The sequence below is a fragment of a genome, unplaced genomic scaffold (assembly GCF_019419815.1).
Source record: "Pyrus x bretschneideri cultivar Hongxiangsu unplaced genomic scaffold, Pyrus_bretschneideri_v1 Contig8, whole genome shotgun sequence".
Classification (NCBI taxonomy): Eukaryota; Viridiplantae; Streptophyta; class Magnoliopsida; order Rosales; family Rosaceae; genus Pyrus; species Pyrus x bretschneideri.
This window is the reverse complement of record NW_025999820.1, coordinates 3,980,866-4,052,369: the sequence shown is the minus strand read 5'-3', so window position 1 is coordinate 4,052,369 and position 71,504 is coordinate 3,980,866. Positions and strand designations below refer to the sequence as shown.

At 39.1% G+C, this 71,504-nt stretch overlaps 6 protein-coding genes across 8 annotated transcripts; 3 read left to right on the top strand and 3 right to left on the bottom strand.

Annotated features, from left to right (window-relative positions):
- The first annotated feature begins 16,884 nt into the window (after positions 1–16,884).
- On the top strand, positions 16,885–20,100 carry LOC103934758 (probable prolyl 4-hydroxylase 9). The gene is made up of 8 exons (XM_009344504.3): positions 16,885–17,393; positions 17,511–17,621; positions 17,774–17,931; positions 18,143–18,245; positions 18,702–18,797; positions 19,199–19,264; positions 19,341–19,460; positions 19,730–20,100. The coding sequence occupies exons 1-8, from the start codon at positions 17,259–17,261 to the stop codon at positions 19,814–19,816; spliced, it is 876 nt and encodes a 291-aa protein (XP_009342779.2). The 5' UTR covers positions 16,885–17,258; the 3' UTR covers positions 19,817–20,100.
- On the bottom strand, positions 20,080–23,982 carry LOC103934760 (molybdate-anion transporter). Of its 3 annotated transcripts, none has more exons than XR_665336.3 (10): positions 23,421–23,982; positions 23,047–23,191; positions 22,767–22,935; positions 22,416–22,674; positions 21,808–21,896; positions 21,383–21,565; positions 21,203–21,288; positions 21,010–21,094; positions 20,535–20,790; positions 20,080–20,424 (listed from the first exon to the last, which is right to left on the bottom strand). XR_665336.3 is itself a non-coding variant. In XM_009344505.3 (9 exons), exons 1-9 carry the CDS (start codon positions 23,644–23,646, stop codon positions 20,656–20,658), a joined length of 1,377 nt encoding a protein of 458 aa, XP_009342780.2. In that variant the 5' UTR covers positions 23,647–23,982; the 3' UTR covers positions 20,080–20,655. The 3 variants fall into 3 exon arrangements, 1 of the variants encoding a protein (XP_009342780.2); XR_665337.3 differs by having other exon boundaries at positions 20,080–20,445; positions 23,421–23,981; XM_009344505.3 differs by having other exon boundaries at positions 20,080–20,790.
- Positions 23,983–24,596: 614 nt separating this feature from the next.
- LOC103934767 (uncharacterized protein At2g23090) lies at positions 24,597–26,301 on the top strand. Its single transcript, XM_009344512.3, has 3 exons — positions 24,597–24,820; positions 25,153–25,193; positions 25,803–26,301. Exons 1-3 carry the CDS (start codon positions 24,745–24,747, stop codon positions 25,920–25,922), a joined length of 237 nt encoding a protein of 78 aa, XP_009342787.2. The 5' UTR covers positions 24,597–24,744; the 3' UTR covers positions 25,923–26,301.
- A 645-nt stretch (positions 26,302–26,946) lies between these two features.
- On the bottom strand, positions 26,947–31,095 carry LOC103934757 (casein kinase II subunit alpha-2). Its single transcript, XM_009344503.3, has 10 exons — positions 30,811–31,095; positions 30,384–30,513; positions 30,028–30,222; positions 28,944–29,101; positions 28,437–28,527; positions 28,248–28,313; positions 27,880–27,962; positions 27,515–27,578; positions 27,351–27,419; positions 26,947–27,169 (listed from the first exon to the last, which is right to left on the bottom strand). Exons 1-10 carry the CDS (start codon positions 30,894–30,896, stop codon positions 27,113–27,115), a joined length of 999 nt encoding a protein of 332 aa, XP_009342778.2. The 5' UTR covers positions 30,897–31,095; the 3' UTR covers positions 26,947–27,112.
- Positions 31,096–41,082: 9,987 nt separating this feature from the next.
- LOC125473149 (ribonuclease III domain-containing protein RNC1, chloroplastic) lies at positions 41,083–41,324 on the bottom strand. Its single transcript, XM_048575559.1, is given in 2 exon segments — positions 41,083–41,149; positions 41,151–41,324. Coding segments are annotated over 2 exon segments (174 nt in total). The 5' UTR covers positions 41,258–41,324.
- Positions 41,325–45,555: 4,231 nt separating this feature from the next.
- Positions 45,556–48,987, top strand: LOC103934756 (BTB/POZ domain-containing protein SR1IP1). The gene is given in 6 exon segments (XM_009344502.3): positions 45,556–46,187; positions 46,425–46,494; positions 46,672–47,070; positions 47,072–47,290; positions 47,369–47,908; positions 48,249–48,987. Coding segments are annotated over 6 exon segments (1,890 nt in total). The 5' UTR covers positions 45,556–46,068; the 3' UTR covers positions 48,792–48,987.
- The last annotated feature ends 22,517 nt before the right edge of the window (positions 48,988–71,504 follow it).

Here is a 71,504-nt window from a genome sequence, read left to right as displayed (position 1 = left end):
CACTCCTCGCCCTCACGTGGCTTTGCCACTGCCAAGTATTGATTGTATCAAAACAAAAGGGGTTGGAAGTTCAACCTAACAAAGGGAATTCTTGGGTGTTATCGGGTACATTTCCCCATTAGTGTCTATGTCATCAAATGACACTTGCCATATGATTTTCTTCTATAATATATGTATAGTTTTAGTGGCATCACCTATTCAATGAAGACTTAGAATCCATCCATCTAATAAAAGAAGGGTTGTCCTCAAAGGTAAAAGAAACAATTACCACAGTAAAAAAGAGCAAAAAGAAGTTCAACGAACTATGAATAGAACAAAGAATTAATGGGATATATATGTGTTGACCATAAAAACTACCAAGCCTACGTGGCGCGCAGGTCGAGTAACTAATAAGCTAACTACGTTATTCGGTTGATGCAGGGTGTGCCAACTCGTAAAGTAAAATTTGTTGATGTTGCGTTGAATACACTACTGACTTCTTGATCTTGCAACTGCGACCGAGGAAGGAACACGTCTCGGCCTTCGGGTTCTCGAGCATGAAGACAAGGTTGTTAGTTCTGCAAAGTTCACGAATCGTCGGCACCGGATTCGGTTACGGTGATTATATTCGTAAGAGTATAAGCACGTCGAATCGGCTCCAAATTATATGGACACAGGTACTCAAAAGAGATGTATGTCTTGATGGTAAATGTGGTTCGGCCGTCAGAATGCCGAACTCTGAAACTCACTTGTGAGTATCCAATCATAAAATCACTCAGCATTCAATGTGCCGAATGTAGTAACTTGTAACACCTTACTTCGCCGAGAAGGCTAATAAGATGACCTTTGCCAATAAGGATTCGGAAACCTTTCTCGACCGAGACTTGGATAGGTAACCAGTTGACCTCAACACAGTGCTGTTTATCCAAACTGAAGGTGCTCATCAGTCGGCTGATTATACGGCAATAGTGCTGTTTATCCAAACTGAAGATGTGTTGGCAGAAAAAGGAAATAAAAAAAATCTTAAGATGTTTGAGAGGTTTGCGCAGGGCAATTTGTGTGTTGAATTGGAGTGTGTTTAAATGACACACCCCCATCCTATTTATAGCAACCAATCTCATCTTGGCCGAATTAGAACTATACTTGGATTAGTATTCTTCATCCTAGTCCAACCAGGGCTCGCCCAATCCTACTCCTATTAGGACTTTGAACTAAACTCTCTATCCGGCCACCTTCACTTCTCAAATCTCAACGTCCTCACTCCATTAACTCCTTATTGTACTAGGACTTTGACCTATCCGTTCTTATCCAAATCACTCTTTCTTGCAATAGGACTCAACCCCCCTAACTGAGCGGCTTACAACCGCTAGACAGCCCATGGTACATTAGGAAAAGTTTTAGGCCGAACATAAACCTACGCTCGGCCCAATAATATTATTTTGGGCCTAAACAATATGATAGTGCCCTTGTGAATGTCACTTGGGCTACCTTTTCTAGTAGAATGTCTTAGGCACTCAATTGGTGCACTTTTCTTACAATTTCCTTCTCTCGTTTTTTTTCTACTTTTCCTTTTCCATGGTTGTTTTTTAGGGGAGAGGATTCTTTTCGAATTCATTTTGTGAGGATCTCTAGTCGTTCATCGTATATCGTCCGGCCAGTTTTCGTCAGATATTATTTATGTTTAATTTTAAATTAAAAAAGTCAAATAATTTCTGACTGCATGATACACGATGAATGACTAAGATGTTAGGATCTCTAGGATCCCCACAAAGTGGATCCAGATGGGATCCAATTCCGTGTTTTAGTATTTGCAATCCAAAAAGGTTGCAACTCATTTATCTGGTTGCTGAAAGTCTTAGAAGATATTTTGAGAAATACTTACTTGTTTGTCCTATTTTATACATTTATGTTTATTTTAGACCATCATATTAAATAAATCAAGAGAATTAATCAACAAAAAGAAATAGAGTATGCAGATTGAAAAAATTAAGAGAATTTATGAACAAAAAGAAATAGAACATGCAAAAGGAAAAAGAGAAATTGTGAAGATCATTTTCTTTCTTTGTTGTCTACCACTCCATCAACCTAATCATGTGATTATAGAGAGAAATTAGCATTCAACATGTATGTGAGTTTCTTTTGTTTACAATGGCATATTTAGTGTCACCGAGGCCATCGGAGATACTACTCGACTTTTATTGAGAACTTACATGAAAATAAGTCTTGATTGGATCTCTAATCACGTCTTTTTATTTTCTCAACATAAAATGCTAAACATGCCACATTTTAATAATAAGTCAATATTTGTATGACTAATTGGAATCAAGAGACTCATTACCTTAAAAAAAAAAAATCAAGAGACTCGAAAAAGGATGACGAAAATTAAGAAAATGTTGCAATCCTATTAGATTAGGAATGTAATTGTGTAAATCTTATCATATTTGAATATCCTTATGGGATTCTACCATTTGTCTTAGACTAGATATTATTACCTTCCCTACTATTATAAATAAAAGCACAATGGGTAAGATAATACACACCTCACAATTACACATCTCTCTATTTCTTTCTGTTGTTGCCGCACCCCCTCTGTCCTTTATATGATTTAGTAAATTAGGCTTACAACACGTTATCAGCACAATTCTGACGTTGCACTAAAGAGAGTTTGTTCTTCAATTAGGGGAGTATTGCGTTTTAATCATTCTTTTTATGACTAATTTATTACTTTATTAAATTGATCTACATGCTATTGATTTAATTTAATTTTTCTTTGTTAAACACGATGCAACGCATTGGAGATGCAATTCCGATATTCTGAGAAGGATCTTCTACAACATCAAAGGCACAATTGTTTTCTGCCAATTAGGTTCTTTTAAAATAAATTAAGATATTTAAAACGACCATGAAGCATGAAAACATTCCCCATGAAGCATAAAACCCAACATTTATATTTTCCTTCCGTTATATATATATTGTATATGTTTATATATTTATCAATATACATACACACACACACACACATACGTTCATGCAATACACAATTATGTTATGTGGAATTTGTGAGTCAACGCATTGAAATAATTTAGAAGCAATTAGAGTTTTCAAACCCTAGATGTCGAAAAAAAAATTTAATTAATTAATTAATTTTTGGGATTTTTGTGGTTGAGTTGTAGCTCCACGTCGCGCCGCTAAGTTGAGTTGGTTGGCCTGCAGCCATGCCACCACCTTGGACGATGTCATGAACAACCTGTAGGCTGGTGGGCTCACTACACTTGCACAGACAACCAGGCCTTCGGCTGGGTTAGGTTCCTACACGGGCCTAAAGCCTAGAGCCGACCAGCAGGCCTGCAACCTTGCTGGGTTTGTGCCCACGCACATTGGCCCAACTAGCAATTGGCTCTGCCTTAGTGCACCTACGTGCCTGTAGCAAAGCCTACTGCAATTTCTAGGCTCGCCCACGTCTTGACCCTTATCTAAAACAGCCTTGCAGAGTGATCATAAAACGCAATTCAATGATTGTCTAGACCTTGGTGAACGCATCAAGCTAGTGCTATGCAATCTTATACGAAGCTATGTTGGTCCACCTTGAAGCCCATGTTATCCATCATATTTCGACGTTACAGTTGATTACTGGGTATGAACCTGGTGTTTCTTACTTATGCAATTGGGTGTGCATTCCATGTGCCAAATTGCATCGCTGCAACATACCAATATGAGTCCTCACATAAGGATGTGAATCTTTGACGGGTCCTCACATAAGGATGTGAATCTTTGTCGATCATGATTATTCTTCAAACTAGCTCTCTTAGAGCTCTTGCAAGCGATCTCTTTACCGTTCATTTGTGAATTGTCACTTAAATAAGGCAGTCTTACAGCCATTAGGGAGAGATAAGAACGTCAACGTTCTTATAGAACGAGGCGAATTTGTGTGGATGTTGCCCACTATGTCTCATCTTGATCCCCGTATCGCACAAGTATGATAAGCAAGTGCGATGTATTCTAGCCTTCAGAATGTTTCTCCAGACACATTCCTCCGATCTAGCTAAAGTGAGGAGATCATATACCAGTTACAAACATGCATACGAGGATAGATGTACTTAACAGACATTGAGTCAACATTCACGAGGGGTGTGTCACCCCTATTAGACGGTGCAGTACATTAGCGGATAGCCAATCAATCTGTCTTCACCTGAAGCATGATAGATCACTCAGTTCATAGGATTCACTTCCCTAGAAGAGAAAGGTCACAACACAAAATGAATCTATACTCGATCGTTGTCTCAAATCATTTCCATCTCATGAGATTAATCCAGATTACTCCCAAGACATGAAGTCTTGGTCTAGTATACTAGTTTGGATGAGATAATGGAACTGGAATGAGATTATCATTGATGATGTTTTCATTTATATGGTAACTACCGACGTTAATGAAAAACAACAATATCAAACTATGTTTCGTTGATTAGTGACAATGTAAAACTGATTGGACAATTGAAATTACAATCTAGGTTCAATTCCTTACCAAAGTGTATTTGGACATATCGTTCCTACACTGCCCAAGGTAACCTTATTGTGTTACAAGTGGGAAATGAAGCGTAACAAGATTAATGAAATAGTGCGATATGATGCACGCTTTTCGGTGCAAGGTTTCTTTCAAACGCCCTGTGATTGATTGAAACGTTACAAAATGTGGTTATTGTTTCCCCATGGGGATATAGATACAGAGATTTACATGTGAGTTCTTGAAGAATTACATGGACTGGTTCAAATAGTTCTAGACCATGGAACACCCTGTCAACTTGTTTGAGGCGTTCACTTGCGGATTGAAATAATCCGGTGGATGTGGTATACCCGTCTAAGTGATTATTTGATCAGTCAGGGATATGAAGTGTTATTCCGAATTGCTAGAATTGCAGTTTATGTCAATGACATATTTCTCACTAAGACTCTGGAAGAGCTTGAGAAAACTGTCTTGCACCTGAAGATGAAATTTGCCTTGTTAGTTATGCTAACATTGGTTACTTATCAAACCTGCACAAGACATATCCCCAAATGGTGATGCCTTTATCCTTAGGGATATCGCAATATCTTAGAGGTCCATGATATGTCCTTAGTTGCAAAATCTTCGACTTGTTCCAAGACTCACTTTACTTCACTAAGCCTCACGTAAGACATGGTTGAGAGCTCTTGTTGAGCACATTTAAAGTACTTGCGATGTTTTCATCTATCGTTGAGTCCTGATGACAATTTATGAAGATTATGCCACATATATCCACCTGACCAAGACTTGATACATCAACGAAGTCAACGCCAAGACATATTGCCTCTATATCACATCAGCAAAGCATCAGGAGATTGAAGTCATGCAACCTGATCCCAGACAACCTTGTGATGCGAGTTTTATACGCGCACAAATTAAACCCTCTTTTTGACAATTGTAGTATAAGTATAAGTAGGGATCGTTCTGGACCGGGGATTAGGAGGGATTGTTAACCACTTGGATTTTGACTCAAAAACGTAAAAACAATATAAAACACTAAACTAAATTGATTTCTAACTAATTTGACAATAAAGTAAAGGGGGGATTGTGTTTGGACGAGATTAAATTAAATGGACAAATTGTAATTAAAGGCAAAACGTAAATATGAATGAGATGAAAATATGGATGATGGAATAGCCAAGGGGTTCATCTCCACACATGTTATACTTGCATACAAAATTGATTCTCAGTTGGTCTTTCGATAAATTATGAAACTCAACACTCCGGATTAATTAGGTCCGCTTAAATTAACCGTCAAGTTTTCTTTAAGTTAATGAATTGGATGGGTTTGCGCAACGCAATTCACAACATTCTCCAAAAGTCCTTTACGTGAACAGCACAATAAAGATACAATCAAAGATCATTAAGCATTATGAAAACTATAAGTGTTGACGAGGCATTCGTTACTATGATGAGCATGAAACTCGTGCCAAGAATTCATTTAACGCGATTGTTTATAAGCAACCTCCACTACTTGTGAATATAAGTTCATAACAATTAGGTGAAATTCACTTATATTCTAGCGTCATATTTATGCATGAAAATTAAGCGCGCATTCTTAATAAACATTCATAAATAAGTTATCAATCAAACGGTTAAACAAATTGAATCCACAACTTATGAAATTCCAACGAAAGTTAATCAATTCATATTGCAAATATAAACATAGTTTCGAATCACCCCCTAGCTAAAGGGGGTTTAGTTCCTCATAACTTTGAAATCAAAGAAACACCTAAACATTCCAACAACTCAAAACTTGAATTGTATGAACGTTTAAGCACTCTTCTCTTCCATTCCTTATACGTACAAAACAAAGAGAATTAAAATGAAACTTTGAAATCAAAGAAACACCTAAACATTCCAACAACTCAAAACTTGAATTGTATGAACGTTTAGGCACTCTTCTCTTCCTCGTTGTTGTAGCACAAGGTTTAAGGATAAGTTGGTTGGGGGGATGGAAGTGTGGAATGGAGTGGAAATGGAGAAGATGGAGAAGGGGAAGTGTTTGTGTATTACAATGGAAAATGAGATGATTTGGTGAATGGAATGAATGGGTATTTATAGGAAGAGAATGGGTGTTAATGGATGTTTGTTTAAGGTATTTGGTGGATGGGAAAAGGTGTGGATGGTGGGAATTATGGTGGATGGATGGTTTAGTGGATGTAATTTAGGGTTTATTTAGGTGAATGTGGATGCATGGTTTAGTGGATGTAAAGGATAATGGGATGGTGTGGAATTAAAAGCTAAAAAAAATGGGATAATGGGCATTTAAGTGTGAATGGAATGGTGGGATGCACTAATGGAAATTATGGAATGGAATGGTGGGATGCACTAATTAGGAGGAAGAATTAGGGTGAAGGGCTTAATGCATGGATTTGGGCCAATTAGGGTGAAGGGCTTAATGCATGGATTTGGGCCTAAAATGCCCCCCCTTGCATGGCAAGGGAAAGGACTTGGGCTAAAGCCCACGGCATTGGTTGGAATTTGGGCTAGGGCATTCGTTTTGTGTCCTAAAGCACCTACAAGGACTTCAAAGTGGCTAGAAAATACGGACGTTTAAGATTTAGGAAAGGTTACCAAAACGGGAAACTTAGGGTTAACTTTCCTAAAATAGGAAACCTTGTTTGAGTAGGATTCCTCGTTTTGGTAAGAATTCATCGTTGGAGTAGGAATTCGTCGTTTCTTCAAGTCTTCAACTCATTCATTCCTCTTTCGCTCCAAAAAGCTCCACTTTGCATCTTCTTGCACACTTTGGCCTTATAATATGAAAATACACAAAAGTGGCCTTAAACACTGAAATAGATAAGTAAACACAACATAAATGCACGAGAACAAGCTATATAAGTCGCATGAATATGCTCCTATCAAATTCCCCCACACTTAACTTTTGCTAGTCCTCGAGCAAAACAAAACAACTACAGTAAACAAAACGCAACAAAACAAACAAAACATAACCTAAACCTTCCAACGTTTGCCTCAGGGATTTCCAATGAAACATGACATGTCTAAGATCATTACACACATAGCTTTTAGTCTTCTTTCCCCTCAAGCACATACTTACTCATAGTCACCATTCACTAGTTCGCATTTAATCAATTAAAACACATTTTGAATGTAGTAACATGCCTTAGAGAATTCCCTCAATTCCTCACTAGTTATGCTCTCTATTTTCACTCAGATTTTCTGACTACACACCCTACACTAGTTATATGTGAGAAGATTGATGTAAACATGAAAGACTAGTACTCACATATGTTATAACCAAGAACGCAATTTCTGTAGTAATTAAACGTGTTTAGATATGATCTCATGAATGGAATGCTACTACTTAGATGCGAGAACCAGTGACACCATATGCTCATACCAAATTCAACCTCCACAATTGAAATGCACAACACTCAAGATAGAAGTCAAGGGTTGTAACGGGGCTTGGGGTATTGGCTAACAAGGAAAGGTAAGGATAAACAAAAGTTCTTTAAGCAATAGTAAGTAAAGTAATGAAATTAAGACCTAGAATTCCCTTAGAATGCAGAAATCAACTTTTTAAACAAATAGGGGAGATTCTAACAACTCTTAGGGCCTAATTCATTGTTTTGGGCCCTTACTTCAACAACGAATACTTTTCAATTTTTTCTTTCATTTTTTTTTATTTTTTTTATTTTTTATTTTAACCGTGCCTATGGCACATAAACTCACATCAATAATCTTTCCCCCACACTTATTTCCTGCAACACATTAATCAAAAGGAATTCCTTGCTTACTATGCTTCAAGAACAAGGGTAAGGATGGTCCTAATCTAGGCTAGGTGAGGATAATGCGGGTTAACAAAGAATATGGGCTAACACGGCTCGATGGGGTTAAACTTAAACACAAAATGAGTGAAGGGCACATGGCTGTTTGGCTTTGATGGTGGTCACTACACAACTTCATCTTGAATATGTGGTATGCAAATCAATGACATGCTTTGAATGAAATGGGCATGAGTTCTAGCATTTGGAACTAAGTGATAAAACGCCTTCTAAGTAGTAACCAAGCAAAGAATAATGAGATCATGCAACGACTTAGAAAACATTAATGCACAGATTTTAACTCTCCAAATAACGTTTAGGCTCAAGTCTCACAGGGATGTAACGTTTGTTTAAGTTCCTTCCTTCAAGCATGTTACAAAAACTAATTTTTATTATTTGTGATTACATGTGAATTCGTAAACTATAACGACAACCAAGCATAAACCAAAGAGTATATCAAACGTCCATCCATGTTTGTAACTTTCTTTAACCATCATGCAATTAAAAACCAAATCCTCATCATTGCGTTGGAAGGTACCCTACGACATAAACACACAAAAACAACTTTAAAACAACTCTTTTTGGGTTTTTCAAAACAATTTTTCAAATTTTTATGGGATTTTCGAATTTTTAAGTCAAAACACACTAAAACAGTTTACAAACATTTTAAAACAGCAAGGAACAACACTTGAAGTTATGGGTGATAAAATCCAACAAATTTGCATCAACATACTTAGTTACCCCCCCCCCCCCCCCCACACTTAAATCAAACATTGTCCTCAATGTTTTAAGCTTAAAACACACCAAACAAAAGAAAACATATAAAACAACAACTAAACATACTAAACATGGCAGAATGTATCTATCAAAGAGAAGAGTTTTAGAGATGCAAATCTGGTTGGGGAGTGTACATTCCATCTTCTCCTTGGTGATTGCAGTGAGGCTTCATCTAGTGATTCCACAGGCTTACTCTTGTTCCTATCGTTGATTTTCCTTTGTGCTACTCTTGAACTGGGTAGCAGGCTTCCTTTGGTCTCCCCCGAAGGTCTGAGCTTCCTCCTTTTATCTGTTTCTTTGTTCAATCTCTCCAATTCGTATTGAAGAGGGTTAGAGGATAGCTCAGCAAAGCTAGGTAAGCAACCAGGGAATAGAGTCCAGATAGACTCCAAGTGCCGGCTGATTGCTTCTTTCACTTTGCCATGCAAGTAATATCAAGGACAAAGGAAAAGACAGGGAAAGAGCATGATATGAGATACCTTTGCTTTTGCCCTTGATGATATGAGATACCTTTGCTTTTGAAGAAGCGGTGAATGAATCAGCACATGTATTTGTGGTGCTGTTTCCTCCTGGGTCATCTGTACTCCAGGCATCTGGTATCATCTTTGGGGAAGAAGAAAGAATGGAGTATTTCGAAAGGCTTTGCTGGGAGTGCGCCCTCAGAGGTGAAAAAGAGTTGGGCATTTTCTTCAGTTCTGCTTTGCCAAAAAATGAAGGTCGACATATATAGGGAATTCAATAACAAGTGGTGGTACTGTTCTTTTACCGTTGTCGACAAACGTTTTGATCCCGCAAATCCGGCTTTTTGAAATAGTGACGACTCTTCGATCTTTGAATTTGCCTCTTCGATTTCTGAGCAGTCGCCCCTTCGATTTCTGAACGATGCCCTTCGCTTTCTGAACGACACGTAGCAGCGCGGATGCGGCTCTGTCTGAGATCTTTTGACAAGTGGCACGCGTTTTCTGCAAAGCCGGGAGTTTTCGACAAATATGCACACGCTTTCTGGAAAGCCGGGAGCTTTCGGCTTTGTCTCCCACATTTGTCAGCTAAAGTGTGCAGCTGATTTCTCGCCTTCCACGCGTCTTCTGAAAAGCTGGGATTGCGTCTGACGAGAAGAGTGGTGTCTCTTCATTCTGAATTGGTGAACGCCTCTCCTTTAATAGAGGTGATTGATCACCTTCTAGCATGCACACTTGAAAATTGCCCAGAAATCGTCTCCGGCCCGTTTGAAAATCTACTCCGTCCACCCCTTCTCTTTTAACTTTGTGAACAATGGCTAGCTCATCCAACCCATCGAACCTTTGCTTAGATTTGAGTCTAAGCAGTGATCCGGTCGCGTCTCGTCAGGGTAAGGTATGGTGCCCGTCTTTCTTATCTTCCCATGGCCCTCTTACAGATGAGGACTCTGTGATGACGAATCCCACAACGGCTACGATAGTGGCTCGGAACCTCCTCACTCCCAAAGACAGTCAGCTGCTTTCAGGACGGTCCGATGAGTTGGCCGTTCAAGAATCCTTGGCTCTTAGCGTTCAGTGCGCTGGCTCTGTGTCCAACATGGGCCAACGCCTTCTTGCTCGCTCCCGTCAGGTTGAATCCTTGATGGCGGAGGTGGAGAGTCTTAAGCAGGAGATCAAACAGCTTAAGTACGAGAACCGAAGTTTGCACGTGCTTGCCAACAATTATTCGTCAGGCATGAAGAGGAAGCTTGACGAGCTTGATGACCGTCAAAAGCTTGCAGCTTTCTTCCAGAGGCACCTCTTTCCTGGGTCATCCAGCGTTCCACCAAGGTTTGGGGCCTTGAATGATCTATCTTCGGTGCCTCCTGCTCCGATGCCTTCCGCTCCGATTCCTCTTGCTCCGATACCTCATGTTCCGATGCCTTCCGCTCCGATGCCTCTTGCTCCGAGAGTGTTGCCACGTAGTGGGGCCTCAAGTACACAACCTTTGTGAAGACTCCATCTTTCTGCCATGTTTTTTTTTTTTTTTTTTTTTCATCACTCGGAAATCAATAAACAAGCTTTATTCACTGTATTGGGTTGCCTCCCAAGTAGCGCTTGCTTTAACGTCGTACAGCCGGACGATGAACCTAATCACTCCAGGATATGTTCACGAATCGGATGAGAACTCCGAGTCATGAACTAGTACCTAAAACAAGAAACAAAACAAATTTAAGAATCTGGAAAAATAAAAAAAACAAACGAAAATAAAACAATCCAAGGGATTAGCAAAGTTGCTAATCCCCGGCAACGGCGCCAAAATTTGATGCGAGTTTTATACGCGCACAAATTAAACCCTCTTTTTGACAATTGTAGTATAAGTATAAGTAGGGATCGTTCTGGACCGGGGATTAGGAGGGATTGTTAACCACTTGGATTTTGACTCAAAAACGTAAAAACAATATAAAACACTAAACTAAATTGATTTCTAACTAATTTGACAATAAAGTAAAGGGGGGATTGTGTTTGGACGAGATTAAATTAAATGGACAAATTGTAATTAAAGGCAAAACGTAAATATGAATGAGATGAAAATATGGATGATGGAATAGCCAAGGGGTTCATCTCCACACATGTTATACTTGCATACAAAATTGATTCTCAGTTGGTCTTTCGATAAATTATGAAACTCAACACTCCGGATTAATTAGGTCCGCTTAAATTAACCGTCAAGTTTTCTTTAAGTTAATGAATTGGATGGGTTTGCGCAACGCAATTCACAACATTCTCCAAAAGTCCTTTACGTGAACAGCACAATAAAGATACAATCAAAGATCATTAAGCATTATGAAAACTATAAGTGTTGACGAGGCATTCGTTACTATGATGAGCATGAAACTCGTGCCAAGAATTCATTTAACGCGATTGTTTATAAGCAACCTCCACTACTTGTGAATATAAGTTCATAACAATTAGGTGAAATTCACTTATATTCTAGCGTCATATTTATGCATGAAAATTAAGCGCGCATTCTTAATAAACATTCATAAATAAGTTATCAATCAAACGGTTAAACAAATTGAATCCACAACTTATGAAATTCCAACGAAAGTTAATCAATTCATATTGCAAATATAAACATAGTTTCGAATCACCCCCTAGCTAAAGGGGGTTTAGTTCCTCATAACTTTGAAATCAAAGAAACACCTAAACATTCCAACAACTCAAAACTTGAATTGTATGAACGTTTAAGCACTCTTCTCTTCCATTCCTTATACGTACAAAACAAAGAGAATTAAAATGAAACTTTGAAATCAAAGAAACACCTAAACATTCCAACAACTCAAAACTTGAATTGTATGAACGTTTAGGCACTCTTCTCTTCCTCGTTGTTGTAGCACAAGGTTTAAGGATAAGTTGGTTGGGGGGATGGAAGTGTGGAATGGAGTGGAAATGGAGAAGATGGAGAAGGGGAAGTGTTTGTGTATTACAATGGAAAATGAGATGATTTGGTGAATGGAATGAATGGGTATTTATAGGAAGAGAATGGGTGTTAATGGATGTTTGTTTAAGGTATTTGGTGGATGGGAAAAGGTGTGGATGGTGGGAATTATGGTGGATGGATGGTTTAGTGGATGTAATTTAGGGTTTATTTAGGTGAATGTGGATGCATGGTTTAGTGGATGTAAAGGATAATGGGATGGTGTGGAATTAAAAGCTAAAAAAAATGGGATAATGGGCATTTAAGTGTGAATGGAATGGTGGGATGCACTAATGGAAATTATGGAATGGAATGGTGGGATGCACTAATTAGGAGGAAGAATTAGGGTGAAGGGCTTAATGCATGGATTTGGGCCAATTAGGGTGAAGGGCTTAATGCATGGATTTGGGCCTAAAATGCCCCCCCTTGCATGGCAAGGGAAAGGACTTGGGCTAAAGCCCACGGCATTGGTTGGAATTTGGGCTAGGGCATTCGTTTTGTGTCCTAAAGCACCTACAAGGACTTCAAAGTGGCTAGAAAATACGGACGTTTAAGATTTAGGAAAGGTTACCAAAACGGGAAACTTAGGGTTAACTTTCCTAAAATAGGAAACCTTGTTTGAGTAGGATTCCTCGTTTTGGTAAGAATTCATCGTTGGAGTAGGAATTCGTCGTTTCTTCAAGTCTTCAACTCATTCATTCCTCTTTCGCTCCAAAAAGCTCCACTTTGCATCTTCTTGCACACTTTGGCCTTATAATATGAAAATACACAAAAGTGGCCTTAAACACTGAAATAGATAAGTAAACACAACATAAATGCACGAGAACAAGCTATATAAGTCGCATGAATATGCTCCTATCACCTTGCCGACCTCTACACGACGTCACTACCGAAGTCAACCTTTTAGGAGCTTGTCCGAGGAATTGGTATGCCTAACTATTCATATGCAATGCTTATAGTTCTCATTTGGAAGTTTTGTCAAACTTAGGGGGAGTATCTAGAAGTATACTCACTTAGTCGTAATGTACTCTTTTTCTCTACGATTAGAAGCATTTTTCTCACTGGTTTTTTGTTACCTAATTAGGTTTTGAGGAGGCACCCATGGTGAGCTGGTCATACCTTTGTGAGCTATTCTACTTGCATCCAGAAGATGTTTAGTTTTGACTTAATACAAGTTCTTACCTTTTGCCTTAGTCTATAGGTTTTTATCCCACCTTGGGTTTTACCATAACAAGGTTTTGTGAGTTTTACCTTTTATGCATTATTCCGTTGATTTGAGACTCACATTCGCTCATTGTATTGACAACTTCATCAATTGAGCTTACTTCATCGCTGAAGACCTGATGCACTATTTGTTTGAGTATTTAACACTCAAGGGGGAGTGTTGCAGTCCTATTAGATTAGGAATGTGATTGTGTAAATCCTATCATATTTTGGATATCCTTATGGGATTCTATCATATCTCTCTTAGACTAAATATTATCCTAGTAGAGTTGTAATCCTATTGGGGTAAAAAATTTACCTTCCTTACTACTATAAATAAAGACACAATAGGGTGAGATAATACACACCTCACAATTATACATCTCTCTCTTTCTCTTTACGGTTGCCGCACCCCTTCTCTCTGTCTTTTTTATGATTTAGTAAATTAGACCTACAACAGAAATGATAGTTTGCCAACATTTTTTAAATGTTATTGATGCAACCCTCCTAGATTAGAAGGAAATTTCTATTTCATCATGAATAATGTTAGGGAAAATGATAAACACATACTATTTTTTTCTCTTACTTGCTCTTATGAAATTATGTGTGTTGTTTTTATTTGATTTATTCAATTTATGGTCAAAAACAAAGATGATGTGTGTGAGAAGTTAAAAAGAGTGCGAAAATCGGCTCCCTGCCTAAATTGCTTATAATTGCCACATTAGTTTGTGATTTTATCTCAGTTGATTTTATTTCATTGAAAATTGAGTTATTTTATTGAATGATAATTCATCACATCACATATCACATCAAGTAGCATGGAAAAAAAAATGATAAATATAGCAATTAGAGGAGCAGATGAAATAAATAAGGATTTTTATTCAATATTTTTTTAATTGACACAAAACTATGTCGTTTTGTTCCATTTCCTTTAAAAAAATTGAGCATGCTAACTTCTCAAATACGCACAAGGTCTTCCAGTTCTTCACGCCAGACTCTGCGACTCCTCCACCTGCATGACAAACTTCATATCGTCGAGTCAAATTCCAAGTATCTTCGTTGTTCAAGTTTAATCAGGCACTCCAACCGCTTTTTTTTTTTTTTTTTTTGACAGGAAACGATAGTGTATTTCATTAATCAACACGAACCATTACAAGGGTGTCATTGGGTATATAACTTTAGTAACCAATAAATTGATGAATTACACAAATAAACAAATAAGAGGAAACCACTAAACGATAACCACAAAAGCTAACACACAACTGTCAAGTATATAAGAGCTACCAGTACAAATCTATTACAATAAACGATAGCAGCAATAGAGAAATACAACTACACTTGGTTGTACTATATGAGAATCCCTAATTTCCAATCATCGGTATTTCTTTCATCTTAAATCTATTGGGATTTTTAGGTTTTCATTCATTTCCAATTTTGAACAGGTGGAAAGAAGGGATCAGACGAGGAAACAAAACTTACAAGGTTTGAGAGTGCAATCATCTCCATTTATAATATTGGGCATGAAAAAAAGTGTTGAATGTAGCATAAGTTAGTCAAATTTAGGTATTCATTTGGTGCATATGGTCACTTCGTGATTGTTTATTCCAAATTTCATTATTTAATTTCAAATACCGTTGGATTTATATCATTATATGTGGTAATTGGGAAATGGCTTTTATATGGTTCATGATCGTTCAATTTACATGGCTTGAATATTTTCTTTATATGAATATATATGATAATGAATTGAAGACTGAAAGTGCCGAATTAGACTTTTTATTGCTTATAGTTTGGTGGATTCAGTGATTGTTAATTTGATCAAACTTATGTTATGTTGACTCGTTTTCTTTTGTATTATTTAAAATGGTTATGGAGAGGTATTTTAAGAGAAAATCAACAGAAGATACTCTTTCATCACCCTCTACAACAAATATTCATGAAAGTTCAAATGAAAGTGACATAGATAGTATATTAACAAATCTTACAGGAGATCCTGGATTCGACTTTAGATATCAGAATATGATCTAAATATTAGAGATCAAGTCCGAAGAGTTTATTTACAGAGGGAATTGTTTCAACCTCGAAACCATCAATTTCCGTATACATCATTTGCAGTAGTACAAGGACGTTCCAATCCTAAATGGTTCGATGACTTTTCTACTTGGTTGGAGTATGGCAAATCCAAAAATACTATTTTCTATCGAAGTTGTTATCTTTTCAAGCTCCAAGTTCCAGACCAAGCAGGTAGTGACAATTTTACTCACAAAGATTTTTATAATTGAAAGAAAAAAGCCAACTCCGAGTTCATGTTGGAGGCCCTAATAATGCTCACAACCAAACTTTACTTCATTGTGAATCTTTAATGAATCAAAATCCACATATTCAAACAATTGTCCACAAGCATTCGGATTAAGCACCTATTGATTCGATTGATAATGATGTTGTGATACGACGTTTTCAAAATATGAGAACACGTCCTGAACAATTATAAATGAAAGTACAATCGAATTTTTAAAAACATTGTAAATTTGTTTGCTCCGCCACTGGATATAGCATCACTCTTGATCACTGAAAAAAGAGGAAATTGGGCGTACTAGCCCCTTACAAATACATCAACCAAAATTAGCCATGTTCTCAAAATGCAATCTAATAGCCCTCTTTGACAAAATATCTCAAATTAAAAGTCTTTTACTACAAAATATTATGTTGATAATGTATCAATATTGTGTCGAGAATGTATTAATATGTGTCGATAAGATATTAACTTGAGAGCATTTTCGTCCAAGAAAACTAGTAGAGATTGCATTGAGAGCAAAGCTACATTTTGTTGGTAAGTTTGTGTGAGAGCTCTAAGCCCAATTTCCTAAGAAAAAAAGAATAGTGAGTATATTGCAATGAGAAATGTTGGAAGCAAACAAAAATCCCACGTCAATAAAGTGAAAAATTACATATAATTTGTATTGAGTAATTTTACTTTTAATTAAACTAAAAAACTATTACATTACGTAAGTCATGTTGTACGGTCAGATGCAAGTTAAAGAACAATATCAATGTGGTTAATGAACTCAATTAGTGTGAAATCTCCAAAAAAAGTTGGAAAAACTGAAACCGCATAAGCAAAAAGAAGAACATGCTCCACACCACATTGCCCACCAATTTCACAATTCTATGGGTAATGACTTTGGATGCTTGTTGACTGAAAAACAATAAGACTTTGGATGTCAGCACTTTGCGGAAAAGGAGGCAAGGCCGTAATTTTTTCTCCCCCACCAAACTAAAATTCCTAGTACCATTGGATTCCAATTTCCAAATCTCCAAACCCCAAATCTTACAAATTGACTGTATCCCCAATAATTTTGGTAAATAATTCAAATCACAATCCCTGTTTGTCACAAAATCTCGGTCTTTTTTAACACCACATCCCGCCGTGCCGTGCCGTGCGTGCAATTAGATTTGAAGAACACGGTTTGCTTACTCAAAAGCCACGGCAGAAGAGACTAAATAGAAGCCACCAATTCTCCAGCAGCAGCAATTGAAGGGTAGTAAAATTACCAATGAGACCCAAAAGCGGGAAAGGGAATTGGAGCTCCAAGTTCAAGTTCAAGGGCAAAATTGGGTTACCAACTACTTTCATCTTCTGCTCCTTCTTCTTCCTTGCCGGCTTCTATGGCTCCTCCCTCCTCTCTCAGGTCAAATTTTCATTTTTCCTCTATTGGGTTCCTTCTTCCGATCAAGAACTTTAATGGGGTTTTTCAAATTTTCAAAACTGACTAAGATTATTTTTGAAAACTTTGAATTTTTTGCAGGATGTCAGTGGTGGTGGTGGTAGGCTGAGAGCTAGACTGTTAGAAACAGAGTACACTTCGATGCCTTATGGAGAGACCGGTGACGATTCTTTAACTTCCATTCCCTTTCAGGTTTCTGGTTTATTTATTTATTTGTTTATCTATTTGCTGGAATTGTTATGAACAGTTTGATCCATTTAGGAGTTGTGTCAATTTTGTGGAATCAAAGATTGAATTTTTCATTAGCTAAGCTAACCAGAAATGGGGGCATATGAATTGTTTAGGTCTTGAGTTGGTATCCCCGAGCATTATATTTTCCTAATTTTGCAACTCCGGAGCAATGCGAAAGCATAATTGGCTTGGCAAAGCCACACCTTAAACCATCGACTTTGGCTTTGCGAGAAGGAGAGACAGAGGAGAGCACAAAGGATATACGAACAAGGTACATTCTCAACATTTGGTGTGGCGAATCAGCAAACCCTTTTCAGGATTTGCACTATTAGTACTGGTTACGCGTCCCATTTTTGTGGTTGATTGTTGATGTAAGCTTAGAACTAATAGCATTAATGTGATCGGGTTCACATGTAAGAAGTTTTCGTAAAGATGAGTGGTTATGGATGCTACTTTCATGCTTACACGGTATTTTGAAGCAGTTCCGGCATGTTTCTTTCCGCTTCTGATGATAAATCCGGGACTCTGGATGCGATTGAGGAAAAGATTGCAAGGGCTACAATGCTTCCCAGGATACATGGAGAGGTACCATTTAGTTAGAGTTTAGAGCTTATGATTACATCCTCCTCATTTCCCTATCTATATCTATACAAAAATCATATTGACTCATCATGTTTCGTTGTAAGCAATACTTTGCGAAAGTTTCTCAATTATGTGCGCACTTGTAAGTGTAAATGTTCTGCAAGCACAAACTGGGTTAGGAAGGGATAATGGAGTTGGGGGAAGACGGTTGTTGCAAAATAATCCTCTGTTAGTTTATGGCGGAGGATGACCCTAAACAGTTTTTGCAAACTCTTTTCTTTTATTCTGTTTCTCACATGTCTGTGTGTTTCTGCTACGTTCCCACCATCCAATAGAAACATAATAAGTGAAATCGTATTGTGTTGCTGAAAGTCGTCGACCCTTTTGTTGAATTAGTTAACCTTTTATTTCAGGCCAGTTTGTAAAATTGTCTGAGCTGAGGATATCATCATGTTTCAGGCATTTAACGTCTTGCGCTATGAGATCGGGCAGAAGTATAATTCTCATTATGATGCATTCCACCCTGACCAATACGGTCCACAGAAGAGCCAAAGGGTACATCTTCAGCGTAATACATGCATTTTCGTTTGGCCTTTATTGGTTTCATGATCATAATGTTTGTGGTTGTGTATCACCGATACACTTGCACTCCCACATCCAGATAAAACCAGGCAAAGATAAACCTTAATGTTCTTTCCCCGTACATTTGCACAACTATTACAGTTGATGGAAAGCACAGTTGGTTATTCTGTACTCACTTCAAACGTATCAGAGTGTACTACCTGGATAAATTGGAATAGCTAGTTCGAAACCAAAAGGATGTGTTGGTCTTCATGTCTTATGTCACAAAAAGATGTTCTACGAGAACTAGAATTCTTTCAAATAGTGTGGATTTGATAGAATTGCATTGTTTATTTACCATAAGCTTTTAAAGAGTCTTATTTGAAATTGTGCAGGTTGCATCGTTCTTGTTGTATTTAACTGATGTTCAAGACGGTGGTGAAACCATGTTTCCATACGAGGTAAGATCAAGACCTCTGTTTTTCTTATTGCCCTTTTGGTTTGTTCATCATCGATCATCCCGTTTTTGATCCGCAGAATGGCTCAAACACGGATGGAACCTATGATTTTCGGGAATGTGTTGGCTTGAAAGTGAAGCCACGCAAAGGGGATGGACTTCTATTTTATTCATTGCTCCCAAATGGTACAATTGATCCGGTTAGTGTTGCTTTGCTTCCCATTGTCACTATTATTACCATCATTTCCAGAATCATCGACGTAAAAAATTAAGAAACGACGTTTTCCTCAGCTTGTCTCATGAAATTTATCCCGGCTGGTGCTGTATATCATTCCGACTGAGAGAATTTATTCGTTTATTTTGTTGGCGTACAATGCATTGTGCACCGAAGCAGTAACCGTTAAACGTTCCTATATATGACTGTTTACTCGTCCATTCTAATTTCGGAATTCGGTTGATGCCTCTGCAGTTAGCGTTACACGGAAGCTGTCCTGTAATCAAAGGGGAAAAATGGGTAGCTACAAAGTGGATCAGGGATCAAGAACAAGAGGATTAGTTGCAGTTGCTAATAGCATTGTTGTATAATGCTCAAATTTTCATCCTCACTCGAGCATTATCCGCACAACCTCAGCCAGCGGCGGGGGGTCTTTCGTGTATGAGCCTTCGTTTCGGTATGGATTGGAGTCTCGAGAAATTTTCCGTCGTGTTGACATCTTGTATCTCATCGAGCAATTCAATTAAATAAGTGAAGGAGGTTTCATTTGAAGCCAGATATGTGAAATGTAGCCGGTACAAATAAGATGTATCATGCAATAAAAGTAAAGAATTTTGACAATTTCATTCTGTTTCAGTTCCATGCAATAACAGCAAGTATAATGCTAAATATGTCACTTTAGGGCACAAATGTTACAACCTACACAAAAAATTGAAAAAATTGACCTTCGGGATGAGGAAGGCGGAGATTTGCAGCTCTCAGCTACCGTCGGTTTATAAATCCCTAAACAGCAACAATGCCGGTAATAAATTTGTAATATCTGATTGTAAACATGCAAATTCCTTGCTATTCTCCAAACCAGCAGACTTGTCCTGAAATTTAACAGGCTGAGATGGATTTGGCAAGCTGAATTGAACTGAGAGATGAGGAACCGATAATTGATTTCTGCCCTGCAGTCATTCAGTTGATCCCTAAGGAGTATACAAGACCATATCAATCTAATCTTACACACTTTTTTTTTTAATATTTATGTTTCCCGTACTTTTCTATAGTGGCATACCTCAGTCTGGATTCAGAGACACGTAAATTCTTCTTTAAACACGTTCATTTGTGATAGTCAGAGACTAAATGAAGTATTCTCCAACTCAGTCGATAATCTGGTGATAATTAGGCAAAAAAAATCACAATTTGTGCCAGTTGTGATACGGTTGCTTCCCCCATCGCTTCAAGACATGCATACAACCTGCTGCTGTGAATAGCCCAAGCGCAGCAAACGCTATGATTGTTGAATTCCCAATGTTATAGTAGTATTTTCCCTGCATCAATAAAACAGTAGCAAGAAAAGTGAGAGGATGGGATGGATAACTAATCAATAAAACTACATGGTCGAATTTATCAGTTAAATAAGAACTTCTGTTACTATGGATGCTCTCAACAACAGGTAGCCCACGTCAATACACTACTGAGCCAGGCGGGGATGCTTAACCGTATGTTTTCTTTTCTATGTCAAAGTGATCCTAGGAAGAGAAACTCACTTGCACCAGAAAAAGCAGAATTGCTGCATTTGCAGGGGCTTGAGAAAGGCTTATCATCCCTCCACGCAGTGCATTAGGGACATACCTGTGAACAAACAAGTAAAAGCAGGAAAACTATCAGATAAAAAATCCATGTAACAAAAATTGAGAGACAAATCAGCTAAAAGAAAGAAAGAGCATTTGTTTAATTTACATGGTCCTCAATCTGGCAAGTGAAGGCAAAACCACGCCAAGACCAGCGTGAAATATGCAAAATAGTGTCGTTAAAACTCCAATTTCCTGCATATCAACAATTAAAATTTTAAACTTCTGAACAACTAGCATCAAGCAGGACTGATGATTATCTTTCTTAAATTTCCAAAAACATCTTCACCTGATAATCATAAGCTGTTACAGATAATACAAGCCCGAGCATGATGAATGCATATACTAGGCAATCCTCAGTTCTAAGGGATGACAGTCCACTATTCAGCCACGGAAATACAGTGCTTCCAAGCATTCTTGAGCCCATAAAACATGGATATATCAACCCTAGGTGCACTTCCCGTCCATCGGCCTAAAATCATGTTAATAAAATTTCGAGAAGAAACTGAAACTCACTAGTCTCAAGAGATATCTAAGGTCCAAAACTTAAAATCCATTTTTAAATTAACTAGGATGGAAGAAAGAATTCTTTGTTCAAATTATGGAGGACAGAAAAGAATCACATTAGTGTAAATTTCAAAGTCCTTAAGATATTAAGCAAGGTGACTTTCACTTCTATTAAATAGTTTGATTTAAATTATTAGATAATCATACCACTATCGTAGGGGCCCATAGTATCCAGAAGACTGTTATGGAGAAGTGAAGACAAGCTTGTGCCCATGCCAAAAGCCATATTCTTTTATCTGGCCATCGTATAAAGTTGCAACAGTAAGAATAAACCAAAAATTCATATGATAACACATCACATAATCAAACCTCTAACCAGTAAATAATCAGTCATGAGAAACGGGGACCTTTATAAAACAAAAGTTTCACATACAAAGTGTGAAAATGCTCTACAAGCACTCATCCTATCAGAGAAAAGATGGCATCACATCAGTGACTTAACTCTTTAAGACGGTAAAGAAATGGTGAAACATAAACAACGAGTATCAATGGAGGGGCAAGCATAGAGAGCTGAGTATCAATGGAGGAAAATGTAAACAACGAAATAAAGTGCAAGCAAATCAGCATTTGGTCCTCATGAATGGAGGCAAGCATCTAACTTTGACAAATCATAAATGATTAGATATTCAATCTCAATCAAGCTCATTTAATAACTGATTAATTTTGATAACGAATGTATTGAAGCGGTATAATTTGTTTTGAGTATATTAAGAAGGAAAGTAGACATACATTTATATACAAAATGCAACACTTACCACCAAAAATATATGCAGAGAAAGACGCTCTATACTCCTTAAGAGCTACATTTTGTGGGGTTTGTGTCCATCCTCTGAGGAGGCAGACTAAGCCTATCATTGCCAAGAAGATGGCTGCAGTAGAATGTGAAGCCATGTTTTTCTCCAAATTATCACCAATGAGCCAATTTGAAAGCACCTGGCTTCCAATAAGAGACGCGGACTCAAAGAAACTCATTAACCAAAACGTCTCACTCAACATATCTTGCCTATGCCCTTGCTGCAAACACAAAGCCTATATATTAATCACTTCGTTTCCTAGAATAATTTCTACACACAAATCAAATGTGAAATACGACATTTCTTAACAACCTCTTCATGTTGAACTACCATCCACGTCTCAAAACTGAACGAAAAACTCGAAGCTGCAAGTGACAAACAAATTCTCGCCACCAAAATGCTCGGATGATCAGTAATTCTCTTCCACAAGCCGACAAAAAGGTGTAGAATGCAAAAGAGGATGCAAACTTTCTTTGGACCACTACACAAAGTACGAAAAACAACAATCGGAAATTGATAAGGGTTTAACATCAAGCATTTGAGTACCAAGCAAGAAACAAGACTGAAATTTTAGCTAAAAATTGACACTCACATTAAATCCGAAAGCACGCCTAATAAAGAACCAACACACAGAGACGCAGCAAATCCAACACAGAGAGAAAACATCATTTGCTCCCTGCTGAAACCGTAGTAAGCTAATTCGAACTCGCCAAATACAGACCACACTCCTTCCATCACTGGCATCATAGAGTGAAAAATTATCCGATCATTGATTGCAATTTAATAGCTAAATTACTAATCAAAATGCGATTTTTGGTTTAAAAATCTAAAGATGAAGCTTTTCTAAGTAAGTTGAGTTCAATTTTCTCGGCAACCAAACAAGCTAAATTCAAACTTAAATTACGAAACAGAGGATCTATCTGGAAGTGGAAGGGAATAATAAACGACGTCGTTAGGAGTACGGACCTGAGGCGAGAGAATAGATGAGAAGGAAGTTGCGCTGGAAGCGAAGAGAGGAAGCGGTGGGGGAGATTCCATGGTCGAAGAGCGACGGAGCTTTGCCAGAGCTGCCGCCGCCGCTGCTGCTGGAAGCGTAATGGAAGACGAGGATGGAGAAGAGTGAGGCCAGGAAGATGAATATGTTTACGCCGGGATTCGGTTCCCAAACGGAGCTCTCAATCACCACCGCCATTGATTCCGATTCGGAGCTTCTTCGAATCGATCAGAGCGAGAAGCTTCGGATCTCGGAGATTGGAGGCATTGGTGCGGATTGGTCCTGTGACTCTCAGTAGTACAACTGTAGACGAAGCTGGATGCGTCGTCGTTTCGGGAGGAAGTTCGGTTATCCGTCGGCACTGCAACAGTTCAACTGAAGGTAATTACCGCGCAATACGCAGACTCTTCTGTTCATGGATCATGACGGATTGTCCCCTTTTTTCTTTTTTTTCTTTTTTCTTTTTAATTACATTTCCACCCCAAAATTTAAAGTCATTTTTCAAAATGTACCGATCTGGTAATTCTCATTTTCTAACTCTTCAATATCGTAGTTTTCAAACTTTTAAAGATCAAGTTTTTTTCCATCCTAACGTCATACATAAAGTGAGAATTATAGAACACTTTTTGTATATTTAATAGGTTTTTTTATGAGAACATTTATTAACTTGTATTAAGAGTCACGTGTCAATTTAATCCCACATAAACATTAAAATTAAAAAAAACCCATAATTTTGTAGCCTTTTTCTTGACCTGCACCATTTTGTGGGTTGAAAAAGTACCTAGCATTTATAATGTTCTCGCCCCATAGCCTTATATTGTTATTTATATTAATTATAATGAATTTTCTTGACTTACAAATAATACAAACTTACAAGGAGTGTATTTTCAAACTTATTAAGATTCTACTTTAAATTCACCCAATAACATCTCTAATTAATAATTCTATTCATAAAAATTATATTAATAATATCGATTTAAAAAACTAAATTTACCTGAATTAGACCAAACTAACGAAGCCGGTCGGTGTGGCTTTGAACTGGCATTGGGCCCACAAGCCTGGACTCCATTAAGACCGTGTGGGTCACGTAACATTGGTGTCACGGTAATTATAGATTCATTCGCCACTTTACCTAATTAGCAATCAATACCATGACACAAGGAAACTCATCCAGAAGTTTCTAAAGATATAAACTTGACCTATTCGCCTCCCACTTTCCGCCTAAGAGGCACAGAGCTCAATTGCCCAATTAGGGTTTCTAGCTCCTCATCCTTTTCTCTCGATTTACCAGACGCTATGGGAGGAGGCAACGGTCAGAAGGCCAAGATGGCCCGCGAGAAGAACTTGGAGAAGCAGAAAGCTGCCGGCAAGGGTAAATATTTCATCCTCTCTTTTTATTTATTTTATTTTATTATTATTATAACTTTATTTTCACAAACAAAAATTACGCTTTTCATATGATAAAGAAATCTAGAAAATGAAAATTACAAACTTTGTAATTCGAGTTAGGTTTTAGTTGCTTGCAAGCTTCTTTTGGGGATTATTGCGCGTAAAATTTCACTGAAAAATTGTCCGTCTGTGAGAAATTACAAGGAAAAAGAAATTAAACTTTTATGTTTAATAGCTCGTATTGGGGGTTGTGGTTAGATCTAGTTGTTGGTCTAATACGAATATTAATTTGGGTTAATTGTTTGATTTGAACAGGAAGTCAGCTTAAAACAAACGAGAAAGCCATGTCAATCCAGGTAATTACTTCAACTAATTGGTGATGATTTGCATCATGGTTAATCCATAAAATCGTTTATTAAGTGCTTCGATACTAGTTGCGATGGTTCGGAATAAATATTTTCATTCTTATTTGTTTAAATGGAATGTGATTGGAACTGGGTTTTCAGAGAGTGTTAAATTTGTGCCTTCCAATGCCGTGCGTTAATTTTTCTTCTTTGTTTTGGGGTACTTTGTGATCAAATCGGCTCCTTGTTTTACCGGTAGAATGATAAATTCAGCTATTTTGTCGAAAGTTTGAGGTGATAGTGATTATCGTATTTTGGCTGAGATGACTTTGCATATAGTTTACAAGAGTCTTTTAGTTTCAACCCCGAGAGATTTTCTTTTGGGGGGTGGGAGGATTGTGTTTCAGTCACAAATAAAGTCTGTGCCATCAATTCGCTTATGCAGCGGTCTCAAGAGTATGCTATTGTATAATGTCGATAGTTGGATAGGTTTTGATGAAGGCCTGGTTGATCGATATATGTGAGTTTCCAATGTAATCAAATCTAATTGTTCCTCAGGCAAGCTAGTGCATTTTCTCCTTCATCTGGTTTAATATGACGATGATTATATGTTGAATGCAGTGTAAGGTGTGTATGCAAGCATTTATGTGCACCACATCGGAAGTGAAATGCAGGGAGCATGCTGAGGCAAAGCATCCCAAGTCTGATGTCTACGCTTGTTTCCCTCATCTCAAGAAATGAAAGAACATTTGGTAAGAAGTCGCAGGGACAAATTGTGAACGTTGTGGCCCTCTATAGTAAAGCCTGGAATGAATTTACTGAGTTCTTCTAGAGCGATAGCTATTTAATACTGCTTGTGGAGTTGTTTTTGTGTGTATGTGATGTGTGTGAGTGAGGGAGAAAAGAAAGAGATGTATCTCCTTGTTGAAACGAAACTCGGTCTTATATGATTGTGAATGTTGGTGTAACTCTTGAAAAGAGTGTGTTTCATGGAACCTTGGTTCACGGCGTTGTGTTGTCTATACGGGTTGAGTGTTGAGTTTGTGGAACTGCTGTTTGTCAGGCAAATTCACACCAAACCTTGCCTCTTTGGTAATTAATTTGTGTGTCGAAGGTTCTGTTAAGTTTCTTATTTGGTTAACAGAAAAACTCAGTTTTGTTTGCCGTTCTGCGAAGAACCCCTTTTGCGAATTTTGCCGGGAATGGGAAGACTGGTTGCGGGAAAACACTATTGCCATTCCATTGTTTGGTTTGTGCGGTATTGGGTATTAATGTTCGTTTCATCTTCCAAATATCATCCATTGTATGGAATGTGCTTCACCAAACCCGGAACGAACGCATGTTATACCTTCACATATTTTTCTCCATTTGCACAATGTTCAAAGACCAAAAATAGACAATGGCTTAGAAGAGGAGAAAAGGTGAGCCGGAAGATCACTTCCCATTCTGAAACTTCTAATCTATGAACCAAACGGGCCAGAGATTTACAACCGGCGTCAAAATTTTGTGTCAATATTGAATAGAAGGGATGAGGATCTTAAAAATCCTTACATCTTATTCGTTCATTGTCCATTGCGCGGTTAGTTTTTTGACAAGTACATTTTGTGTTTAATTTTAGATAAAATTTCAAAATAATTTTTAACCGCATAATGTACGATAAACAGATATATGATGATCTAAGGATCCGGATGGAATCCAAATCCGAATCAAGGATCCTGGTTGTGACACATTGGTTCAATTTGGTTTATAGAATTAAGCAGAAATATTAAAAGAAAGAAAACTTGTTTAAACGACCATGAAAACATACAATCAGTCTCCAACATACAACAATTGACAATGGCAAACCGCAGTGATGATTTTCGGATAAATAATACACTCCCCATTTCAAATAGCATATATAGCATGGACCTCTAGTTTATGTAATCGACCAATTACGTCCGCATCCTGCTGCTTTCTGCTGCCCTCACCTGAGAGAAATACGGATGGCCCTGCAGAGTTATCGCCAAAAGACATTTAAGCATAGAACAGAGCTCGTATTAAATAAAAGTCGGTGATTAACTGATGTTGGTAAAAAGGAAAAGAAAACGAGGAAAGAACCGGGTGTCACCATTGTTCAGCCTGACTACAAGACAACTAAATGCTATATTATGTGAGCTCGTGCAGACTTACCATTGCCTCTTTTGCAGTTAATCTGTCTTGATGATCATACCGGAGAAGTTTATCAAGAAAATCAATGGCCTGCATGTCAAACACCTTTGAAAAATCAATGACGATTGTAGGAGTTGAGTGACAGATAATAACTAAATTAGTGTAAATAATCAAGAAACGGTGACCTCTGGAGAAACTAGGTGCTGATTATCTGCATTAATAAACTTAGACAAGGGCTTCCTGCTGTGCCTGCAGTAGTGTAGCAACGCATCAATATACATATAGAGATACTAATTCCACGTTATTTGTTATGGCACGATTTCAAATGCATTTTTAACAGCAACGCCTTTTTATTTTGTTTGATAAGTTAAACTGCATTACTTCCACGTGGAAGATGAAACCACGGCAGTGGCATGCTAAGATATTTCCACAGAATTTCACATTATAACAAAATTGACCTATTACTGGTTTGCAGAGAATTGACAAAACTTAAGAATACTGGTTTACAGACAACTGACAAAACTTATTACAGCATTTATGCTGAACATACCTCCCGACCAGTGCATCAAGTTGAGGATCAAGCTCTAAATGATACTTGTTCAGATATGCATTCAGCTCATCAGTCCCTAGAACCTGGAAATGCATATGAAATACCATAATCCGTTAACACAAACATTACACCAGATACTGTTTAGACCATATATATGTATATACTAAGTCATTAGGCCATATGTGCATGTATGTGAGTTGGGGCATGTCCCTGCCTATTGATGTAAAGCTGCTTTAAGTTCTATAACACACGTCGTTGTGTACTATAAACAGAAACCACTAATTTGATTCTTTGCAGGAACTTTACCAGGAACTATATCATGCATACAGAATAAGTCATGCCAACCACCAATGAAGTACCGACATTACCTTGGCAATTTTTACCAGCTGATCATGGTTGTCATGACCATAAAAGAAAGGTTCCTTGCGAAATATCTACACCACAAAACAAGTATAATGAGCAATCAACAAAGATTATATGCTTTTTGAAACACTAGCACATTCTAAAACTGGAGTTAAAAGTAACTAACACCAGAATACAGTAACTGTAATTCTTACCATTCCAGCAAACATACAACCAAGGCTCCACATGTCCAAAGAATAGTCATAATCTTGCAGGTCGACTAGAAGTTCAGGGCCCTTAAAGTATCTAGAAAAAAACCAAGGAAAGACATTTCAGTTATTCCATAAAGATGAATATACAAACTGAAGGTTGCAAGGAACTCAAAGGAACCCTCACAATGCTAAAACCATTAAAGAGATTTTCTACTCTAGCCTTAAAATTCTGGAAATTATTTTAAGCATTTGACTACCCTCTAACTGCAGATGCCAATAAGCATGCACACAATGTTCAAATGTAGTGCCAATATGGTATTTTGAAAAAAAAAAGAACCTAATTAAGATAATTTTCATCCTAGCCACCTAAACTGATCAGTACTAATTTAGGCGATATATTCGCCCGCTCGAACAACTCCTGTTTCAATGTTCATTCATTAACATGCATGCTCTTTAAAGGGGACCACTATCAAGAATACGCATTGGTCCTATATTGCTGTAAATTATTACCTTGATGCTACACGGACATTATATTCTTTGCCAGGATGGTAGAATTCAGCAAGACCCCAGTCTATCAAGCGAAGTTTTCGCAATTCATGGTCTATCATAACATTGTGAGGCTTCACATCTCTATGCATTATTCCTTGTGAATGGCAGTAATCTAATGCCTGCAACGTAAAGATAATTAACTTGTGAAAAGGCACAATTAAACACTACTTGGAAATTAAATTCACAAGTACTTAAAACAGATCCAGAAACAGATGTTGATCCAGCATTCTTAACATCCAGAACACATAGAAAAGTTGATAGCAATGCTTTGGACTAAGGCAACTAAGGTAGATTGACATTAAATTGCATATTGTTGAAGGAGAGTGTGAAACATTTCTTACAAGTTAACATACCATCATTAAAAACAAAAGCATACAAAAAATAGCCAAACTACGTCAACATAGCTAACAAAACCTTTTAGCTTCTGATAACACAAGATCTCAAGTGGCATAGTAGTCATTATGCAAACCTTTACATGGACTGAAATTAAAACCCTGAGTAACTTGGAACAGCCACAAAGCATTTTAAGGTCCATAAGATTAAAAGCTAAGGCTACAGATACATTAGATGGAAGGTAATTTAAATTACTACAAATAATGAATCATTTGAGATCCATGTTTTTGTTTTCCTTCCTTTTCTTCTCATAAAAATTATACATATCTATGTCTTGTAAAGGTCCTATGACTTCAATCCAACAATTTACAAACATATTATCAACTAATTCCCTAAATTTGAATCAGTCATCTCTCAAGTGATTAAATTCCTCCTTCCTGAGAGAAAGCAACAACCATTCAAGAAGGAATGCAAAATTTAAGAAACAACACATTTATACAATTTCTAGAAAAGTTAGAACAATTATCTGTGGAAACAGCATAATCTCTCGTTGCTAAATTCAACTCTCCTCTCATTCAACAAAGTGCACCATTGTGGACCAGCAGAAAAAACAAAGATTGAACATGACTAATTCCTATCTAGTATCTACTCATCGCCCTACCAAATGAGCTGGGGAAGAAGGGAAGGAGCACAAGCAAGTTACAATGTTTACCTTGAGAAGCTCATATATGTAGTAGCGTATGTCATAATCAGTCAGCGTGGGGTACAAAACTTTAAAATCTGTACTGTTCACAAACTCAAATATCAGGCTTGGGGTTTTCGAGTGCTGATCTCGAACAATGTCAAGAAGCTTGACAACATTCGGGCCCCCACAAAGGTTCTGGAGAATTTTGATCTCTCTCTTAATCTGCACAAAAGACAACAACAAGGTGTTCTAATGTTGCCATTATGCACTTACTACAAATGCATATTAAAAAGTGCGGAATGGGGTTATTGGCAACTGATTCGAACAAAACATCAGAACCGAAAACCCTAATCTCCAAATTTCCTAAAAGGCAATTACTTTACCTTTTTTTTCTTAACAGGCTTGAGGATCTTGATTATACAGCGCTCGTTGGTATTGACATTTATACCTTCGAAAACCTCGCTGTACTTCCCCCTTCCGACTTTCCGAACAACTTCATAATCATCTTGATCACTGGAAACCAAAAAAACCCCACAAAAAGTTGTAACTTTTAGAAATTAAAATTGAAAAGGAAGGGGGTAGGGTAGGGCACCCATCATTGCCGCAGATAGCACAGTAAATACACAATTAAATCCCTAATTAATTCTATATTAATCTTAATCAGCTTACTATTGCTTTGTATCTTAACTCTACTACAAGCTTACAGAAATCCAAATCATAAATCAGCAATTTCAATTGGATTGAATAATCGAGAAAAATCAATAAAATTAGAGAAAAAATTAAACAAATTAGGGAGGTGAAAATGGTTACCCCCACTGGACGGTGAGGGACTCGTAATCCCAGTACTCCTTAGGGCGGAGGACATTGACGTCGGTGTAGACGCGAGCTTTGGACATGGCTTCTGCTGCTGCGGCCGCGGCGGTGGGATTGCTCGAAGCCGAGATCTGGCGAGGAGTGGTTTGGGTGGTTGTGGGGATCTGCGTCTCGAGGGGAGGGTTTGGAAGATGGGGGGAGGGAGTGCGCACGATAGGAGGGTGCGCGACCGGCGCACGCAAGGCAACGAGGGCGCACACTAGCAGGAAGCGAAGGGGTATTCCTGGATTTGTGCGCATATATCATGTGCTTGGGAGGAAATTGTGGAACGACGACAACGTTAACGTCAAACGACGCCCCAACGAAAAACCTGCGTTTTGGGGGTTGGGTTGGGTTGGGGGTTGGTTTGGTTCGTAATTTTGGTTACTTTGACGGTTAAATATTCGTTGGCGGGCAGGTAATGGTTGACGTGGAAAGTGGTGAGTGGCCAATTGTTTAGTGATTTGTAGGCCAAATTGCACCAAAATTCCTGGTATTATCACTTTCTTCCTTTTCGTTTTTGCCCTTGCACTTGCAGTTTATTCCGATAACACCGCGTCAAATTAGTCAAAATTCCTTCAAGGTTAGGTTTTCCAAATGAAAAGACAAAAGTAAAAACATAATACAAGTGCAACTGGCCCTTATCAAAGTGGTGAAAATGAATTGAGCATTTGCATAATAATGTGTATTTGAATCTTATTTGTGGTTAATTTAAAAATAAATAAATAAATAAATAAGCTGAATGGAGAAGTCTCAAGATAAATAAATCTTTGCTAATCAAAATGTTAGGTGACAAAATCTGAATGGGTAATAATTAATAAAAAAAAAAAAGAAGAAGAATTAGAATTATGTTGTAAGTTTATTTGATTGAACTATATTTAGGACTAAAGAGGGAGAGATGCCGGGGGCAAAAGAGAGAAGAAAGAGATTTAATTGTGAGTTGTATGTTGTATCACCCCATTGTGCCTTTATTTATAGTAGTAGGATATGTTAAATCCTTACTAATATATGATTACAACTCTAATAGGATAATAACAACTAAGGAGAATATTCTAAGATATCCCTAGATACACTAGGATTTACACAATCACATTCCTACTCTAAATATAATTGCAATACTTCCCTTTGAGTGTGGAAATACTCAAACAAAACATCGCATCAGATCTTCAGCAGTTAAGGTAGAACAATTGATGAAGTCGTTGGCACAACGAGCAAATGCGAGTCTCTAATATTAAAAAAAGTATGCATAGGTAGTAAAACTCACAAAACATCACTATGGTAAAACTTAAGGCAAGTGAAAACCCGTAGACTAAGGAGAAAAATAAGAAGTATGCATAGTATCTTAAACAAACGTCAAACAAGACGAAAGTAATAAACTTAACAGAGTATGATAATCCCAGGATGGGTGCCTCATCAAAATCTCGTTAGGTAGCAAAAACTCAGTGGGAAAAATGCTTTTAATCATAGGAAAAAGATTACATAAAGAGCACGTAAGTATGCTTCAAGATACTCCTCCCGAGTTAGACATAACTTCCAAATAAAAGAACTACAAGCAATTTAATTCAGATAATTTATGCATATCGATTCCTTGGATGAGCTTCTGAAAAGTAAACTTGGGCAATGACTTGGTAAAAAGATCAGCCAAATTGTTCTGGGAATGGATTTGCTTGACTTCAATGTTCTGATGTCGTTGTTGCTGGTGTGAATAAAAGAATTTCAGCACTATGTGCTTGGTGTTGTCTCCCTTAATGTATCCTTTCTTTAACTGCTCGATACATGTTGCATTGTCTTTAAAGATCGTCGTAGGAAGGTCAATGACGGTAGTAAGACCACTAGTGCTTCGAATATGTTCCATGACCGCTCTTAACCAAAAGCACTCACGCGGTGCTTTATGCAGGGCAAGGATCTTAACATGGTTTGAAGAAATCGCAACTAGCAGTTTGCTTGGTAGACCTCTAAGATATAGCAGTGTCTCCAACGGTAAAGACGTAACCCGTTTAAGAACGTGCCCTATGTGGATCAAACAGATAACCAACTTCTATGTAACCAACAAGGCAGGAATCAACCTGAAGACCAATGAGGGTAATTACTCCTCTCAAGGATTCGTGGGTGTAGAACAAACCCAAATCTGTCGTGCACTTAAGGTAGCGGAAAATGTCTTTAACATCATTCCAGTGTCTGCATGTAGGCGCATTGTTATATTTAGCCAAAAGATTAACAGTGAAGGAGATGTCAGGTCTAGTGCTTTAAGCCAAGTACAATAAAGCACCAATTGCACTTAGATATGTCACTTCAGGCTCCAAAATCTTTTCCTCATCCTCATTGGCTAGCCGTTAGTGTATTGGGCCGCATGGAAGGTACGGTTACCCCACCTCGGAGACGGTTCGGCCTTCCCAAGCGATATTACATCGTACTCTAGGTATGTCGATCCTTGCAGATGCATTTGCAACAGGTACATATGATCTCGTCACATTTGTTAGATCAGTAAAGACATCCAGCATGCTTTAAGCGATGCTCTAAGATCTAGAATACATCGCACTTCAGTTTCAAACTGGACAGTACGGGGATCTAAACGAGACATAATGGGAGCATACCACGACAATTTGCGATGTTATACAGGAACGTTAAAGTTCTTATCTCCCCCTAATGACGGGAAAACTGTCTCATCAAAATGGCAATCCGCAAAACGTGCAGTAATGAGATCTCATGTCAAGGGTTATAAGTAGCGAATAATTGATGGCGAATCATAACCAACATAGATTCCTATTTTGGTACATAGTGGCTGCGTTGTTGGCACATAAACTGTGTACCTAAACATACATAAATGCAAAACATCAGGCTCGTATCTAGTAATCAACTTTAACGATGAATAAGGTTGGATAACGATAGGCATCAGGTAGACCAACATAGCTGTGTGCAATATTGCATAGCCTTAGGCAGATACTAGTAGTTTGGTTCCCATGACCAAAGTCCGAGCTATTAATTGAAGGCGCTTTATGAAAGTTTCTGCTAGGCCATTTTGGGTGTGAACATGTGGTACAAGATGTTCAATTTCAATCCCAACTTAAATGCAATAATCGTCAAAGGTCTATGACGTAAACTCTCTGACATTATCCAGTTGAATCGACTTAATCAGATAATCAAGGTGGTGAGCCCTTAGCTTAACAATTTGTGCTAGGAGTTTCGCAAATGCAGCGTTGCGTGTGGACAATAAACAAACATGTGACCAACGTGTCGATGCATTAACCAACACCATCTAAACAGTCTGCATGTTGGTTGGATAAGTTCACAAATATCCCCTTGAATCATTTGAAAAAACTTATAATATTTGTAATTAAGGGTTGAGTATTCAACTTTCCCAAAGAACAAGCTTTGCATGGTAGGAATCCAACGTATAAAGGTAAATGATGCCCATATGATGATTTGAGAATATGGCACATCATGTCACGTTCGGGATGTGCCATACGATCATGCTAAAATAGCAAAGTGCCCTGGAACTTGGACTCATGGCCAGCCATATGGTGGGTCTCTATGCTGCGAATAGTTGTGATGTACAATCCACTCGGTAAACGTTCAAGCTTTTAGTGAATACGCTTCTGGCCATACTCGTTAGAAGTGATATAAAGAAATTCAAAACCATTCTTTTTAGTGATTTCAACATGATATTGATTATCTCGAATGTCTCTAAAGTTCAGCAACATTCTGGAACGTGGAGAATAGATGGGTTCTTTAATGGTTAAGACAATACCATTAGACAACATTATACGGGCCTTTCCGTATCCTTCAATCATGTTGGATGAGCTTGAGAGGGTTGTCAGAAGTGCATTCTTAGGTATGAAGTTAGTAAAATAGTGTCACTTACACAAGATGGTGTACGTAGTAGCACTATCAACCAGACAACTAAATTCCCCACTAGTCATACCTAAAAATAAATTAATTGAATTGGTCACATGTATAAATATAATTCTATTCATTCAATTAATCAATCAAGAAATAATGTCCATAAAATAATTATCCATAATTTAAAACAAATCAAAACCAAACAAATTATTCAAAGACTTAGAAAAATTGTCCAAAAATTAAAACATAAATCTAAAAAATAAGGGGGTTCGGCCATTCCTAGTGGGTTCAGCCACTAAGGGTAAAAGCACCCTAAAAAACATGTCTAGAAGAATAAAACTTATTCATCCATAGAAGCTGATACCTCCTAAAAATCTGATATCTCCATGGATGTAGTAGCATCTTTGGGATGTTCCATGTTGGCAAAGTTAGACTCACGACGGGAATAATACTTGGCAATAGCCTCGAGGGTAGCTCTACATATGTGTGACCAATGATCTTTTGATCCACAACGGTAGCACATGTCCATTTCAGTGGAAGTCGATTGAACGGTTGTTTTTCCCTTGTTCTTGAAGTTTAAGGCCTTAGGTTCAAGGGGTTGGCGCTTCTGGGTCAAATTTCATCCCTTGGGTGGGCCTTGGCTCTGTCAAACTTGGGCTTATGGGTGGGCTTGCCGCCCATTACCATAGCCACAATGTTTTTTCCGTTATTTGTTGTTGCTAGAATTGGTTGCATGTTCTTCAAGCGGAACGTTTGAGCTTGTGGGTCAAGTTTGATGATTTCTCATCAAAAGCTAGTTCTGCTTTTCAGCGGGAAGTAAAACCGAGATCAAGTCCAAAAATTTGGTGAACTTCTGTGCCCTATATTGTTGCTACAAGACAATATTGGTTGCATGGAAGGTCAAATAGGTATTCTTCAAGAGATCTATATCTGTTAAGTCCATTTTATAGAACTTAAGTAGTGATCGGATTCTACAAACTTCAAAGTTGTATTCATTCACAAACTTAAAGTCTTGGAAGTGTAAATATTGCCAATTGTATCTTGCTTTAGGCAAGTAAATGTTTGGTGATTAAAACGATCAGCCAGAGCAAGCCAGAGATTGTGTGGGTTCTCCTCAGCGAGGTACTTGATTTGCAATGCATCATGGTTGTGTCTTCGAATGAAGATCATTGCAGTAACTTTCTAAGCTTCATCGACGGGGTTGGCGTCGGTAGGTTCCTTGATGGTTACTCTAATACCCTTTGCAGTAAGATGAAGCTTCACATCTTGAACCCACTTTAGGTAGTTTCTTCCAAATACTTCCAGAGCGGTGAAATCGAGCTTGTTCAAGTTTTACATGTCCCTAAAACGGAGAGTACACTGAGACGTGGTTAGTTATATGGTAATCCATAGACATTCATTGTAGAACATTCATGGTTCTACATACATGTATTGGTTTAATTTAAACATGAAAGCCACATGTTTCATGTGGTAAGTTTTGAATGAAAACTTCGGGTTTCAAAGGTACTAAATATGAAACTACAGGTTTAATTTAGTTTTATGAATGAATAGTTCATAACAGAGATGTTCCTGCAAGAACATAGAATGCAATATGCTGATTTAAATGTAGTGGATTTTAGTTGCTTTGGGAATTCAAGTGTGAGAGCTTCAGGACTACGAAAGGATGTCAACGGTTCAAAGTAGAAAAATAAATTATTGAGTAAGTGTCCAAAAGTGATGTTCAGGTCAATAATTTTGGATTAATTATCATATTAATGGACTGCATATCACTTTTAATTAATTCAATAGATTGAGACCAAACGGGGTAGATCGTGGAAGCAATATAATGACAGATGGGTCATATTAGGCTCGATTGGTGATATACCAAGTGATAATTATATTAGAATTAATTGGCGTGCCCCAAAGCACCCAAAAAAAATTATTTAGGTATGAGTTATAATGCGGGCATGCCAAAAATTAACATTGGGTCAAAAGTAAGGATGTGGCCCAACAAAAAAAAGGGGCTGGTAACGGTGCGTGGACAGGCCCTGCAGTTCTGTTGCAGGTCATTGGTCCTCAGGAGGGCTACATGCTATTGGGTCGTGTGGTCTGTGTGAGCTCAGAAGCAAGTGCCACTGGTTTGGGCCAAAAACAAGGCATGAGTGTAGGCCCAACGTTGCTAGCCTGTGGTTTGGTGAGGGGAAGCCCAACCGAGGCTGGGTTTCAAGTTTTTGGACCGGAACAAGTTAAGCCCTGTAGCAAAAGTTGCTGGTGACTTGGGCCGAAGCTAGGGGGAAGCCTATCAAGCAACAGTTGCTGCGGGTAGGCTTGGGCATGGGCCATGAAAGGCCCAACAGCTATGGGCTGCTAGAGTTAGGCCAAGGAAGCTTCAGGCCTTTTCGGTTTGGGCTAGGGGCTTCAGGCCTGTGATTACCTCATTAGGCCTAGGGCCTGGGTTGTTTGGCGTAAGCAGCAAAGTCCAAAGGGCTGCTGTCGTGTGGTCCATGGCTTCAAATGATGATGTTCCTATGTTTGCTCCATGCGGTTAGGCTACAGGCCAGCTGGAGTGGTCGGCAATGGTGCCTACAGCTGCTTGGCGGAAAGTAGCAGCCATGCTGTATAATTGATAGGAGCATATTTAGGCGACTTACTTAGCTTGTTTTCGTGCATCTATGTTGTTAATTCATAGTTATTTTAGTCATTTATGCTTCTTTTGTGTGTTTTCAGGTTCTAAGGGCTTAGGGAGCAAGAAAGTGCATTTTGAGGCTATTTGGAGCATTTTTGTGCATGGATTGGATATCATATGCTTGGAGCCAAGAGGATGGACGAAATTAAAGACTTGAAGTAGGAAAGTTAAATCCTAAAAGACCTCATGTTTAAGCATCATTGAAGACTCCTACGTATTTTAGAACACAAAAACAACATTCCTTGCAACCTTAGGACATTATCGTGTGTTTCCTTGTGTCTCCCTTCCTTGCCATGCAAGGAAAGGCTTTGTTCCCTATTTTAAATACTTAAAGCATTCACTTATCATATCATTCACTTAACATATCATTCAATTATCATATCATTCACTTATCATATCATACACTTATCACTTATCACTTCCAATCACTTATCACTTCCATTCACTTATCACTCACCACATATTATTCATTTATCACTTAACATATCATTCACTTATCACTTATCATAACCACTCACTTATCACTTATCATACTCATAATCATCTACACATTTCCACCATTTAAACATATGCATTTCAACTCACATGCACACCCACCTCTTTCCACTTAATCCACATGCTTTCATAACTTAAAACACATGCACATGCACCACTAATTCCTTCATCATTCAAACACACTCTCCCATTCTCCCTTGTGCCGTGCATTCCCCCTAATTCCATCCTACATTCCACAAACAAGTCACATGCATTACACCCCACATCCCTTTAATCCTTCAAACATGCATCCATAATCATTTCTTCATCCTTGCACATGCATTTCCCCCTTTAAACAATCCCATACCTTGACATTATTCTTTCATCAACCATCACACTTCATCATTGCAACCATTTCACCCTAATTGTCAATCACATACTTTTCCATTGTATAATTCATTCACATGCATCTTTAATCATGCTTTCACAAGCTTTCACAAACAACCATTCACCCTTGCCGTGCAAATTCCCTAACATTTCCAGCTTTTCTTCATCATTATCCCCCCTACATTCCACCTAATCCACATGCTTTCCCATTTCATTATTCATTCAATTTGCATTCATTCAATTCAGCAACATGCATTTATTCTTTCATCATTGCACCACCAATGCAACACATGCATACACACACCAACAACATCTTCATTGCCGTGCATTACATATCCATCCTAGCAGCCAATTCTATCCCATGCCGTGTATCCCATCCCTTTTCCAACCCACATGCCCCTTTAATCATTCAAACATGCACCCTTTATTCCTTCATCATTCATCACACATCCCTTGGCATGCAAAACAGCACCCATTTCAGCACCATTCCCCCAAACCCGTGCATACACAAACCATCCCTTTTACATCCACACATGCTAACATATGCATTTCCAGCTTTCCCTTTTATTTCCACATGCAATTCTTCATCATTGCAGCCACAAACACCTTAAACAAATAGCCATATACATCTCCACTCCACCTATAAATACCCTTGCATTCATTCATTCACATATCATCTCATTCACAACACAACACAACACCACAAACACATCCACCTTCCTTAGCCGTGAGTCTCCCTTAGAATCCAAAAACCATCTTCCATTTCCACCACTCCTCATCCATTTCCATAATTTCCCAACACTTCCATCCCCCCAACCAACTATCCCTAGACCTTATGCTACAATAAAGAGGAAGATAAGAGGGCCTAAACGTTCATACAATTCAAGATTGAGTTGTTGGAATATTTAGGCGTTTCTTTGATTTCAATGTTTAATTTCAATTCTCTTTGTTTTGTACGTATGAGGAACTAAACCCCCCTTAGCTAGGGGGTGATTCGAAATATATGTTTATGCTTGCAATATGATTTGATTACTTTTAATTACGTTTCATAAGTTGTGAATTCAATTTGTTTAACTATTTGATTGATATCCTATTTATGTATGTTTATTAAGAATGAACGCTTAATTTTCATGCATGAATTTGACGCTAGAATATAAGTGAGTTTTACGTAATAGTTATGAACTTATATTCACAAGTAGTGGAGGTTGCTTATAAACAATCGCGTTAAACAAATTCTTGGCATAAGTTTCATGCAATCATAGTAACGAATGCCTCGTCAACACTTATAGTTTTCAATGTGCTTAATGATTCTTGCTTGTATCTCTATTATGCAATTCATGTAGGGAACTTGTGAGGAATGCTTTGGGTTGTCGTATGCAATCATCCAATTCATTAACTTAAGGAAAACTTGACGGTTAATTAAAGCGGACCTAATTAACCTGGGGCGTTGAGAATTCATGGTTTATTGAAATACAACTAGAAATCTTTTTATTATGCAAGTGTAACATGTGTGGAGATGAACCCCTTGGCTAGCATCCATTCATTCCATTTCATCAATTTCATATTTACATTCTATTTAGTTTATTTACTTGTTTCGTTATTTCAATTTTTGTCCAAATCCAATCCCCCTTTATTTTGTTTAAGTCTTAGTCTTTCTTACTTTTAGTTTTGTATTCTTCGCATTGTTTTTACGTTTTTGAGTCAATCATGTTAAATCCTCCATCGGTAGGATCCCACTTTTCATCAATTGACAAAAAGGGGTTAAAGTGTGCGCATATGCTCAATAATTCCTAATTTTATTTATTTATTACTTTTTTCTTCTACTTTTCTAGGGTTTTAAGAACCCTAAATTGCTTCTAATTTATTTATATGCTTTGACTTACAAATTCCACATAGAAAAATAATTGTGTAATGCATGAAGCGTATATATATTGATAAATATATGAATCATATACAATATATATATCGGAAGGAAAATATAAATATAGGGGGTTCATGCATCATGGGAAATGTTTTCATGCTTCGTGGATGTTGCAAATATCTTACTTTATTTTAAGCGTACCTAATTAGCAGAAAACAAATAAAAACCTTTGAATTTTGTAGAAGAAAGCCTCCTCCTACGATCCTTCAGTTCCTTAGCTTCTGGCAAGAGCATATTGATAATGTGTTGTAATCCTATTTGACTGAATTGTATTTAGGACAAGAGAGGGAGAGAGGATGGCGGCAAGAGCGAGAGAAGAGAGAGATTTAATTGTTTGGTATGTGTTGTATCACCCTATTGTGCCTTTATTTATAGTAGTAGGATAGGTTAAATTCTTACCAATATAGGACTACAACTCTAATATGATAATATCTACTAAGGAGAATATTCCAAGATGTCCCTAGATACACTAGGATTTACACAATCACATTCCTATTCTAAATATCACTACAACAAGTTAGACTTTGCCACTAGGATTTGGAAAGAGAAACTTTCTCTCTTTCTTCTTCGTTGAAACTAGAACGGCCATAGAGGAACGACAGAAACAGACCTGGATTTGGATGGACAAAAAGCCCAAGTGAATGCATGGGCGCGCCTCAGCTGCCTCGGCACACCCCAATGCCACCGTACACCACCCCCACAAAACAGAGGCGAAAACCCAGAAGCCCCGCCTCCAAGGGCACCTAGGCCAGCCCCGAGGCTAGTTTTTTAAAACACTGCTTAGAATGCTCTTAACCAAGTATAAACTCCTCGGATTTCAATTTGTATTTTTCATCCACATTATAGCGAATCTCATCTCATTTTATATCACATTAGTGTTGTTAGATATCGCAATCACATGATTCAATGCATGTATAACGATTAGAATATGAATCTTTCATCTTCACAGAGTCACAGCTTTAAGTTGGGTTTGCTCAAAATCGAAAACCTCAAACATGAGGCGTCCTACATGCGAGGCCATGAAGGGCTTGTTGAACAGCAGCATGAACTGGGTCGGGAAAGATGAGAAACTGATGGAGACGCTTCTCTCTTAAATACCTCCCGCAGAATTTGTTCATGAGAACACGGCGATATCTCTCTGCTAGCCACTTTCCAGGAGCATCTAAATCTTTAATCAACAACCTTTCCGCCATCACAACCACAGAACTGTCAACACATCTAATTGGTACAGGAAAAGAAAAATACGAGGTCTGCTACACAATTGGCCAACATATTCTGATGGCTCGTAAGAAAATCGAGGATGCTCAAATTTGTGCTTCGACGGATGCAAGAAAGATAGCTGAATGCAAATAAGAAAGCAAATAATACATAAAGATGCAGGGCCTGAACAGACTATAAACACTAACAAATACGTGTAAGTATTTTGAATAGAGCATAACAGACATAACCTATCCACATTTGGTAGTTCTAAAATCTTGGGATAGGATGATCCGCCCTAGTAAACTTTGAGTGTGAGAGAACAAATACTAGCTAGAAATCTGGCAACACATATGGAAATGGTAACATAGCACGTCGGCATGTTGCCTTTGTCTTCTCTTATTTTACTTCAACCTTTTCCAGATTATTCACTACGTTATATTACGATTAGCTTAAATACAATTGCATATTGCAGGGAAATGCACATATAGAGATGGACAGTGAGGGAAACACCTGTAGCTTAAGTCCAAGTTCGATGTTCCTCGCTACAGTAATATCTGGAATTCTATCAGTCATTGCCAAGGGATATCCCAATGTCCGCATGACTTTAGGTCGGCTTTCATAATCCCATACATTTCCTTCAGAACCGATGCATATCTGGTGGAACACAAGCCCTAAAGAGCCTTGGATGTGCAAAAACTGGGGCTGTAGATACTTCGGAGCTTTGATAGTTACGTCCCATATAATGCATATGACCAATTTTAAGGGTATACAAGTCAACAAAATGTTGCATCTATAAGAAAAATTTGTAAATACTTGGAGCTTTGATAGTTGAGTTAAGAGAAAATTTGAATAGGAATTGAAATTTACACATTTATATCATTTCTCCAAATTCTGAGGCTTCTATTGTACAAAACGGAGGAAAATACCTTAATATGACGGAATAACTGAAATTACAAACTAAAACTTTAAGGGGCTCATAACTGAAATGAAAATTCAGAGGGCACAATGAAACTAGGCTTATAATTCTTGGGCATTGCCGACAAAGAAATGCTCTATAGTCGTAGGAGGTGGCGATGTAAGTCAGTCAGTGTGCCAAAATTAACATTCTTTGTCACAGGCAATTCACCAAACATCAAAATCGGATTATTGGAGACTTGGAGTTGTTATTCTTTTGCACGAGTTGAGTCCAAGTTCTGCGTTGGTCAGCGCAGTAAACTTGATTGCTTGGATAGAATGAAAGGACTGCTTTGGATAGAACAATGATCCAAACAAAACTTGACAAGGATAATGTTGGTCATCAGTCGATGTAATACAATCCTTTTCTTTGATATTTTATCATATCATGATCTAATTAGGCAGCAGTCAATGTAATACGATTGTTTTCTTTGCTAGTTTTGTCATGTCGTACCCGAAAGGAAAAAATAAAAAGAATAAACAAATTAGGGTTTAGGGTTGAATATCGCATTGAACCTTGAAGGTTGTATGAAGCAGCTGCTATTTAGTAGTTTATTTTGCATTTGGACTTAACAGAAATTCTTTGTGCAGTTAGTCCTTTTTCTGTTAAAGAAGTTTTAACTATTTATAATGTCAATACTGGTATATCCTTACTGCCAATATCAATGGCATTCACGTCGGTAAGTTTGCAGCTGAAAATTGTCCGTCCTTTAATAGAGAACGAACTTCATCTTCAGAGAAGAGCTGTTTGGATTATCTACATACAAGAGTAGCATGACATAAATGAATACAGACAATAAAGAAAGCATGAACTGATTCATCACATTGTAGTTTAGTGACTCCATCTCCATGGTTCAGTATTCTAATGATCCCGTGTGCGTTTTACTCAATAAACAGTAGCAGAATGAATTCAATCTGCTGATCAATTACTGAGTCAGATCTCTCTCTCTCTCTCTCTTTCTCTCTCTCTCTCTCTCTACTTCTTCCTAAAAGATTCATCTACTTCTCACATGCGATGGGGCCGTCACTTGTATATATGGTCTTACTCACAATTGATGGTGTTTCTTTTGTGGCTAAACTTCCCCAGTCAGTTATGTGCGGTCTTACTCACAATTGATGGTGTTTCTTTTGTGGCTAAAACTAGCAGGCATTTTCAACGACACCAATCAACAAGGACACATGCATCTTGGTAAGTAGTGACAGGTCCAAAACAGCATAAACCCCAGACGACAAGTTTTTCCTGTAAGGTACAAATAAAAACCCATCTGGAATCTTAAATACAGTAATGCTTCTGAAAATTATTGCCTTTATCGTATATAGCTCTTACAGTAGCAAGAAACTTTCTTGCACCCGCTACATGCATTCAAATGTTAGACACTTGTTTTATGCAACAGGTGCTGGAAAGTTTTCTTATGTGTAGTGTATGGTCATAATTCATATGACTGTTGAAGAATCTAAAATCCTCAAATTGGAAAATTTGGTCGAGTTAAATACAACTTATTCCATGGTTTCACCATTATCGATGTCTTTTGTGTAAAACTTCACACTTATTGAATTGTACAATTTAAATTAACTGATTAAGTTGGAGACAATACGGATGTTGATTAATAGTGGGTTATTGGACAGACTCTAAAACATTAACATGTTAACTTACATGTTGTCCTTTGGAGAAATTTCTTGCATCCATCACTGGCTGGACTGACTCTAAAACTTCCAATGATCACATCTATTAGTAGGTGCTGACTATGAAAATTCCCATAGAATTTTATTTATTTGTCCTCTACCCACACTCAAAAAAATTGTTGAATGAAATGAGATGCTCCTATTATATTGTAAATCACACCACCTTTTATCTTCATAATGAAAGCATTTTAGGCTCCTAGCTGCTGCATATACCATGACTAGATGTGATCTAAATTCTAATATTGTAATTTCAGATTTGCTGGCAGATACTACAAATAGAAACAGAGAAAAAAAAAAAGGAAAGCTAGAGGCCAAGGATTGTTTTGCTATAAAAACCAAAGAGAAGCTGGGTGCAGCTGGGTAGGCTGATTGAGGGCCCATCAATGACTTTATTTTCTGCATTATTTGATCTCAGAATCCAATGAAATTAAAGAGGGGGGTGGGGGGGGGGGGGGGGGGGGTGGTGTTGCAATTATTCCAGAGAGATTGAGATCAATGTTTTGATTTGGTGCCTAATGATCCATCACCACGGTGAAAGGCTCTCTTCATTGGCAAGATGTGAAGGCACATTCTATGTGGAGCCATTTGATGTCTGTAGGTTCTGTTCTTTCCTTTAAGTTTTCAAGCATCATTTATTGCTGAGGAAATTTAGTGAACTCAAGTCACTCTCTATGCAAACTGAGTATTTTCATTACAAATACTCTCAAATCTGATGTTTGTATCCCGTAGAAGAAGTAGGTGACTGTGGGACATATATTAGGCTTTCTTCTGCTAAATTTACCAGGAATGGAAAAATAAAGAGGTTCTGTCACTTTCTCTCAGATACTGTTTAGGAATTACAGGTTTTTGACAGTGAGGGTTCATATTGTAAAGGTTCTATTCTTTTATCAGCATGTAAAAGAAAAGAACGAAAATGGAAAAAAAACAGATTTTAGTTGTGACCTATGCGTGCAGTCATACTGGAAAATCATTGTAGCACTGAAATACAGTCGCGCGATATAACGAATTTATTGTTACATGAGATAGATGGATGACAAGTTTATGCTTTAGATATATAGTACTAATGTCAATCCACTTGTTATAACATGACGCATAGGTTATACCACGTAAAATCTTTAGATAAACTTTTCATATAGGAAAATTGTTGTAATACTGAAATGTAATCATGTGATATAACCAATTTACACATCATATGAGATAGGTGAAAGACGAGCTTATCCTTTAGAGTATGTTAATTATCAATTCATCTGTTATAGCATGACTGAGTTGATTATACCATGTAAAGCCTCCAAATAACCATTAATAATTATTCTTCTATGGCAATCTAGGTTTTATCAAGAAAAAGCCCCAACAAAAGCCAATATATATGTTAGGCAAGTAACCCTACTGATTCATCCATTGATATGAAAGGCATGTTACTATTGACCTCGTGAATTTTGAAGAAGAAATAAAGCATAGAAAAAGAAAGGGTTTACGAAGATGAGGCACCTTTTTTGTGGATGGGAATGTTTCTTCTCCCACGTCCCACGTTGATTTCACACCGTTGGCTGCCACTAAAAACATGAAAAAGCCATCTCATCCTCTCGACCCAACTTCCCCATGCCCATACACCACACACACCATAACCCCTACATCTTTTTCTTTTTCTTTTACCCATCTTGCCTCCCAATAATATCACAAATGCCACTCGTTCAGTTCCCTCCTCCTACCCCTTGACTTGTATTCACTCTCTAGTTTCTCTGCCCAAAGAGGAAGGCATTTTGGGTAATTCATTAAGTCTGATGATTACTTGTGAGGGTTGAAGCTGGATAACGCAGGTTTATCATTAGAGCTTCGATATTTTCTGTTCTTATTATTGCAGAATGATTGTTTCCCTTCTTTATATATTCAAGTAAGTTTGAATGATAAAGGTCAAAACGAAACAAAAACGTACTGAAAACAGCGTACGTAGGGTTTTTGCTTCACTACAGTAAAATTGCAGCAGCTCAATCTTTCTCTCTCCTCTCTCTCTCTCTTTCTCTCTGCAATTATTTGATGTACTATATGATGGAGATGGAGAACTGAACATGATAAACATTCAACTGTTGCTTCCATGGCGGATATCAAACGTGGCGAGGAGAGTACTGCACCCACTACCACCACTACCACTGCCAACATGTCCTCTAAGAAGAAGGAGCTTCTTTCTTCTGCCTTGAAGAGAACTAGTGAATGGTTTGCTTCTATCTTTTCCTTTCTCTCTTTAATTGGTTCAGTGTGTTTTTTCTTTATTCCTGTTTTTGATACAAGTGATGTTTGGGGAAAGTTATTCAAAAACAGGGCAGATATAAACGCTCTCTGCTCATGAAATATTTCTCTCTCTCTCTCTCTCTCTCTCTCTCTCTTGTAGTTCCATAGATTTCTCCTACAATATATGGATAAAGACTGATGAACGTATCTTGAAACTTGCAGGATTTTTTCGCAGGAGATTCCGAGCGATATTAGTATTAATGTTGGAGGGGTTTCCTTCTCATTGCACAAGGTAACTTGTAGTGTTTATTCATGTATCAAATTATGTGAGCGGTAGCACTAAGAACAATTATTAGGTCCAAATTAAATTTTGTGACTAATTTTTGTTGTTTTAATGTATGGATGAATTAAACAAACATGGAAAGGCTTAAAATTTATTTAATTTTAACATGACCTACCAAAATTGCAGTTCCCTTTGATTTCGAAGTGTGGACACATAAGGAAACTGATATCAGAATCTAGTGATGCTGCTGATCTATCTATCATTGAACTATCTGATGTTCCGGGCGGATCAGAAGCATTTGAGCTTGCAGCAAAATTTTGCTATGGAATAAATTTCGAGATAAGCACAGAGAACATCGCAATGCTCCGATGTGTGGCAGAGTATCTTCTGATGACTGAGGACTATGCGGTTGGAAACCTTGTGGGAAGAGCTGATGCATACTTAAATGAAGTGGCATTGAAGAGCCCAGCAGGTGCAGTTACTGTTTTGCACATGTCAGAAAGTTTCCTCCCAATGGCAGAGAAGGTAAAATTAGTGAACCGCTGCATAGATGCAATTGCTTTTATAGCCTGCAAAGAGAGCCAGTTTCAGTGTGTCCAGTAGGGCTGATGGAGGCAATGAGGGTGTGGTTTCTTCAGTTGTGTATCATCCAAAACCTGTTGTGGATTGGTGGGCTGAAGACTTAATTGTTCTTAGAATTGATATGTTCCAACGTGTTATGATTGCAATGATGGCAAGAGGGTTTAAGCAATATGCTCTCGGACCAGTACTCATGCTCTATGCGCAGAAATCGCTAAGAGGTTTGGTGAGATCTTACTCCACAATGTCATAATTTTCAGTTTAGTAGCTCATGTCTTGACATATAAATCCTCTCTTGGCATAGGAAATATTTGGAAAGGGGAGGAAGAAAATCGAGCCGCGACAAGAGCACGAGAAAAGGGTTGTCTTAGAAACAATTGTGAGTCTACTGCCAAGGGAGAAAAATGCAATGTCAGTTAGCTTTCTTTCCATGCTTCTTCGTGCTGCGAAAACCCTGGAGACAACGGTTGCTTGCCAGCTAGATTTGGAGAAGAGAATGGGGTTGCAATTGTCACAGGCTGTTTTAGATGATCTCTTGATTCCATCATATTCCTATACCGGGGACACATTGCTTGATGTCGACACTGTGCAAAGGATTGTGACGAATTACCTTGAATATGAAATGCAGGGGAGCCGTTTGGGATATAATGCAGAGGATGATTTTGGTTCTCCTCCACCAACTGACATGGAACGTGTCGGAAAGCTAATGGAGAACTACCTAGCTGAAATAGCCACTGACCGTAATGTATCTGTCTCAAAGTTCATTGGCATTGCTGAACTAATTCCAGAACAATCAAGGGAAACAGAAGATGGCATGTATAGAGCCATAGATATCTACCTAAAGGTGCACATTTTCGTGTATATCTTTCTTAACATCAAATGCTACATGTATTTACAATGGTTATTTAAGCTTTTTATGTAGGGTAGTGAGTTTCACACTCCCCTTTTCTCCTCCTGAACTCCTTCCTTTTTTCTAGCCTTGGATTGTATAAATCAAAGGAGAATCAAGGAACAGAAACAAGGGGAGGAGTGCAAAATGAGAATACAGAGTGTGAAAATAACTACCCTTCTATTGTAATAGAGATGAAATTGCCATGGGATCAAAACATCTCTCAGCTGGATTCAAATGACATTTTCTGATACAAATTTTTACGTTAATTCACCTATCTTGTAACATTTCACAGGCTCATCCTGCTCTGAGTGATATGGAGAGAAAGAAAGTGTGTAGTATGATGGACTGCCAGAAACTTTCGCGCGAGGCCTGCGCTCACGCTGCGCAGAATGACCGGCTTCCTGTTCAAACTGTTGTACAAGTGCTATACTATGAGCAGCAGCGTCTTCGAGACGTCATGAATGGAAATCCCATAGGTGCTGAATCCTCTGTTCTTCCATCCAAAGGGAGCTTATACTCCACTGATATCCACCCAGTTCCTGATGAGCTCACCATCTTGCGCAGACAAAACGAAGAGCTGAAAATAGAGTTGGTGAAGATGAAAATGAAACTGAAAGAACTCGAAACGTCTACTACGAGAACAACAATGATCAGTCCAATAGGAAACACTTCAACATCTGCTGACAAACCTCCGCTGCCTCGAAAATCATTTATGAACTCAGTATCGAAAAAACTTGGGAAACTTTCTCCCTTTGTGCGTGCAGATGGAGTGACACCTACCGGTGCCAAAGGCCGAACAAAACCTGCCAAAGATCGACGACATTCAATTTCGTAAAGCTTCAGTGTGTAACTGAGCTCTATGCTGCTTTATGAGAAATCTAAATTCAATTGCCTTTTGTTTGCTTTGTTTAGGCTTGGGATAATTTGTAACTTGAATTTCTAATTTGTTCCATCCTTATTGTGCTTTGTGTGATGTCATTGTAAGTAACATTGCCACTTTGCTTTGAATAAGATTACACGATTTAATGGCATTGAGTATAAAAGAGTGGAGAGGCTGAGTATAATCTTTTTCAGTTGAAGTTTGTTTATAGCAAAAACTAAGCCATAGTAATGGGCTTCATGTTGCAGTCTTGAAAATGTGTGTATGTGACACACCCCGAATGAGATCAGGGCGTGTTGGCCGTCATGTGGAAGTGACGTAGCCATGTGCACAGTGCGAAAGCTAATAAAGTAGTAACGTAAAGGTACGAATAAATAAAAACTAGCATACATAAAATAAAAGTAATAAGTGCTAGCGTACGTGAGACACAAGTTCAGAGCAGAAAGCCTAAAACAGTCCAAACGAAAATGACGCTACAACAGTACACCCGAAGGTGGCCCTACGCTGGTGATCGTCTGTCAGAAATGCCCAGAAAGCCCTCTGGGAAACCACCGAACCTGCTAGGTAGCTAGAACCTGGAGGGGCGCAAAACAAAAGCGTGAACGGGCAAAAACAAGGCTTTTCGAAAACCATTTCAAAAACAAGATTCTAACCCCTCGCCGTAAAACCTGTATACTTCCCAGAAAATAAACGTATGTACGTATATATATATATATATATATATATATATATATATATATATATATATATATATGCCAATCATGCTCAAGAATATGCCATGTCGGAACCTCAGAATGAAATGCAAGTGCTCAGGTATAAATCACATCAATAACATATAATCTGGTAGCCGGAGTCACCTAACGTGACCTGTACGGCTGCATCTAGAGCTCAGATCTCAATCACTATAACTGAACCTGCCCACGAGTCGGAACCACCTAGAGTGGTCTGTACGACAGGCCTGGGTGTAATATATAGAAACGCTCTAGTGCTACGATCACGTGAAGGCTGTGCGAATAATCGCGGGTCACCTACGAGTCGGAACCACCTAGAGTGGTCTGTACGACAAGACTGTGCACCTAACTTGGATCCAGGCTGAGCGTGTGGTGCGGGAGGTGAACAACACGTGAAGGACTATGCCCTACTCTGGGCGGGAGCACTAACACCGGGGTGCAAGTTATGAGCTCTCTAAGCATCACGAATCGCTACTGAATGTAAACATGAATAACACTTACCTGGCACTTACCTGTGCGTCCACAGAACCAAATATGCATATGTATATAAATATATATATACGCAAAATAATGCAACTAATGATGCATAAATGACGATAATATAATGCATGGCATATAACAAATAAACATTTAATTCAATTTCTGGGAAAATATAAGTATATAGGTATATACGGAAAACCAAAAGCCCACTCACTGATAAATGGAAGGGTCGTAGCCCCCCTGCCTCGAGTGACCACGCTCGTCCTCGGGATATGTCTCACCTATATGCGAAATAACTATAAAAACGTTAATTTTAAAGTACATAACCAAACTTTAGAAATAACTTCTCATACAATGCTCAAATGGGGTGTATGAATACACCAACGTGATCTACTCAACCTCACGAACATCCCCAAATTTTTAAAATAATTTTCCACCGCTGCACGCGCCCCCACGCGCCGGCCACGCGCAGGCACGTGCCTGGCACGCTGACGGTGTCAACTGACGCCGTAGGGAATATTCCGTTATCCCTAACGGACTCCGTCAACGGCGTCAGGAATATTCCGTCAGATTTGACGGAATATTCCGTCTTCTTCCCCGGCGAGCCTCCGGCGCCGTCGCCGGCGCCGAAAAATTGCGAAAACTTTAAACTTCTATATCTCCTTCGTTTTTCATCCAATTTTCATAATTTTGGTACCAAAATGAAGCCTAGGACTAGAGGAACACAATCAAACAACTTTCAAGGGTTAAAAACCACGAAATCTCACCTGCAAAATCGATCCAACTCCGGCCAACTTTGAAACCAACGATCCCGACGCCCAATTCCTTTAAACGAACTACTCCGAGCTTCCTTGGGACCTCACCAAGCTATCTACAAGCTTCAAATTTCCTAAAACGTGAGAAATCACGTGTGCATGAATAGTACCTCAAATCGGACATCGTTGAATCGACGTGAAAACGATGGAGTTCTTACCTAGAAATGGTATGGTTGGACTCGTACGAGCCTCACGAGCTTGAATATGTGCTTGGTTCCTTCGATCTGTGGGTGTTTTGATGGTTTTGGGTATGTGTCTGTACGTATATGGTGAAAGGGAAGGGAAAGGGGCTCCGGACAGAGACAGGGAAAAGGATAGAAGGGTATGCAGGTGTGGGAGTGTGTGTGTGGCCCAAAACATGCCAACACAACACAAAAACAACCAATAAACGTAATGAAATCGAACTAGGGGCAAAATAGTCTTTTCACACGTACGTATTTGATATTTTCGGGACGGGCTATCACAGTATGTATGAACGTTTGTGGTAAAATTTGATTGCTATATCCATGTAATCTCCAACTAGTTTAGTGCATTTGGTCATTAAGAAGAAATTAAAGAAAGAAACAGAAAAGGCTCACTCTTATAACATGTTTACTGATAAGTCACATTTTGCATACATTTATATCTTCCTTATGTGGCATTTTTGTGATTGTTTTGGATTAAACTAGTTGCATTTTACATTATTTGGTGTTAGTGTGCAGCCAAGGGTGAATTTGGATCAATGGGAAAGCAAATGAAGCAAAAACATTCCAGAAAAGATGTGAAGTGTTAAGAAATGCAATTCGGCCATATTGGGTGATTCTAAACAAGGCAAAATCAGTGAAGTTAGCTATGTGATTCCAACGCCAAAAACATGCATCCACATGCATGTCACAACCTTGGCCGTGTGTTCCCATATCATTCCATCATTTTATGCAATTCTAGCACCAAATCAGATATGCCACAACCTAGCCGTGCATTCCACTACTTGTTCATCTCCCTTTTGCGCCAAAAACACCCATTTCCATTACTTAAACATTCAGCCATATTTCCACCAACAAACACAATCATGTCATGCAAATCCCATGTGGTTCCAAGTCAGATTATCCACTTCCATTACTTAATCAAATCAGCCACACCTTCATATGCATGATTCACATCCATTCCGTGCACTCCATTACATGTCTACACTTCATCTTTGCAGAAATTCACATGCATTGTGATTAAACAAGTAACTCCTTGCAGCCATCATTTCAGAAATCCAACTCATCTCCTTGTTCAAACCGTGTGTTCTCTTCCCCTTCTAGATTTGTATAAACAATTTCTGGTGGTTTAAGTCACCTTTGCAGACTCCACTAACTTGTTGCAGCAAGAACACATGCATCCTTGATTAAATAAACCACATACCTGTAGTTCTTGTCCATCCCATGTGTCCACTACCTCAGAAACCCATCATTCCATCTGATTTATGCTCTGCCATCTGATTTAAACAAATCCCATCCAATCTCAATGTTGGGGACACATTCTTTTCCATAAAACAAGTCTCATTTCTGTCCCAAGGGAGATCCGCACCTTTCTTCTTCATACCAGGCCATTACACACTCAAAAACCTCTCCCATTTCACTCCATTCTCTGTCCATTTCTGTCCCAAGGGCAGAAACCATTCAAACCAAGCCAATCTAGTTCATCCGCACCACAATTGGAGAAGCAACATCAAGGAACTCTTCAAGGACTTCAACATCAGATTTGCTTCAAGGGTTCATGCTTATCAATTCTATGTTCATTCATGTTTTATATTTTTATGTCAAATCTCTTGTAAACATGAATTGTAACTAAGCTTCCTCTAGGGATTCGATGTAACCTTGCAAAGTTTGCCATGTAATTAAGTTAGAATCTCAGTTTGTCTATCTAGTTCTTGCTTCATTCTCTGTTATAATTGTAAATTTGTGAGTTGATTTGTATGCTTGATCTCCATTTGAGTTAACCACAAGTTATTTAGCCAAGATTAAAGCATACATCATGTCTAATTTTGGTGGATTTGTGAATGAATGAAGGGAAAGCTTGGCAAACATCCTGCCGAGTGTTCCCTTTGGTTTAGTGAACGTTTCTTGTGCATTACATACTCTAGATTATGAACCAAAGTTGCACATCACAATTAGGTTCAAGATTAGAGACATTTGATCAAATCCACACATCATATGGTTGATCATAACCAAGTGAAACAAACTCAAGAAATAGGTAGATGAATGAGTATAAACTAACTTAACAAACATGGACTTAGTTGAGCAATGGTGAAATCGAATCCCTAGCTTCATTTCCATTGATACTATTCCAATATATTAGTTGTTGATTCATTGGTTTGTGTTTATTTCATTTTCTTATGCTTTCAAGTTACAATAACAAATCTGCCTATTTAGACTAGTTTGATTCAATGACAAATCTGCCTATTTAGACTAGTTTGATTCAATGACAAATCTGCCTATTTAGACTAGTTTGATTCAATAACAAACATGCCTAGTTTGATTAGTGTGATTCAATTCTAAACATGCCTAGTTTGATTAGTGTGATTCAATTCTTAACATGCCTAGTTTGATTAGTTTGATTCAGTTCTTAACAAATCTGCCTAGTTTGATTAGTTTGATTCATTTCTTAGAGTTCTAGCAAAACAAGTAATTACATAGGTACAATTAGTCCCTGTGGATTCGACACCCTTGCTTGTGCCATTATACTAAATATATTCTAGCATTAGGAAGGAAATATACATCAACATTTACCTATCTGGAATCAATATTAAATAGCAATAGTCCGTTGGCACGCTCATTTTGAGCTTACATTCCGTATTACTAAATAAGACGTGTACTCTGCATAGATTATGAACAGGCACTTAAACTACATTTACTTTAGAAGAACATGGTATTTGTTTACATCCACCCCACTAGTTTGTCGGAAAATAATTTTTACACACCATTTTTCTTCTTCTGCTCAATTCTTCTTTGATTTGTACAATCTAAAGGTAAAAAATCAACAGAGTGTGTAAAAGAAGAAAAAGAGTGAGAATCACTCCCTAGTTTATTAGTCAATTATGAATAAGTAAACACACCACAAATCTTAACCTCCAACTAGTATAGTCCACATGCATCCTTCTGTTTCAATCCAAACAGTTGCTTATGTTTGTAGCCAGGAGCCTGTCCTGAAACCAAAATAGACCTACTGCACCAGACCATTACTGCGTTTGTGGGGTCTGTGCTCAAATGATTAAACCCTTTGTGAAAAAGTTAAAGAGTAGCTAGACAGACAGACTATCAGTGCAGCATGTTGATCATGTCGGGGGTAAAATTATCATGCAACCCAAAAGAGATGCTTTCTATCATATGTGATGACTTCATAAAAAGGACCCATGACCTTAACCAAACCCTGAAGTACTGACAATATCGTTTACTTTGAGTCTTTGTGAATTGAAGGCCATAATTAATATTTGATGAACAGAGGTGGGAGAATTCGGACTTGCGAATGAATGAATCGTTGAGAATTTACACGTTCTTTAAGTTGTTTAGATGACTTTATTTGCAGATAATTTGATGCAAACAAGGTTTTTTTTCTTCTTTGCATAACATATCATTCAGTGATCAGAACAAATAATTCAAATTTTGAAACCCCTGCAGTAGCATGTAACTTCAGATTCCTCAGTTTTCCACTTTCTCCCATAATTATAACCATTGTTTTTACAAATTATGAGAAGGTGCAATGCAACTGTCCAGACGGTAAGTCACCACGAGAAGAAGAAAGAAATCTACATTTGGTCTCTTCTTATTCTAATCATGGATAATAACTTATGCTTAAGGAAATCCTCCTTAAGAATCCTTTCGTTACTTATGTGTTAATAAACTTAGAAATAATCATTAATTGGAATAATTCCAATACTTATTGTAAACAAGAAAAATTCCTGAAACAAGAAACAAGAATACGTGAACAAAATAATATTTTTGTGTTTAATGATTTTGGGGTTACAACCTCTTTGTAATTTGATCCTCTGATTCTATCTTCGTAGGGTGTAGGTTTGTGGATGAGTTGTTGATCCAAAGGGTCGTCGGGGCTTGATCTAAGGATGAACAGTTGATGAACGGATCTTCAAGAGGCGTTGGGCTTGATCTTGAAAAATGGGTGTATGGGTTTGTTGAGGTTGTTGATCCAAAGGGCCATTGGGGCTTGATCTTAGGATGAACGGATGATGAATGATGAACACTTTCTTCAAGGGGCCGTCGGGGCTTGATCTTGAGTTAGTGGGAGTTCTTCAAGGGCCGTTGGGGCTTGATCTTGAAAGAGGATTTGACAAAGAACGAAGAGTGCTTTCTTGATCCTTCGGGATTTTCTTGAGAGCTTTAGAACTTTAAGGCTTCAAGGTTTTGGTGTGTGTAGGGAGTATTCTCTTCCATTTTGGGAGTAGAGAAATGTATTTGTGAATTGGTGTCTCTTCCTCTTGATGGAGAAGCCTATTTATAGGCTTTGAGAGTGAATCACCACCATTCATTTTTTTGGTGAAGTGAGTGGATGATGTAGGTGAAGTGAGTGGAGGTTGTAAGTGAGGTAAATGGATGATGTAGGTGAAATGAGTGGAGGTTGTTGGTGAAGTGAGGGAATGATATAGGTGAAATAAGTGTTGTATTGGTTAACATTTATTTCACTGAAATTTCGATGTCTACAAATGCCCCCACTTCAAGGCGCGTCGTAGACATGTGCTTGTCACGTGTAGAAGATGCGTTTTGAAGTCCCTTAATGTAGATGTCAACCCAAGGGCCATCGAGGTTTGATCTTGAATTAGGCTAGAAATTTCTTCAAGGGCCATTGAGGCTTGATCTTGAGTTCGACTGGAAGATTTTCTGGTTTCCTCCAATCGTTGATTTTCCACAGGCTTAATTTTGAACTGGGCTGGAGGATTCTTTTGGTCTCCCCCGAAGGTCTGAACTTACTCCTTTTATCTAGAGTTAAATTTGATTCAAGGGTGGTGAACACTTGATTTTGAATCGGACTTGTGATTTCTTCAAGGGCCATCGAGGCTTGATCTTGAGTAAAAATAGGACCATGAGCGGTTTCAGGATTCAGACACATGGCAGGCAAGCACGAGGTGGAGGTGATGACCTGTTTCTTTGTTCAATTTTTCCAATTTATATTGAAGAGGGTTAGAGGATGACTCAGCATATGCAGTTGTTGCGTTTGCTGACGATCCACAAGATTGATGTTTCATTATCACTCGTCTTAGCTGTTCTCCAAGTAGATGTGGTCCCTTCTCTGGAAGTGTATCAACCGTTGAAGATGACTACTTGAGAGCAACGCTAGGTAAGCAACCAGGGAATAGATTCCAGGTAGTCGGTTCCAGATCGGAAGACTGACTCCAAGTGCCGGCTGATTGCTCTCTTTCTCTTTGCCATGTGAGTAAGAACAAGGACAAAGGAAAAAACAGGGAAAGAGCATGATATGAGATACCTTTGCTTTCGCCCTTGATGATATGAGATACTTTTGCTTTTGAAGAAGCAGCGAATGAATCAGCACATATATTTGTTGCGCTCGTCTCCACATGCTTCGATCTACCGTTTCCTCCTGCCTCATCTGTACTCCAGGCATCTGGTATCTTCCTTGGAGGTACATCAATGGTTGAAGATGAGTACTTGAGAGCAGGGCTGGATAAGCAATCAGGGAAGGGATTCCAGGCAGTTGGCTCCAAACGGAAAACTTGATTCCAAGTGCCGACTGATCTCTCTCTCTCTCTCTTTGTCTTTCAGGGAAGAACAAGAACAAAGGAAAGGATGAGGGAAAGGCATGCTATGAGATACTCTTGCTTTCGACCCTAATGATATAGGATACGTTTGCTCTCGAAGACTTGGTTGAATAGGTGTTCTCAAGGGAAGAAGAAAACTGAGCATGTTGAGAGGTTTGGTTGCAGCTACATTCTCAGCCAAGAAGAAGAGTCATGCGTTTTTGGATGTATGCCTTGCCATGAATGTTGACATATATAGGAATTTTAATGGCAAGTAGTAGTGCGGATGCGGCTTTGTCACCCACGCTTGTCGGCAAAAGTGTGGTAGTTGGGATAATGACCTCCACGCGTTTTCAACTTTGTCAGAGATCTTTGACAAAGTTGCACGCGTTATCTGAAAAGCCGAGATGCGGCTTTGTCACCCACGCTTGTCGGCAAAAGTGTTGTAGTTGGGATAATGACCTCCACGCGTTTTCAACTTTGTCAGAGATCTTTTGACAAAGTTGCACGCGTTATCTGAAAAGCCAAGATTGTGTCTGAAGAGTGTTGACGAACTTGACGCAGGAAAATCCGGCTTTTAAGATTTGAAGAGTGGTGTCTCTTCAATTTTTTTGAATCGGTGGTTGTGTCGCCTCTCCTTTTATAGAGGTATCGATCACCTCCAACATGCACACTTTGAAGATTTCCCATTCGTGAAAATCGTCTCCGGTGTATTTTGTTTTAACGGCCCTTTGAGATTTTACTCCATCCAACCCTTCTCTTTTAACATCTTTGAAAATGGCTAACACATCTAACATTTGCTTAGATTTGAGTCTCAGCAGTGATACGGGTGCGCCGCGTCAGGGTAATATATGGTGCCCGTCTTTCTTATCTTCTAATAGCCCTCTTACAGGTGAAGACTCCGTGATGAAGGATGCAACAACAGCTACGATAATAGCTAGGAACCTCCTCACTCCTAAAGATAGTAGGCTGCTTTCAGAACGGTCTGATGAGTTGGCCGTTCAAGAGTCCCTAGCTCTCAGTGTTCAGTGTGCAGGCTCTGTGTCCAACATTTTGCTCGATCCCGTCAAGTTGAATCATTGATGGCGGAGGTGGAAAATCTTAAACAAGAGATCAAACAGCTTAAGCGCGAGAATAGAGGTTTGCACGTGCTTGCAAATAATTATTTGACGAGCATGAAGAGGAAGCTTGATCAGCTGCAAGAATCTGAAGGTCGAATTCAAAGTGACCGTCAAAGGCTTGCGACTTTCTTCCAGAGGCACCTTTTTCCTTCGTCATCTAGCATTCCACCAAGTATTGAGGCCTCGAATGATCTATCTTCGATGTCTCCCGCTTCTGGAGTTTTGCCAAGTAGTGGGGCTTCACGTGAACAACCTTTGTGAAAGCTCCATCTTTTTTTTTTTTTTTTTTTGTACGCACTTGTAATTTCTCGGAGATCAATGGACATGCTTTATTTTATTCAGTGTATTGTGCTAAATATAGATAAAACATATATATCACCAAGATGTGTTATTTCCTTTCTTTTTTTTTTCTTTTTTGGTGATTTTGATGATGATTTTGTCGTACACAGTTTATGCTCTTGCGGGCCAGGAGCGTGGTGCGTTTGCTTTAGGGGTAGTAGCGCTTCAAAAATCTGCCGTTGATGGGGCCGATCTTCAAGCCGTCTCTGCCATGATTAAGTAGGCGCCATTGGTGTAGACCTCTTGTATTACGTAGGGTCCATCCCACTTTGATGTGAACTTGCTTTTAGTCTTGTGGGTTGTAATGATAGGCCTACGCAATGCCAGCACGAAATCTCTGACTTGGAAAGACCTTGGGCGGACTTTCTTGTTGAATGCCTTGGATAGTCGTGCTTGGTAGCATTCCAAGTGTTGTTGAGCTTTGAGCCTTCTTTCATCCAGCACTTCCAACTCTTGAAGGCGCAACTTTGCATTTTCTTCATCAGTTAAGCCTTCTTGTATAGCCATCCTTAGTGAGGGGATTTGACTTTCGAGCGGTAGCACAGCTTCCACGCCATATACAAGAGAATAAGGCGTAGCTTGGGTGGAAGTCCTGTATATAGTCCTATATGCCCAAAGTGCTTCACTTATTCTTTCATGCCAGTCTCTCTTTGTTCGGCCGATTACCTTTTTTAGGAGGTTGCACAACGTCTTGTTGAATGCTTCTGCGAGGCCGTTGGCCGGAGCATGATACATGGAAGACTTGTGCTGCTTGAACTTGTATTTGTCGCAAAGCTCGTCCACGAGTCGGTTGGAGAACTGTTTTCCATTGTCAGTGATAATGTAGCGAGGCACACCATATCGGTGGATGATATGCTCCTTGATGAAACGAACAACAGTTTCCTTTTTGACTTCCCTTAAAGGTATGGCTTCAGCCCACTTGTAGAAGTAATTTGTTGCAGCTAGGATGTAAGCTTCTCCTGCAGATGACTTTGGCGTAATTGGTCCTACAACGTCCAATCCCCATGCGTCAAACGGCCATGAAGCAACTGTAGGGTGTAATGGTTCAGGCGGTTGATGTATGAAGTTGGCGTGGAATTGGCAGGCTTGGCACCTTTTGGCGTGTTCCAGGCAGTCCTTCACCATGCTCGGCCAGTATTAACCCATTCTTTTAAGCTGGAAATGTAGCTTTGGTCCAGACTGATGTGCCCCACACACACCTGAATGTGCTTCTTCCATGGCTTGATTAGCTTCTTCCTCACCTAGGCATCTCAGGAGCACTCCTTCAAAAGAGCGTCGGTAGAGTGTCCCTTTGTAGTAAAGGAAGCGAGGTGCTCGTCGACGTATTTCGGAACGATGTCTAAGATCATCTGGAAGCTTTCCGTGCTCTAAGTAGTCGATCAGCGGTTGTCTCCACTCTTCAGCATTGACTGGAAGTATTGAGATGACATTTGTATCATCTAGTGACATTTCATTAACGAGCGGAATCACCCATCTTTGGCAAACTGGCACGTTTGCAGCTTCATCTTTTCTTAGTGTCATACTCGAGGCTAGATTGGCAAGAACGTCTGCCATTTGATTTTCCTTTCTTGGCACATGTTCTAGTGTCACGGCCTCGAACTTTTGTAGCAGTTGAGTTGCCAGCCGGAAGTATGGGACAAGATCATCTTTCCTCACCTCATATTCAGTTAAGAGCTGATTGCTTATGAGTTTAGAATCGCCATATACCTCAAGAGCTGTGATTTCCATGTTGATTGCCATTTGGAGCCCGATGATCAATGCTTGGTACTCAGCAACATTGTTGGAGCATAGCTCACTCAGGTGGAAGGAGTAAGGTAGTATTTGCCTTTGTGGCGACATGAATACTACTCCTGCCTCCGCTCCGTTTGCTCGTGCGGATCCGTCGAAGAACATCGTCCATGTCGGGAAGATGTCGATGTAGAACACCTCCTCGTCAGGCAAGTCGTCTGAGATTTTCCAATCAGCCAGGATTGGATGATCGGCAAGGAAGTCTACTAGCGCTTGTCCCTTGACTGCTTTAGCTGGGACGTAGATGATCTCATATTGATTAAGAAGCAAAGCCCATTTGGCGAGTCGCCCTGTTAAGACTGGCTTGGACATGACGTATTTGACAGGGTCGGCTTTAGCAACGAGGTGGATGGTGTAAGCATGCATGTAATGTATGAGCTTCTGAATGGCAAACACCAAAGCGAGGCACATCTTTTCTATTGGGGAATAGTTCAACTCAGTGCCGGTGAGAGTTCGACTGAGGTAGTAAAGTGCTCATTCTTTCTGGGATTCATTCTCTTGCGTCAAGAGTGCTCCGATTGAACTTTCCTGAGCAGCAATATACAATATGAGCGGTTTCCCGGGCACAGGTACCCCCAGGACAGGTGGACTTGACAAATATTTCTTTATGCTTTCAAAAGCATTATGGCATGCTTTGTCCCATACGAATGGAACATCTTTCTTCATAAGGTGACTAAACGGTTGACAACGCCCTGCGAGGTTGGAGATGAAGCGTTTGATGAAGGCTAGCCGTCCTTGTAGACTTTTCGGCTCGTGCAGGTTTCTTGGCTCGGGCATGCTTTGAATGGCCTTGATCTTTGATTGGTCTACTTCAATACCACGGTGCTTAACGATGAAGCCGAGGAATTTTACGGAGGTGACGCCAAATGCACACTTTAACGGGTTCATCTTGAGGTTGTATTTTCGCAGCCTTTCGAACACTATTCGCAGATCCTTCAAGTGGTATGATCTTTTCTTCGTTTTAACCACCACATCATCTACGTAACATTCCATGTTTTTGTGTAGCATATCATTGAAGATTTTCTGCATTGCGCGTTGATACGTAGCTCCAGCGCTCTTTAGACTAAAGGGCATTACCTTGTAGCAGTAGATACCTTTTGGAGTACGAAAGGCTGTTAGTTCCTCGTCTTCGAGGGCCATGCAAATTTGATTGTACCCAGAAGAGCCATCCATGAATGATAATGCCTCATGGCCAGTGGTTGCATCCACCATGATTTCAATGATTGGCAAGGGGAAGTCATCCTTTGGGCAAGTATCGTTGAGGTCTCGGAAGTCTATGCAAACACGTATTTGTCTTGATTTTTTAAGGACAATGATGATGTTGGAGATCTACTTGGGGTATTGCACTTCTCGAATAAAGCCTGCTTCGATTAGCTTGTCGATCTCGACCTCGATTTGTGGGATAAGCTCAGATCGATAGCGTCTTTGAGTTTGCTTTATCGGTCGTGTTCCAGGACTGACCGCAAGATGATGAACAGCGATGATAGGGTCTAAGCCGGGCATTTCTTTGTAGGTCCAAGCAAAGACGTCTTTGTACTCTAATAACAGCTGATAATACTCCTCTATCTCATCCGTACTTAATAATGCACTTACGAAGATAGGTTTTGGTTCCTTACTTGTACCTAAGTTGAGTTCCTTGAGATCATCGACCATGGCTTGCCCCCCATATTCGAGCTGTGGTGGTGCAGCAGTGACATCCTCCTCTGGGATTTCATCTTCTTTACCTTCTTCAACCGTGATGTGGAAAGCATCTTGGACTTCCTTTTTAGTGTTGTCTTCTCGAGCTTATTGGCATAAGGATTGTCTGGTGTGGATGATAGTACGCCTTCTTACTTTCAATGGTCCCTTTGTGTCGACCTCTAGGATTGCTTGGCGTTTCATCCTTGAAGGAATCAAGCTTCGAACGTCGCCTTTTTCTGCTAACCCATCGAACTTTTCTTCCTTTGGTGTTGTCTTCCTCTTTCCAAAAGGCTTCTCATTATCTTCAAATCTTTCTAAAGCTGATCGTCGCAGAGGAGAGATAGCTGTGTCGCTTTATTTCTTAAGCTTTAACAACCTTTCAAAAACAGAGCTTTGGGATGTTGGCGTGTTAAGCCTTTTGAAGACAGAGGTTCGGTCTTGACTACCAATGCGATTAAGCACTGAAATTCTGGAGCTTGAATTGCTCATCCTATCGAAGACCGACGTCCAAGGGGCGGGTTTAGGCTCTTCTTGGTCTTTTTAAATGCTCACGCTGACGTATTGAGTGCTAGTGTTTTTCTTTTTGTTTGAAATCATCACAGGTGCATTTGGTGTGAAGTCAAGTTTGGCTTTGTTGTTGTCAACTCCGTAACCATGCTCCTTCAGCTTCTTTTGAGTTTTGATGAGGTTACGTTCTTTGTCATTGACAGTGTTTGAAACCTTCTTTCCAGCCACCTCAGAAGAAGCGAAGTCATACCCGGCTTTTGACATGAGTTTGTAGGCATTTGGGTCGAAACCTTCCTCGGTTCTCTTGGTTGGAAGAAAGCTTGATTCCACCTTCTTTGGTAGAGCTTTTATGAAGCCTTGTGGTAGTCTTGCGGCCTTAGCACCCCTTAGCTGTGTCAGAGGCAAAATTGCATTCGTCTTGAGCAATTTTACATTATCCGTGTGCCACTGTGTGTCGACTTTTCTTGTTCCAGTTTCGAATGGAGATTGACCATTCTTTCTTCTTGACATCAGGATATACCGGAATATGGGTACGTTCGGTCCTTCTGACGGCATCCTACTCCCTTTGGTTGTTGCAGGTTTAGCAAACTCGTCACCGTCTTTGCTTGAAGATGGCACGGCCTGCTCTTTTTGCTTTTTAGGCATGGCTTGCCACTCCTGCTTTTTAGGTGCTGCTTTGCCCGTGGATTTGATCTCTTCCGAAAGAGCTTCGAGTACCATGTCTTCGTCCATGTAGAACTTGGCATCTGCAAAGTGTGATTCGGCTTCGGTGAATGGCTTGGTGTCACCTTGGATCACCTTCACTCATTCTCGGTAAAATTTTAGGCATTGGTGAAGGGTGGACTGTTGGAAGTATGCCCACAAAGCCACTCATTTGATGTAATAGCTTTTTGGAATACTTAATGTATTAAACTTTTATATGTTTAATGGAGGGCAAAGCTTATTGTTAATCACTATTTATTGTATCTTGTGTTTAAGCAATAAGGGAATCCAAGGAATGTATTTGATCTAAGAGATAAGTGATCTAAGTAAGTTTGATTTTCGAGACCTTTCTCTTATGATCATTCCTAAAACGTTCCTAGCTATAGGGTTGCCAATTGGGCATTGACAATCCGCTAAGGTTAGTATGTGTTATGTCGACTCAAGTATGGATATGACAAGTCTCAAGTCATTTAGTGTTGGACACTAAGACAAACACATAGGTGCTCGAAAGAGTAATCGAGTACACTGAACTATGATCAAAAGAGAGTTCAAACATACATGTCATGTAAGAACTCGATGGTTACAATATGCAAAGTAGTCCTTTGACCTGAGGCATCATAGATGTCTAATGGTTAGGTCCTTGATCTTTGATCGTGTCAAATGGCATTCCTTTGGAGTGTCCACGGCATGGTTGGGGTCAAGCTATCTAGTCATGTGGGCATATGAATGCACAATAAGGGATCTCTAACCTTCCATGGTGGAAGGAGGATACTCTAAGATATGATTCGAGAGTCTTTGACCAAAGCATATGAATATGACTTAGGAAGTTTGTACCAAATCTTATTCAAGCGAATCATATAGGGAAGTATCACATTGGATAGTAGACATGAAACAAACTATCACTTCAACAATGTGATTAAGAGTATTGTATTAGAGAAGGACCGTATTGCATTGTAGTTGTAACTGGATAGGTTCTCCAACCACTTCTACTTAGCTTGGCTAACCATGACATGCTGCTAGGTGTCACTCATGGCTTGTGGAAGCCCTAAAGATTAGCAAACACTAATCTTAAGGGATAATTGAAATATGGTTTAAATTCACAATCGATAGTTAAGAGTAACATCGCCCACTGCCTCGTTAATTGGAACCTAATGGATCGTACACCGAGTAAGAATGAAAGTGAGGTAATTAAATGAAATGGATAAGCAATTAAATGGTTAATTGAAGTATGGTCAAAGTTAATTAATTAGTTAATTAGTTATACGAAACGTTCGTATTGGACTTCTAAGTTGGTTTTGGGTTTAGGGGCCCAAAAGTGTTTTGGTCCACAAGGCCCATTATGTTTAAGTTGTATGACAACTAAAACAAAATGGGCAGTTAGCCCAAACACTTAAGAGAGGCCGGCCATGGATAGTGAGGGATACCAAACTTGTGTTAATTACAAGTTTGCCACTCACAAGAAATGAAGTATAAATTCAAAATTATAACTTTATTTTGTAATGGGTTTTTCTTGATGAAATTATTCTCTCTATTTCAACAAGGGAGGCCGGCCACTTAGGGAGGGGATATCTAGCAATTTCCTCTCCCCTAAGTCATCCACTTTTATCTTCACAATTAATCTTTGGTGTAGAGACTTGGAGACATCAAGCTTTTGGTGTTTTGGAAAACATATCCTCAAATCCTCAAGGAAGCAAAGGAGGTGACTTGAAGGCCCTCCACTTGGGTGAATCCCTTGTGTAATCAAGGATGAACTACAAGGGTAATGATTCTCTAAATCCTTTCTTCTCTTTAATGTTGTTAAAGAGTTATGGTTCACCATATACTAGGCTTTGAAAGTCATGGGTTTTATGAATTGTTTTTGGATGCATGCCTACTTTAATTTGTTAATAGTTTGCATATGTATTCAAATGTTCTTTACATGTTCTTAGTAAAGACATAAATTTTCCTTCATGGACGGCACTACCCCATTTGCGTGGATCCAAGGTCTTCCTAAGAGCAAGCTGTTGGAAGTTCTTGCATCAATCACGTGGAATATCGTGCTTGATTTGAGCTCACCAATGGTCATCTCTACTCGGATCATGCCCATCGTCCTTTGTCCTCCTTGGTTAAAACCTTGGATCAGCAGACGGCTCAGGGACAGTTCATTCACCTTGATGCCGATTATGGTCATTGTTGATTTTGGCATGATGTTTATGGCCGACCCACCATCCACAAGCATGCGGTTGACTTTGTATTCCCTTACGTACCCTGAGACGAAGAGAGGACGGTTGTGAGGCTTTGATCCCAGCAATAGGTCTTCGTCGGTGAAGTTAATTGCGTCATGGGTGGCATAACATGTGGCACATTCATGTGGCTGAAACTTCAAGCCTTCGTCATTACTTTCTTGCACTTCGTGGTCGCCGGGACCTGCCAGGACTGCTGCTAATGCTCTTCGTATCTTTTTTGGCAATGGTAGCGCTTCCTCGATGCTAAAGTGTGTTGGCAGACCTTCTTCAGGTGTGAGGGTCTTTTCTACCTCAGTGGCGATAGCTTTACCTTTTGAGGGCTCTTCTATTTCTACTTCAACCATGTGACAAGCCACAGTAGTGCACTGTTGAAAAAAGTCATTCGGGAATTACTCATGCAAGGAAACGGGAATGCGTGGCTCCTGCTCCATAGGTTCTCCAGCATATGTTGTCTTATCATGCTTTATGTTTCTTTTAGGCTTCACATTGTTGCGGCCGTGGTGATTTCTTCTTTGTTCCATCTTTGGCTGTATGACTCGTGGTCTTGGTTTCCTTGTCTTTTTGTAGGTTACCAATATCCATTCTTCTTCATCATCAGCATGTGCATCTTGGTCGCTTCCCTCCAGTGATGGTTGTGTAGGAGGTGCCGTGCAACTTGAGCATTCACGGGAATGGTCAGGTGTCGTTTGGAGAGGCACAGGATTAAACGATCCAAACGCAATTGTAGTGGTATGCGTTGCAGCCGTGTCCTCAAGGTCGAGCTCAATTTACCCTTGTTGTGCTAACTTCATGATGAGTTCTTTAAGAACGAAGCACTTGCCAACAGGATGGCTCACAATACAATGGTACTTGCAGTACCTAGGATCGTTTGTGTGATTCATTTCTTCAGGACGCTTGCATTCGGGTAGCTCAATCACCTTTTTTTCCAGCAAGTCATCTAACATGGCAGCCATATCAGAGTCAGGAAAAGGGTACGTTTTCTGTTCCAACTCTCTTGAAGTGCTCTTGTATCTGTCTTGGGTGCGAGAAGGCTCACTTGTCTTTATCTCCTTCGCTTTCTTCTTGGAGGAGATCTTGATAGGCGCTGAGGTGGTCTTGATGAGGGTAGTGTTGACGATGAAAGCTTCCTTAGCGGGCTTCTTCCCAGTCTTGTCTACATTTGGGGCGAATACTTTGTCCTTCTTGAAGTTAGTAATCGGCTCATTTTTCCCGTGATTAGCGATACTCAGCTCCATGTCGTGGGAACGAGTTACCAGCTCTTCGAATGTTCTTGGTTTTATGCCTTGGAGGATGTAATGTAAACCCCAGTTAATGCCTTGAACGCACATCTTAATGGCAGAGGTTTCAAAAAGCCGATCTTTGTAATCCAGACTTAAAGAACGCCATCTATTTATGTAGTCGACGACAGGTTCATCTTTCCACTGTTTCGTACTGGTCAGCTCTAGCATGCTTACAGTACGACGAGTGCTGTAGAAGCGGTTGAGGAATTCCCTTTCTAGCTGGTCCCAACTGTTGATAGACTCGGGTTCGAGGTCGGTGTACCAATCAAAAGCGTTACTTTTCAGTGAACACACGAACTGTTTGACGAGGTAGTCTCCCTCTGTCCCAGCATTGTTGCAAGTTTCAATGAAATGGGCGACATGTTGCTTCGGGTTGCCTTTTCCATCGAACTGCATGAATTTTGGGGGCTGATAACCCCTTGGCATCTTCAAAGCATCAATCTTCTTGGAGTAGGGCTTTGAGTACAGTACAGAGTCATGTGCACTTTGATAGGAGCATATTTAGACGACTTACTTAGCTTGTTTTCGTGCATCTATGTTGTTAATTCATAGTTATTTTAGTCATTTATGCTTCTTTTGTGTGTTTTCAGGTTCTAAGGACTTAGGGAGCAAGAAAGTGCATTTTGAGGCTATTTGGGGCACTTTTGGGCATGAATTGGATAGCTTAATCATGGAGCAAAGAGGATGGACGAAATTGAAGCCTTGTATACTCTTTGGGGACATCAAACAAAGGGCCTAGCCCAATCAAACAAATCATTTGAGCCATGGAAAACCTCTACCCCAATCAAACATATTATGCCATGCAAACCAACCTATTTTAGGCCCATTCTATGTACTTAAACCCTAGCCCTTTAAACTAGCCTTATTATCACTTACATTCACTTATCACTCACCACATATCATTCATTTATCACTTAACATATCATTCATTCATCTCCTTATCATAACCATACACCTATCACTTATCACTTATCACAACAACAACCTAGCACATGCACTCCCATTCTTTAACCCAATTCCTTTCCAACATCTCACATGCATTTCCACCTTCCTACTTCATCATTTCATCACATTCTCCCTCTTTAATTCCACATGCATTCACTTCATCATTACACCACCATTCATTCTTTATTCCACATACACTCATCATCACACAACCTAGCTAACCCTACATGCATTATTTATTAACTCTTCATCATGCATAAACATTTTAAATCATAAAAAAAACCAACCAAAACCGTGCATTACTACCATCACTTTCCAACATTTCTCATTTCATTATTCATTCACTTTGCATTCATTCAAGTCTTCCACATGCACTTATTCTTTCATCATTGCACCACCAATTCAACACATGCATTCACACATCAACAACATCACCCTTGTGCCATGTTTCCCCCTTTGTTCCCACCCATCACATGCATTTCCACCTTGGTCATGCTTTCCCATTTCATTATTCATTCACTTTGCATTCATTCAATTCCACCCCACATGCACCCTTTATTCTTTCATCATTCACAACACAACACAACACCACAAACACCTTAAAAAAATAGCCATATACATCTCCACTCCTCCTATAAATACCCTTGCATTCATTCATTCACATCTGATCTCATTCACAACACAACACTCCTCAAAATCATCCATTCTCCTTCCTAGCCGTGAGTCTCCCTTAGAATCCAAAAACCATTCTTCCATCTCCCCTCCATTTCATCCATTTCCATAATTCCACACTTCCATTCCCCCAAACCAACTATCCTTAGACCTTATGCTACAACGAAGAGGAAGATAAGAGGGCCTAAACGTTCATACAATTCAAGGTTGAGTTGTTGGAATGTTTAGGCGTTTCTTTGATTTCAACGTTTAATTTCAATTTTCTTTGTTTTGTAAGTATGAGGAACTAAACCCCCCTTAGCTAGGGGGTGATTCGAAATATATGTTTATGCTTGCATTATGATTTGAGTACTTCTAATTACGTTTCATAAGTTGTGAATTCAATTTGTTTAACTATTTGATTGATAACCTATTTATGTATGTTTATTGAGAGTCGACGCTTAATTTTCATGCATGAATTTGACGCTAGAATATAAGTGAGTTTCACGTAATAGTTATGAACTTATATTCACAAGTAGTGGAGGTTGCTTATAAACAATCGCGTTAAACAAATTCTTGGCATAAGTTTCATGCAATCATAGTAACAAATGCCTTGTCAACACTTATAGTTTTCATGATGCTTAATGATTCTTGCTTGTATCTCTATTATGCAATTCATGTAGGGAACTTGTGAGGAATGCTTTGGGTTGTCGTATGCAATCATCCAATTCATTAACTTAAGGAAAACTTGACGGTTAATTTAAGCGGACCTAATTAACCCGGAGCGTTGAGAATTCATGGTTTATTGAAAAGCAATTAGATTCGTTTTATATGCAAGTATAACATGTATGGAGATGAACCCCTTAGCTAGCCATCCCATCCATTCATTTCTGTCAAATCCATATTTACAATTTGTTTTATTTCCAAGTTTCCATTTTAGTTTAAATTCGTCCAAATCCAATCCCCCCTTATTTTGTTTAAGTTTTAGTCTTAATCTTTCTTACTTTTAGTTTTGCATTCTTCGAGTTTATTATAGTGTTTTAAACTTGTTTTTACGTTTTTGAAGTCAAATCCAAGTGGTTAACAATCCCTCCTAATCCCCGGTCCAGAACGATCCCTACTTACGTACTTACTACAATTGACAAAAAGAGGGTTTAATTTGTGTGCGTATCGAACTCGCATCAAATTTTGGCGCCGTTGTCGGGGATTAGCAACTTTGCTAATCTCTTGGATTGTTTTATTTTCGTTTGTGTGTATATATTTTTAGTTTTATTTTAGACGCAGGACATGGCACTTGATAGTGCTTCTCTTTTGTCACAGCTGATGGAAGAGTACCAAACGCAAAGAGTTGGTACATTTGATCATAATCAATCAAGGAACGACGTGTTTTCCAATACTTACAATTCGGATTGGAGTGATCATTCAAACTCTATGTGGTGGGAACCTCAACATATTCAACAAGAAGGATATTGGCAGCCTTATGAGGAGTTCTATTCAACGTCTATGCATCCACCACAACCTCATACTCAATATGCCCAACCAAACTCAAGTTCGTCAATAGATTATAATCAAAAGCTTAATGAATTACTTTGTTTCGTGCAGGGCTCACAAAACCAAGTCGAGGAGGCTCAACAAAGGGAATATTGGCAACCATATGATGAGTTCTATACGACACCTATGCAGCCACCACAACCTGCCCAAAGCAATGTAAGTAATTCAAGTGATAATGATACGATTTTTCAATTACTTACTACTTTGACGCAGGAAGTCCAAACTCAAAACAAGAACGAACAAAATCAAGACAAGAAGTTGGGTAAATTGGAGGAGCAAATTGGGCAGATTATGGAGTTCATGAAACAAATTCAAGAACAAGAAGTGGATGAGGAGCTGCTAATTGAGGAAGAGGAACACACGCAACCTATGGCAAGAGTGGAAACACCTTTGCCAGAGGCACCTATTGCTCTTACGCCATCCAATTTAGGTAAGGTTGTTCCAAAGTTAATTATTTCTAACCCCGTTCCACTGAATGTCCCTATTCCTTGCAGGTTTCTGAATTCCAAGGAAGAAGAAGGTGAGAAAGACATCTTGGAAGCCTTTCCAAAAGTGCATAGTATGGAATATCAAGAATTCGTCAAAGAGGATGTTCTGGAGGCAAACAATCCCAAAGAAGTTGAATTTGACGACATTGGACAAGTCATAACCATCACATGCAATCTGGCCAAGTCCAATATCCCTGAAACTTTCAAGGGAGTGGTGTTTGTCATTGAGTTCTTGTCGGAGCACACAGGTAAGCCGCCTCCCCGAATTTCAATTTTCTTTTATATTGATATGTTGTTAATGATCCAGGCACCCACTCTAGAATTTAAACCATTACCGGATCATCTCAAGTATCACCCGCCATTCAGAGATAAAGTCCATGTCATGGGTCCTAAATGAGCCTAAGAAGGTTTCGTCCGGCTGCAAGACGTAAAAGAAAACGCTACTTGGGAGGCAACCCAATACAGTAAATAAAACAAAGCTTGTTCATTGAATTTTTTTCAATAAATTACAATTGTATCTAAACATGGCAGAAAGATGGAGCCTTCACAAGGGTTGTGTACGTGAGGCCCCACTGCGTGGTAACACTCTCGGAGCAGGAGGCATCGGAGCAGGAGGCATCGGAGCAGAAGGCATCGGAGCAGAAGGCATAGGAGCAGGAGGCACAGGAGCGGGAGGCACCGAAGATAGATCATTAAAGGCCCCAAACCTTGGTGGAACGCTAGATGACCCAGGAAAGAGGTGCCTCTGGAAGAAAGTTGCAAACCGTTGACGGTCATCAAGCTCATCAAGCTTCCTCTTCATGTCTGTCGAATAATTGTTGGCAAGCACGTGCAAACTTCGGTTCTCGTACTTAAGCTGTTTGATCTCCTGCTTAAGACTCTCCACCTCCGCCATCAAGGATTCAACCTGACGGGAGCGAGCAAGAAGGCGTTGGCCCATGTTGGACACAGAGCCAGCGCACTGAACACTCAGAGCCAGGGATTCTTGAACGGCCAACTCATCGGACCGTCTTGAAAGCTGCTGACTGTCTTTGGGAGTGAGGAGGTTCCGAGCCACTATCGTAGCCGTTGTTGGATCCGTCATCACAGAGTCCTCATCTGTAAGAGGGCCATGAGAAGATAAGAAAGACGAGCACCATACCTTACCCTGACGAGGCGCAACAGGATCACTGCTTAGACTCAAATCTAAGCAAATGTTCGATGGGTTGGTGATATGAGCATATTTAGGCGACTTACTTAGCTTGTTTTCGTGCATCTATGTTGTTAATTCATAGTTGTTTTAGTAGTTTAAGCCATTTTCGTGTGTTTTTAGGTTCATATGGCTAAGGAAGCAAAAAGATGCATTTTGGAGCATTTTGAAGCAAAATTGGGCTTGGAATGGATAGCATATGATTGGAGCCAAAGTGTTGGACGAATTTGAAGGCCTTGTATTCATTTTGGACATAAAACAAAGGGCCTAGCCCATTCTCTCTTAAACCAACCCCAAGGCCATGCATTTCCTTCCAATTCCAAAGCCCACAATCACTTCAAAAGCCATGCAAAGAACCATCCATTCCATCAAAAACAATCCATCAATTCACATGCAAAACCACCATTAACACACATGCACCCAAACAAAGCCAACCTAGCTAACC

Excerpts from the sequence above, each read along its gene's own strand:
- LOC103934758 (XM_009344504.3), top strand. The coding sequence starts at position 17,259 with ATGAGACCCAAAAGCGGGAAAGGGAATTGGAGCTCCAAGTTCAAGTTC. Across the intron at positions 17,394-17,510 it reads GCTCCTCCCTCCTCTCTCAG|GATGTCAGTGGTGGTGGTGG; the intron begins GTCAAATTTTCA and ends AATTTTTTGCAG. Across the intron at positions 17,622-17,773 it reads TAACTTCCATTCCCTTTCAG|GTCTTGAGTTGGTATCCCCG; the intron begins GTTTCTGGTTTA and ends TGAATTGTTTAG.
- LOC103934760 (XM_009344505.3), bottom strand. The coding sequence starts at position 23,646 with ATGGCGGTGGTGATTGAGAGCTCCGTTTGGGAACCGAATCCCGGCGTA. Across the intron at positions 23,192-23,420 it reads CATCTATTCTCTCGCCTCAG|TGATGGAAGGAGTGTGGTCT; the intron begins GTCCGTACTCCT and ends CTATGATGCCAG. Across the intron at positions 22,675-22,766 it reads TGGTAGTTCAACATGAAGAG|CAAGGGCATAGGCAAGATAT; the intron begins GTTGTTAAGAAA and ends TTGTGTTTGCAG.
- LOC103934767 (XM_009344512.3), top strand. The coding sequence starts at position 24,745 with ATGGGAGGAGGCAACGGTCAGAAGGCCAAGATGGCCCGCGAGAAGAAC. Across the intron at positions 24,821-25,152 it reads GCAGAAAGCTGCCGGCAAGG|GAAGTCAGCTTAAAACAAAC; the intron begins GTAAATATTTCA and ends TGATTTGAACAG. Across the intron at positions 25,194-25,802 it reads AGAAAGCCATGTCAATCCAG|TGTAAGGTGTGTATGCAAGC; the intron begins GTAATTACTTCA and ends TGTTGAATGCAG.
- LOC103934757 (XM_009344503.3), bottom strand. The coding sequence starts at position 30,896 with ATGTCCAAAGCTCGCGTCTACACCGACGTCAATGTCCTCCGCCCTAAG. Across the intron at positions 28,528-28,943 it reads AATGTCCGTGTAGCATCAAG|ATACTTTAAGGGCCCTGAAC; the intron begins GTAATAATTTAC and ends GTTTTTTTCTAG. Across the intron at positions 27,420-27,514 it reads AGCACCTAGTTTCTCCAGAG|GCCATTGATTTTCTTGATAA; the intron begins GTCACCGTTTCT and ends TTTGACATGCAG.